Below are 72,089 nucleotides of genomic sequence, written 5' to 3' on the forward strand. Positions count from 1 at the left end.
GACACGCGGCAGGGGTCCCCCTGCCATAATGACAAACCAATCCCAGGTTGTTCAGCGCTGGGCTGGATTCCCTAGAGTGTGGAGTCCGCCAAAAAAAAAATGAGCGAGCCCCCCCCTAAGGGACACGCAGCCCAGTGCTGAAAGCACTAGTGCTGGGCGGTGGGTGTAGGGTAATAACAGTGATTAAAGTATAAAAAAAAACAAACATACACCATTTTGTTTTGTGGAACTACAAGTCACAGCCAGCCAAGGTGTCATAAATAGTGTGGGCATGCTGCTACTTGTATAACTACAAGCACCAGCATACCCATGGCAGCCAGAGCATGTTGCCAATTGGAGAATCACAAGTGCCAACATACCCTGACACCCATGGCTGGCTAGGACCTGTAGTTCCACAAAACAAAATATTAAATAAACCACCACACGCTTGTTAAAACCACATAAATGTAATAAAAACACACAATAAAGACACACAATACCATTAATTTTTATTAAAAATAATAAATGCCCTATACTCACCACAGATGTTTTCATCGGTTGTCAGCAGCTTTTAATCCTAAAATGGCTGTCAACCAAGTCCCAATTAAATTTGTATAAAAAGTCCGGCTTGATAAAGTCCAAAAAGAATTTGTAGATCCAAAGTAAATGCTTGAAATATCCCAAAAGTATTTGTATCCAAAAGTCCGTGCTTGTAATGTCTTATTTTTTTCTTGGGCAAAAAGCTCATTGCGCTAGGTCTTTTTATAGTATTAGGGGATTTTCCCACGAGCCCTAAAAGTCTAATTAAGTTAATCACTTGACTCAAGCTAGCAGTGTCTGAACTCACTGCACAGGTGACTACTTTAAATGGTTTCAGCACCTTGCACAACACGGAAAGAATTCTCCACTGCGCTTGAGTAAAATACATCTTCTCTCCTTTTCCAATGCCATGGCTTGTGGAGTAAGCGTGGATGACTTTTTGATGTTCCTCCATCCTCAGAAACATATAAAGGGTGTAATTCTACCTTGTCACCACTTGTTCCTTCAGTTGGTTGCAGGGCAAACTAAATTGCTCTTCTAACTCCTGCAATCGCCTACATGCTGTTGTCGAATGCCGAAAATGTCCAGATATTTTACGGGCCATAGACAGTATCTCCTGCACGTCCCTGTCATTTTTTAAAAAGCTCTGCACCACCAATTTTATAGTGTGAGCAAAACAGGGAAAGTGATAGAATTCACCCAACTGTAATGCTCTCAAAATATTGGTGGCGTTATCAGAAATTACATATCCTGAGGAGAGTCCAAGCAGGATAAGAAATGTTGCAATGACATCCCTTAGTTTTTGTAACAGATTGTCAGCTGTATACCTCTTAGTGAAGCCGGTGCTACACATAGTAGCCTGCCTCAGTTAAATGTGATGTACTTGGGTACATGATGCTGTTGTTCCTGCTGGTGAAGGCGAATCTCCAACCCAGTGGGCTGTCACAGTCATATAATCTTTAGTTTACCCAGTTCCGCTTGTCCACATATCTGTGCTTAAGTGTACAGTGGGTAGAATGGCATTTTGCAGCCCAATAATTACATTTTTATGAACCATCTGGTAGAGGAAAGGAATAGCTTTTCTAGTAAAATGATTTTGTGATGAAATTTGGTAATGTTGACACAAGACTTCAAGTAACTGTCTAAAACCAGCTGTAATAATAGTGGATATTGGATGCAGATCTAATACTACCATAATCGCCATGGCGTCTGTGATCCGCTTTGCAACTGGGTGACAGCTTTCATACTTGGTTCCTCTTGCAAATAATTGTTTTACAGTCAATTGTTGTAAACTGCTAGTAGTATTGGTCTGGTTCTGGGATGAAGATCAGTTGGGGGTGGATCTGAGGAATCAAGGATAGTGGAGTAGTCATCTAACCTTAGCCACTTGGATGCAGGACAATCTCTGGTCGCTACTGAGGATATTGATGAGGAAGGTGTTTTGGGTGTAGATTGCAGGTGTCGGATCTAGCTAAGGGAAGGAAGGTAGCTGATGCTGGAATTGCTTGTTGTTATTTTTTAAGCATCATTTTCCGATTTCACCAACAGCTTGCCATGAACTCGCTTCAAATGTCGTAACATGGATGAGGTTCCTAGACGGTTAAGGTGCCTACCGCTACTGACTGTGGCTTTACAAACACTACAAATGGCTAGACAACTGTTGTCAGGGTTTGGGTAGAAATAATTCCACACATATGAGGTGGATTTTTGGTCTTATGCCCAGGCATGACAATGGCCTTCTTCTTATCTCTGGCAAGAACTGCTTCCACTGGGGCAGGACTTATAAAAACAACATTATCCTAATCAGCATCCTCACTAGCGCCCTCGTCAGCTACACAAATATCCCCCTCACCCTGTTGTAATTCCAAAATGGCATCCTCAATTTGTGTATCAGAAGCTATACTTGGGCTGCTCATGCACACATCTGCAGAAATGCTGAAAGGGGCCTTCTTTATGGGTACACTGTCAAAAAGGTCAGGCTTACACAGAGCACTCTTGGCTAGACTCTCCTCAAGGATTTGTGTAATTTCTGAATATGAACATATATTTTCCTCTAATGCCTTACTGCTTTCTACCAGCTTGGCTTTTACACATAAAAGTATTTGGACACCACTTTTGGAGTCAGAATGACAAGGACTTGCTTGGTCATGACTGACCTTACAAGAAAATGCCTCAGTGACAGTTGCAGAACTAGCACTCATAGAGAAAGGCGAAGACCTCATTCTTTCCTTATCACTGAGTATGTAGATTGGCATGTTGGCAATTTTATTTTTTCCTGCAGATAACTTTGACTGGATTACAGGGTTTTTTTTTCTTTACCAAGGTAAAAGGTGTTTTTTTTACATTTTTTTTCCCTGACTTAAAAACACTATGCACTTTAACATAGGCTTTAGCAGATGATGTAGAGAGATTACTATCATCAGGACTGGTGTCAACAGCTGCTTGGTGCTCCTTCTATTCTATGTACTGCTGTGCATTGATTTTGATAACACAGTACAATATGACTGCAGATTTTGAAGAACACTGCCAGCCCTATTATTTCTATTTCAGCAATGACAATTGTAAGAGCGCTTAACTGTCTTCATTCCAGCGCCTGTCAGCCGCTATTCCGGGTTCGCGGTGAGGAGCTCATGTGACTCCTCATTGGAAAGCATCATGTGATCTTGTGGCGGGGAATCTGAAATAAAGGGAGGATCTGACATCATACCTGTGTCAGATCAACAGGTTAATCCTCCTGACTCAGTCCTTGTGTTCCCTGAGCCCTCTGTGGTTGTCTGTTCTGGAGTCTCTGCTTCAGGTTTCTGAATTACTGCACCTGTGTGGTCTCCGCTGTCTATCCTTAGTATCGCAGCCATCTGACTCGTGTATCAACTCAGCTTGTATACCAGACCTCTCTCCAGTCTAATCCAGAAGTACCGCTGCCATCTGATCTGTGTACTGAACCGGCTTGTATACCAGACCACTCTCCTGTTTAATCCAGAGTACCGCTGCCATCTGATCTGTGTACCGAACCGGCTTGTATACCAGACCACTCTCCTGTCTAATCCTGAGTACTGCTGCCACCTGACCTGAGTACCGAGCTGGCTTGTATACCAGACCACTCTCCTGTCTAATCCTGAGTACCGCTGCCATCTGACCTGTGTACCGGACCGACATGAATACCAGACCACGCTCCTTCCTACTGCCGAGTATCGCTGTCATCTGACCTGTGTATCAAATCGGCCTGTACAGCAGACTACTCACTGTCTACTCCAGAGTTCCGATGTCATCTATCCTGTGCACCTAATCGGGTCGCATCCAGCTCTCCGCCTGCTCAGTCCAGATTGTCCTCAATTATCCTCCAGTGAATACCACAGCACCCTCAAGGTATCTACTTCTACTCCTTTGTATTGTCAGCCTCACCAATTCCGCTCCTGTCTAGGGGCCAAACCAAGGGCCGCGAGCTGCAGTTCCCTAGCAGCTAAGTCCTTCCCACCTTGTGGTGGTTCTTGGTGAAAACCAGGGGGCTGTTAGACTCCACGCCTTGCTAGGTCTGCACAAATCTAGACTGAGTCTACCCTGAGTGTAACAACAATTAGCAATGGAGCTCTCCTGTTGGTGTGTTAGCTATATTACACAGTACAATGTGACTGCAGATTTAAAACAAGTCTGCCAGCCCTATTTCTATTTCAGCAATGACAATTAGCAATGGAGCTCTCCTGTTTGTGTGTGAGCTATAGCTCTGAAGAATGTCACTGGAGACTTTGAAGAACACTGCTGCCCTCCTCTTTCTTTTATAGCTATGACACTGCCCAACAGCACTAGAGACTGCCAAGAACCGTGCTACTTCTCCTGTGTCTCTCTGTGAAAAGTTACTGGATCGCCGTGGAGGGTGGTACATATAGAATAAAAAAAAACAACGACGTAACAATGACATTTTGCATCGTTTTCAATTCCGAGGGCGTGCGAATGTACCGAGCCGGCTGGGCTCTGTACTCGGATCTGCAAAGTTCGGATGGGTTCGGTTCTCAGGGAACCGAGCCTGAGCATCTCTAATAATAACACAGTACAATGTGAATGCAGATTTTAAAGAACACTGACAGCCCTATTATTTCTATTTCAACAATGACATTTAGAAATGAAGCAATGGACCTCTCCTGTTTCTGTGTGAGCTATAATTTAGTAGAATGTCACTGGAGACTTTTAAGAAAACTGCCACCTCTCCTCTTTCTGTTTTAGATATGACACTGCCCAACTGCACTAGAGACTGCCAAGAACCGTGCTACCCCTACTGTGTCTCCCTATGAAATGGCGCTGGATGGCCGTGGAGGACGGTGCTTATAGAATCCAAAAATCGCGAAATCCGATAATGCAACATTGACGTTTTGCCTCATTTTCACTTTTGAGGTCTCGCAAAATTACAGAGGCAGATCGGCTCGATACTCAGATCGGCGAAGTTCGGGAGCATCTCTAGTTTAAACATATTTACCTTTTATCTAAACAGAATACAGCACATCTGATCTCTTTACAGATAACTAGTGCAGATTGCTTAAAATATATACCTGTTGATGAAACAGATGAAATCGAGGATGGTGAGATTAGTAATTTATCCTATTGTTTTGTCTTATTTAACTCTTACTATGATATATAAATCTGCAAACACACTTGAAAAAACCCACATTTAGAACAAATTTACACTGGCTAAACAACCTAGCACTGGCCAACAGTCTAAGAGCTTAAATTAACTGTACTTTTATATTGACAGGCATTCAAGCATTTTGAGTACCCAACAAATGCACTCCGAAGTGAAGGTATGATCTTATAGTAATCAATCGCACGACTAAACTGATTTTTGAATTTAGTAAAGGAACACGTTGAGACTCTTAATACCCATCACATGTGTTATACACAAAAAGAACAGCGAGAAATTAAAAAAGCCCTAAGCAAGAAGAGATTTGTCAGAAGTGCAAATTTATTTTAAAAAGATTCAGAAGCAATTGAAATAATTTATAATGCAATGGGAAAAAGTTTAAAACTTGAATAATTATTATGTGGAATGGGGAAAAATGGTATTCTTGTATTTATAGAGAAACTTTGGAAGAAGATATTTGTGGTGCTGTTCATTTGTTCTTGTTCGAGTAAATACACACACAATAATGAGATTTTTGCCCTTCCCTTTGTTCTTAGCTATCGTGGCACCTTCTAAAATGACTCTGTGGATTGGGCTTTGATTTTTAATAAGGCTATTGCAGAATTTCATTAAAATTTGTTCTGCAATCTGCATATCACAAAGATTATTTTTAATGATCGCCGCATATAAATCATTTAGTCAAAACAGAAACACTTTTATAATGTTTGGAATATATATAACTATATATTTAAATATTTATATATATATATATATATATGTTTATATATATATATATATATATATATATATATATATAGTAACATAATCAGGGGAATAGGAACCATCTCCTGGGGGATGAAGGCGACGAACAGCAGCAGTGACCCACACAAATCCAAAGGTTTCAGCTTAAAGCTACAGCTAGTTTTATTCACCAGCTTGCAAACAAAACATTACAAACAAAATCCTAGCTATCTGGCTACTAACTAATATATTTCTGGAGGCCCTCACTCCTGTGCAGGACCTTGTGTCCAACATACAAATCAAACATGTATTGCTGCTTACCACAGCAGAGTGTATCAGGAGGCAACTCACCTCCTCCCCAGGTCTGAGACAAAGACTGAATATTCTAGCTGCCTTTTCACAGGCACCTCACAGGTGCATCTCTTGATCAGTCTGTTTAAAGACTGGCAGGCCAGAAGACCCAGACTGGGCCTTATGTATGGAGCCCACCTTCATCTTTCTCCATACATAACACCATAGACCCTTACCATGTTTTGTTAGCGCAAGTAAATACCCTGCGGGAAGCTTTACCCACACATCTACACCTTCTCCCTGGTGTTTTAACGTACACAATGCTGGAAGCCTGGGAGACATACCTCTGCCATTCCAGTGACTCTGTCACATATCCCCCCCTCCCCTTTGTTTCAACTAAGTGCAAGGGTATTGGTTACAAATCCTTTCCAACCCAAAGGAACAATGGATAGAGAGAAACTGGGGTAGTTGCCAGCAAATTTTTATAATGAGACGTGGATACATGGCACCGACACTCAGATCAGGATGATCAACAATCAAAGACCTCTTTTCAAACCCCTGGTTTATTGCCAAGTAAGGATACAACAGACTATTACCAGGTACTACTGGCTTCTCATTAATAATTTTCACTCTCTCTCTGGCTTTTATTAGATTGGGGTCTCTTAATTGCTCCGAGGCACAAATATCTTTCTTTACTTTAACATCAAGTGTACAGTTAGCAGACTTGACAACATTTCCCATCTCACTAGAAATTACACTCGCCTGCAGTCCATTGCTACCCTAGTCATTTACTGACTCACCAGCCACATTTGATAAAGGGAACACTTCTGACTTGGGGAACATACCCCCTACCACTGTATCAGTGACCTTACCATGCGGGTCTGGGCTATTCACTTTGGCAACCGACTGGGTTTCCCACAGCTTCCAAAAGTGGGAACAATCTCTCCCCAATATCACATCAAATTTCAAACCGGGAACTAATCCCATAGTGACTACAATATGATCATACTGTGTTTCTACTTGTACCTTATTAGCATCATAACGCAGTGTATCCCCGTGTATGCAGGTTACGCCAACAGTTTTTCCTTGACGCTGTAATGGACTCATCAACTCTGCTTTTACAAGAGAAACCATGCTGTCCGAATCTAGCAGTGCATTTACCCTTTTACCTTTTACAAAAACTTCACACATTAACTTGTCAGGCTTAGCCTGTCAGTCTGCAATACAGGCTAACAGGGCACATAAATACCTTCTGTGAGCTACATAAGCATTATTACATTGCATATATTCAAAGGTACGTGAACAGTTAGCAGCAATATGGCCTAAGCCACCACTTCTAATACAGGTAATCACATTTCTGTCATATCTCTTATGAGGCCGAAACCTTCTTGGCATAACTGGTCAATCTCCAGGTTCTGAGCCTACAGTATCTGTACATTTCAGTTCATTCCACCGCCCAGCACCATTTTCCCCTGGAACAGTTTTAACAGAATTCACGGGAGATCGCCGTTTCACTGCATTTTCTTTTCCTGAAACTCAAGTGGATGTTTCAAAGTCAGGGTCTAACCTCTCCCAGCTATCCTTAACAGTTTGTAGTCTGTTAACATTGTCTTGAATAGCCTTAGTAACGTTCTGAAGGTCTTTTTCGAACTGTGGACAACTCTGCTAAAATTTTTGGGGTTTGCTCCTGTTGACATTTAACTTTACTTTCTTTTCACTTATTGACCTTTGTTGGTCAACCAGTGCTGTTATCTATATATCTGCCTGGGCATGGGACTGTCTTAACTTTTGTACTTCTGTTTGAGAAGCCTGCTCTTCTAATTGTGCCACCTGAATGTCTTAGCACCTTTAATTTGTCATATTGAGTCTTATATTGCTTTCCAACATTTTCAACCTGGGTTATTATCTTAATTTTGTCCTGTATATCTATGACTTTGGCATCAAGTTTTTTCTGTAGATTTTACTTTTCATTCCTCAGTTTTACTGCTTCTTCTTTTGCACTTTGACATATTATATTCTGGGATGCATTTACCCTTGCAATATCAGTTTTCAGATTTCCAATCTCTTCAGTGAGCTGCTGTATTTGGGCCCTCCCATTTTTTACACCTTCCTCAAGCAACTTATTTTCCGCCAGCAACATTTCTCTTTTCTTACCGAGTTTGGAGTTAGATTCTTGCAACAGTAACATATTTGCTTCTAGCTTCTGTATCTTAGCTTGAAGTTGTAGCATTTCACAGTCCACTTTATCTTTATGCTGGGTCACTGTCTTTGCAGTTACCAGAGCTCTCCCCCGCTCTGTTTTCAGATGATCTTGTAGCTCATTTATTTCTTTTCCCATTTGCTCCATACGCTGCTGGTATTTTAAACATTCTACTTGTGTGGCTTCAAACCTTGTTTCCGCAATTTCTTTTTATTGTTTCAGCATTTCTATGGCTTGTTCCTGAGACTTTTCTTTTGCTTTACTAGAGCTCACGTTTTTACAGAGGGCTTCAATGTCTTGTCTTCGGGACTCCTGTAGTTGCGTCCAGGACTCCTTAAAGGCTGCCTGCTGTTGCATCTGGGTGTCCTCAAGGGCTAACATTTTCACCCTATTGGCTTCCTCCCAAGCCACGGCATCCTGTAACTGCTGTTAATTTATGGCGGATTGCTGGGCCATAGCAGCTTGTAAAAAGTCTTTAAGCATGTCCTCCTTTCCAGGGCACTGCATCACAGCCTTTTCTTATTTTCCAAACAAATGTGCATCTAGCCCTTTATCAGACATAGTTAACGGCTGTCTGCTATGCCGTAACAGTTTATAGTAAGTCTTTATTAGAAACATCCTCCTCTTTCAACCTAGAACAATGTAAAGGGTCATAAACTACTGCCACACCAACCTGCTCCAAGTCCTGACTTTTGTCTCTCTCCATATCGACACTTTGACAGTATGCACTTTTTCTGGGTTGAGACAGTTGGCTTCTGCTTTTTCTTGCCCATTGTAGCTTGAAACACAACCAATTTATCTTCTTATAAATTAAGCACTTTCTTTATAGAAGAACCACTTTATTTGACTTTAGGAGGTGTGGCACTACACCCAGCATATGTCTCAAACTTTTCCTTTGCAAAGCAAAAGTTTTTTTTTTCTTCCCTCTTTAAACTTCTGCTTAATAGTTTTGAAAACACCTTTGCATGATTCTGTTGTTCCAAAACAGAAACATCCACTGTACACTGACAAAGATTCTGAATAAACTTTTCTCTTTAAAGTCTCTTGCATTTTGCTTATGCACAGAACCAGGCCACACCCATCTTGTGCTTTGCAGAAATACACATTTCCTAGAATTCAGCAACATATACGTGGGTTTTCTTCCCAGTCTTAATGAACACACCTGCTTTATAACAATTAATCTCAGTCCATGAAAACACTTGATTTCTTTGCTTTTAATCTGTGTCCCATTGGTCTTTGCATACACTTTTGTTTTTCCAACACCAATAGCCAGTTTTCACTGACAACATTTAACTCCTCTCAAATCATCATATATGCAGCCAATCTGTTTAAACAGTATTTCACAGTAGGATTTGTTACTCACATCCACGTGGTTCTCTGTTTCCCACTGTTGCTGTGCATAAACATTCCATGTTTTGGCTGCTTTTATCCACATGATAAGACATGCATGGAGTCTGTCCTTTTTAAACTTTCCTTTTATCCACAGGACAAGCCATGCACATATTTCTGCCAGCCCAGAAAAAAAAAATACTTACCTGATGCACAGGCGTCTGCCCCCCCCCCCCCTTCCTTTGCATCATCATCATGTCCTGTTATAACTACCTATATTTTTTATTCGGCACCTATAATCCACCAGAAGTGCAACTGTTCTACTCCCGAAAGCTGCAACATGTCTGAAAAAGTTACTCTACTTGTCTGATGCCGAATTAGAACTGCACCTGTCGCACTGCTTCAAATACCTGCCTCAAGCTGTGCTCTGTGCAGTTCATCCATTTATTCTTGGCTGCTGCTGTCCTGTTCCTGTGTCTGCTCTATTGCTTGATCTTCTGTTGTGACCCTTGGCTTGATTCCTGGACGCTGCTCATTTGAATGTTGCCCTGACCTTTGGCTCGACTTCTGGACCTTGCTTATTCGTTTGTGACCTTGATCTCTGCCTGGCTATTTGGATTTTGTTTATCTGATCTCTGCTTGATCCCTGGCCTCTGTCTGCTTCCCTGGACAGCCTTGTGCTTTCTGGACTGGGGTAAATTTATAATACCTGTTCCTGCCATTTTACTATACAGTCTCTTTTGGAACCTGTTCTTATCCGTAGATTTGAATTATCTTTGTTTATGTATTTACCTGAATAAAGACACTTTGTTTAATACTTCCGTTGCTCTTCGTGAATGCACTAATAATCATAACACGTCCGACATTTTTAGTGAGGAGTACACGTAGAGGAGACGCAGCGGGCAGGACAGAAGAGAAAGACAGAAGAGAAGAAACCAGAAGACAGAAGGCAATAGAAAGGAGTGTGAAGGTGAGCAAAAGCAGCATAATGGAGGGCACAGTATGAAACATGGGAAACAGATGAAGGCCAAAAAAATGCAGCATGGAGGGCATAGTATGAAACAGATGAAGGGGAGCAAAAGCAGCATGAAGGGCACAGTGCAAAACAGGGGAGACAGGTAAGGGGGAGCAAAAGCAGCATGGAGGGCACAGTGTGAAACAGGAAAAACAGAAGAAAGGGAGCAAAAACAGCATGAAGGGTGCAATGTCATAAGAAAGGGGCAGCACGATTAGCACTTCTGCCTTACAGCTCTGGGGTCATGAGTTCAATTCCCAACCATAGCCTTATCTGTGAGGAGTTTGCATTTTCTCCGCGTGTTTGCGTTGGTTTCTTCCGGGTGCTCCGGTTTCTTCCCACACTTCAAAAACAAACTGGTAGGTTAATTGGCTGCTAACAAATTGACCCTAGTCTGTGTGTGTGCGTGTTAGGGAATTTAGACTGTAAGCCCCAATGGGGCAGGGACTGATGTGAGTGAGTTCTCTGTATAACGCTGCGGAATCAGTGGCACTATATAAATAAATAGTGATGATGATGAAGGAAGAGGGAACAGTGTGATGAAAGTGGTTCACAAAATGCAAATGTGACTTTCTTTTTCTTGCGGCCCACACAATCTTAAAGTTTGATTATTTGGCCCAAATGGGGTTTTGAGTTTGATATGCCTGATCTACATATATACATACATTTTTACATACATATATATAAATGGCAAATGACTTTTTGGTGTACTTGACTATTTCTATTGACTAGATTTTCTGCATTTCTTGGGCTTATTTTGTTTGAGTTATTTAGGTTTCTTTTGTGCCACTTACAATTTATAATGACCTTTGTTAATCCAAATTGACTAAATTTTCTATCTTTTCCTTTGATTTGCAATTAGTGTTAAATTAATATGGATATACTAATTAATTTAAGCAACAAAGTGTAACTGTAATGCTATCTAAAAGGCAAATGTCTGCTGTAGGAGTAATTGCACAACAAGAAACAGCAAATAACAAACAGCGAATCATTATAAAGCCAGATGACAAACTATGATGGATGACCAAAGAGAACGCGATTGTGATCATTATGGCCATGCAAATATGACTCCTAAGCAAATTGTCTGTCACAGAGGAAACAATCGAAGTGCGAACAGGACAGAGGTAATATCATGTCACTGCCTACAAAGTCAGCAAACAAGATGCCATGCCATTCTTGATGTTGGTAACTTCGATGAAACAAATATTACTGCTCATAACTGTGGTCCCATTAATAGTATTCATGAATTTTGCAATGCTAACCATTTTGTGGCTTAGCAGCCATCTTATAAACTCTCAATCAATGCTGCCACAAAGTCAAATTTGGTGCAATAATGTCTGCCTCCATTTTTGAGCACTTAATGAAAGGACAGCAGAGTACGACGATCTTCCAACCTGAAAAACAAAAGTATTGGTGGCATGGAACAAGAGTAATTTAACTGTAGTAGATGGCACGTCTACTACAGGCCGTAGTTCGGGCCTTACTCTCTGGCCTCACCTGATATCTACCACCGGTCCTGCATGGATCCCCTCCTGATGCCTGCTACCAGATGCCTGCTCTTAGACACCTGTTCCTGATATCTGGTGTCTATTCCTGCCGATTGCTGCCCAGTGCTCTATCCCTGGCCACGGCTTCCGACATCAACTCTAGGTCGTGGCTTGGGCCCCCGTTCCACTTATGCCTTCTAGACCTGTCTCTGGCTTCTGGTCCATTATCTGCAACTCCTTCTGATTCCTGCTGCCCCATGCTGCCTTCAGACTCCCCGCTGACCCGCTGTCCATACGCTCTGACTTTTCAGGCAGCTGCTTGGGCTGAGTTGTACCTGCACCCATTAGTTTAGTATAAAATATACATATCTGTATTACATTTTATGCAGCATATCACTCACCTTAATCATTCAGATGCATTTAACATGCTATGCTGACTAAGTGACTGATAAAGAATGAAAAATCCCTTACTAACAATAGATAGCAAGCCAGACCCTGCCCCATTGCAGCTTACAGTCTAAATTCCCTAACATACACACAGACAGTGAGAGACAGACTAGGGTCAATTTTTATAGCAACCAATTAACCTACTAGTATGTTTTTGGAGTGTGGGAGGAAACCGGAGCACCTGGAGAAAACCCACACAAACACGGGGAGAACATACAAACTCCACGCAGATAAGGCCATGGATGGGAATTGAACTCATGACCCCAGCGCTGTGAGGCAGAAGTTCTAACCACTTAGCCACCGTGCTACCCCACATCTTAATTATACCACTTGACTCAAAAGGAGAGAAGAGTAAAATGTTTAAAACCATTCAGTGAGATGTTCCCCTTATTTTACATTTGGCTGTAGAATTTTGCAAGTTGAATCTGTGGAATTTGACCTTAAGTACTCCCAGTCCTAATCCAATAACACCCCACTGCAGAATAAACTGACCATTGTCCTTTCAACTATATTCATAGACTGTAAATTCCACAAAAATGGGAATTTACAAATACAGAGCAGCATGGTAAACAAAAGTAGAACTCAAAGATTTTATTATTGCCAGCTCAGTGAAATAGTCTGTGCCGCCTCAAAACTCAATTACCTTAACTTTGCTCATCTTTACTTAGACATATTCTGTAAATGATAGATTGGTGCATTGTGACCATTGGTATAGATCACCCCATTTAAGCATTGGCTTATTTCACTTTATGAATACTTTTAAAATAAGCAATTCCAGAACATTGACCTCTGTGCTATTGATATGTTCATTTGTCTAATATTAGCTGCTAATCTCCTGTTATAGATTTTAAAGGTCCTATTTCATCACATATGCAATTTCATGCAGACTAATTCATTTGCATGTCAGTCTACTAAAAAAATGAACAAATTCCTTTAAACCAGTGATTGTTTATTCTTCAAAATCTTTGTTTAGCTATTTGCAAATCATATGTTTAGCACAGTAATACTCATTATATAATATTAAGCCTTATACCCTTAATTTCAAAATGGTAAAGTTCACTATTCTCAAAGTAATAATAATTATTAAAAAAATGCAACTATCTTTACATGTTATCAATGTGACTTAGTGCCTTTGCCACATGTATAGGCAGTGGTCGAAGTGGGCTGGTATAAGGTGGTATGCCATACCGTCACTTTTCCTACTGCCATCATTGTAAAACTATCAAATTCCATTCACTTACATTCCCTTTACATTTTTCATATCACCACTCTCCATAATGCCACTTCCAAATCTCCATTTTGACCACTGCATATAGGTGAAATAATCTTTCTATAGAACCACTGTAGAAGAATAACAAGATGTCACTATTATCACTTATACCCCATTCACACTGGCAGAAAAATCTGGGTTATTGCCAGGTCGAGCCCCGACGGCCCGGATCTAGGCCCAGTGTGAACAGGTCCACTGCATCTAATCGGTTTCGTCTTTTGTAGGGTTATTCCCGGGTTCGACCCGAGGAGATGCCAATATGAGCGATGAGACCTGTTTTTTTCAATCCAGGTCTCATCGACAAGTGTTAAAAAGTAAAGAAAAACAAATAATAAAAAATGTCCACTTACCATTTAATAGACAGGTAGTATTTCCTTATGCTGAATGTCCCGCAGCTACAGGAACAAATTAAGTCACTTCTAATAGCAAGGGTGAAAATTATGCTTTTAAAGTGGCAATAGTGGACCCTATGCCTGGATTACATTATACAGGTAATGGTTTAAGCTATTGAGTACCCTTTTGTACAGGAAGATGGTGTCGTTTGCTATTGAATATTTTTTGCTTGGGTAAATGGCATTATGGTTGAGGATTAAGATTAAGATTTACAGTAGCAGTTTTGACTTTTGCATGCAAAACATTTAAATGAGCTGGGTAAGGGTTGAGTGATAACCAACTTTGTCTCGTCACTGCTTGCAGTGTCTTTTATCTTAGGAATTTGACAAGTTTCAGTTTCAGTGTGAACCCGGTCGATCCAGGAATTTTCCGGGGTGGGATGCTCTGTCACCCGGCAATATCCCGGGTTCATATACCCTATGTGAAAGGGGTGTTATACAGAGATTTAACACATAAAGTGGTCATGTAGAGTTGCGTGTAAGTCTGATTCGTAAGTAATACCGACCTACTGCATGACTCCATAGTCATGCAGTGGACTCCATAGTCATGCAGTAGGTAGGTATTATATCCTCTCACTGTCTTTAAGAAAGAAGCAGTGATCTTTAGCAGTGATTTATGTATCATTGATGGATTCCGACCTGTCTTCTCACAGTTCTGGCATGAAAATCTCTGAAGCAATGACTCCACTTTGCCTCAATCTTATCTAATGATGTAGCAAACGCATGTGGGCACAACCAGTTACATCCTGTCATGGGGTTTGTCCAAGATCACCTATTAACATTAACATCGATAGCAGTGCTAGATAGAAATAAGCAAATCAGCATAAGAAAAATACAGCAACAAATTTTGATTGTCTGAAATTGTCTTTATCATTGCTTGTTATGAAGAAAATAAAATATCCAGGAATCATTTGTTAAAACGAAAAATAGGTTATGTAATTCCCTTTGCATGTTTTGGGTTATATTTAAGCTATTGAGTACCCTTTTGTACAGGAAGATGGTGCTGTTTGCTATTGAACAATTTTTGCTTGGGTATATGGCAGAATGGCTGAGGATTAAGGTGACCCTAAGATTTACAATCCAGTAGCATATTTAACTTTTACAGTTAAATGAGCTGGATTGGGTTGAGTGACAACCAACTTTGTCTCATCACTGCTTGTAGAGTCTTTTATCGTAGGAATTAGACAAGTTTCCTGGAACAGTGTTAGAGAAAAATGTACAATGAAGAAGAAAAGGTGAAGTTGTGGTGGTCTAGTCCAATTTTCATAAACCTCATTAACATATAAACACTGGGCAAATAGCAATGACTACCAGATGTAACAACTAGTGTATACACATCTTATTAGACAGTGAACTAAACCCGTAGGCCTGTACTATCTCAGACTGCCTATAGAACCAGTTTTAAATCTTCAATTTCTTGGAAAAGTCATTGAGAGAGCAATAGCAATCCAAACTGTAAAACCATTTATCAGCGTTTGACATGACCTTTTCCAGTTTGGTTTAGAAACTATAGTCCTGATTTCTGTTATAAATCACCTGCTTGTGGCAAAAGTCAAAGGAGAATTTGTACTATTTGTGCTGCTTTATATAGTAATAGACTAGGAAAGTAAAAAGCTCAAAAATTAAGGAAATTGTACGTACTGATTGCAAAGATTTCACTTTTTTTTCTAATATCCCCTCCCATGCCCATCTCCCCCCCCCCCCCTCTGAACTATTGCCTCCATTTGTGTGATCTAGTATGTGGGATGAGTGCCTTTTTAATTTTTTTGCTGGAGCATTGCGCAAATATGTCATTGCATCCTTGAAAAAGCAAAACACAAAAGGCTCCTATGTTTCTACTATGTTAACATCTCGCGGGGGAGATAACAATGGGGTGGGGGTGGTGACAGATTATGCAAGGAAGTAGGAGTCAGGGAATTCATATGGGCACTGTGATTATGTAAGACAATGGAGCAGGTGGCACAAGGAGTACATAGGTGAGGTAAGGGGTACATTGATGAGGCAAGAGAATAGCATACAGAAGAAATTGGGGAAATGGAGGTGACATGCATAGCAGGGCACCACAATGGCTTAGTGGTGAGCACTTCTGCCTCACAGCACTGGGGTCAAGAGTTCAATTTCCGACCATAGCCTTCTCTGTGTGGAGTTTGTATGTTCTCCCCATGTTTGTGCGAGTTTCCTCCAGGTGCTCCGGTTTCCTCCCACACTCCAAAAACATACTAGTAGGTTAATTGACCTTGGTCTCTCTCGGTCTGTGTGTGTGTATGTTAGGGAATTTGCTCCAATGGGGCAGGGACTGATTTGAGTGAGTTCTCTGTACAGCGCTGTGGAATTAGTTGAATTATATAAATAGCTGCTGCTGATGATGATAGTAATATAAAACAGAGGGAACAAAAATGGGAAGCAATGAGGGAAGGGACAATGGCTAGATGAAAACTGAGGAAGAAAAGAGAAGTAAATTATAAAGCAAAGGTTAGAGGAGACATGAGGAGATATGGGGCCAGAGACAACATGGGAGGCTTAAGAGACAAGAAGGTAGTTATGAGAGGAGGGAAGAGATAAGGGAATAAAAAGAAGCACATACAATGGTGCTGGATATGCAGTTTGAATTAATGGATTTGCATGCCATTACAAGCTATATTATTTTTGCTGTTAGCTATTTCATGTGGAAGCTATGGATGTAATATATTCTCGAGAATTCAAAGTTTCAAATATGCTAATAAATTGTAGATTTTTTTTTACTCCATTGATGTATTTTAAAAAGCATACAATTAGATTAAATACAGTCTGTTGTATTTCATTACCAGACAATTATTTAAAAATCAAGCTTTGCATTGGGAGCTAGAAACTGTAGCCATGAACATAGCACCTTTTTACCATGTGAGGAACCTTGCCATGTGTTGAGCTATCCCCTTTGAAAATGTGTCATTCTGGCAAGTAGTGAGTCATCTGATCACATGGCAATAAGATTTGGCAAGTTTCTAAGGGCCTATTATGCTTTGGATTAAGACAGTATAGTACACAAGAATGTAGCTACAAATAAGGAAAGGTGAAAAAATGAAGATCAGAGGTAAAATGGTTAAAAATGAACATTTTAAACAAATCCATTTTAAATGTGTAAAATATCAGATTGTTTTATTCAGTTGCATCCTGTTACAGCTAAACTGGGCTCTGCGGGAGATGTCGAATTCAGGCACTGTCAATGGAAAAAAATATTTGCACAGTGAATAAAAGGCTTTTTATAAGGGAGGTGAATACTTTGCTAATGGCTTATGTAACAGAGGGGTTCCTGATTCAACGAGGGAAAATGTAAACCTCCATGCTCTGTCTGTATCCTGTTATACCAAGCAGCTGCTTTGTGCCTCATTCACGCTCGGATTGCAATGATAATGGGAGATTGCTGAGAATGGATAATACAGAAGGAGGAATATATATATATATATATATATATATATGTATATATCAGCTGAACAAAGCCTTTGAAAAGGAGAAACATTAAAAAGGGAGAGAGTTTAAACTGAATTCTAATCAGCAGCCAGTACGATTGGATCATAAAAGTGATTGAGATGCCACAGATAGCAGGAAATGAGAAAAATGGCAAAATAGAAGGCATAACAGAGATTTCAGTGTTAGGTTTCCTAACTCCTGCAGTGCCAGAGAGTCTGTCTGTTATACATAAAATAGTGTGCATTTGTAACACTGTGACGTGCTTATATCCAACACAAACCAGTTTGTTACAGTTGAAGCTGTCTTTATTTAACACAACCTAATCTGTAGATCTTTATCATTTCTGCTCATTCTATATTTATGACAAATCTATAACATGTATAGGTCATTCATGACATGAAGTATTAACCTGCACATTGTGGATGCTTCACTTACACTGCACCAAACCCCACTCAAATGATAAGACTTAAACTATACTTAAAATGAAAAAACGATGATGACAGCAGAATTTGTTGGCAATTAATAGGTCACAGTTTATTAAAACAAGACATGGTGGTGGAGAAAGCAAACTGAGAGTCAGCTACAACTGTTAGCAGTAACCAGTGTATGGTCATCCGGCACTAACCGATGGACCCAGGATATAATCCTTTACAATTCGCCGGTGCTAAATCTGGCAACAGCGTGCGTACACTTCCTCTGAACTCACAATTACATCTCCTCACAAAGGGACCAAGTGCCAAAGTACTTTGAAGGGGGCAGTGAGGTGCAGCCAATCAGCGGAATCACCATACAAAATAGTTGCAGACTCACAAATGCCTGATTGCCAAACTGTGCCTGCTTTGTGCAGAGGGAGAAAAATTTTAGACATGTAAACGATCAGCCCATGGCAGGGATATTTGACGGGAGGGAAAGAGGAATTTGCTGCAATGAAAGAGAGCCAGCAACCCTTGGAAGGAGCCTTTATACCAGAGCTGAAAACACTCCCACTGGATTCAATTGGCTGGGACCTGCAGTGGACTTAACCCAGAATGGGTAAGTAGCTGACGTTTGCCGTAACATCTGCATTTAAGTGCATTCGGCTTATGGTTTCACTTGTCAAAGTATGACACTGAACAATTTCTATATATAACATTATATTTGCAATATCCATAAAAATATTTGCAATATAACCAACCACTGCTAGTGTGCACTTGTATCACAAAATAGTGCTGACATTTATTATACCAAGATCAGTTTATATTTCTATTACACACACATATGCTAATTGTAACATTGTCTATATGTTACTTGACATGACAGTTTGTCTTCACATGGCAATAAAAGTGCCTGTGTCTAAAAAGATATTGATGGTATTTATAAAGCAGCTTGTAAGTAGATAAACATTACTAAGTGCATATAAGACTGAAATCTGAAATGTGCATAGTACCTTTAAGCACCCAACTTTACTTTTAAACCAGTAATTAGCTTTAAAAAGAAAACATGCCATGTCTTGCCTATTTCCGATATATTTCTCTTTAATAAGAAGGTTAATGCCAAGTCATGGGTAAAACTAATGTTGAATTAACCCCCTTTTATACTGACGTTTTCAGCCAAACTGAGTGAAATACCATCTCGGTATTTCAGCACCTAGAACAGAAGATATAATGGTTGTTTTGTGAATAGCAGTGCACTCCCTGATTTAGATTTGGTTTTTTTCCACTTGTTTTTGATATATACTGTATAAATATAAAACAAGTGCAGTATCATATTGATGCTTAGTTCCAGGTATCATGGAAATGACAAGAAAAGCCAGGTAATAAATAAATGAATCTTGAACTCAACTATAAGAGTGCATATTTATATCATAGCTCTGATTGCATGAGTATCTGTAATTCACAATTTGAATTAAAACAAGTAAATAATTATACTTTGTGAAGGTATTAGAGACCCCTAGTGAGTAACAATCTGTTCTAGAATGTGACATTTCTCACTTAACTCCGAATGTCCAGCCATGGACACACTCTTTGCTGTACAGTAAATGCTAAGTGCACATTCCTCTGCATGCTTCCAGTGTGCTCCAGTAAGCAGCACAGATCCTCACACATCAGTACTATTGATTTCCTAATGATATGCACAGGAGGCAGTCCCCTGGTGCAGGCCTGTCACTTTGACTAATCATCCACTTCTTCTGCTGGCAATATTACAAATGAACAAAAAACTGTATTGTCAATGATATTTTAGCCAACACTATTACAGACAATATCAGACATGTATCCTGCTAAGCTCAACGCTTATTAAAAAAAAATTAAAAAAAAAAAAAAAACGGCAGTGAAATATTGTAAAAATGCATCCAAAATTAATTAGGTACGTGTTCATATCTTAAAATTGTCTTATTCTTTATTGGCTTTAACATTAACTGAATACGTTATGTCTGTTCTGATCTAAAGTTTGTAATGTTGAGATTAATCATTTTCATTTATGTATGTAAAGCCAATTCCTGGGTACTACTTGATAAATGAAATCTGTAATAGTAGCACAATATAATTATCTACATTTAAAATACAAATTGACAAACAGAGCATGATTCATCAAGGAGCGTAAACTGAACGCAATTTGCATTTTTATAAATTTGAAGGAAATTGCACGCAGGTACGTCTGTATTCAAGTTTAAGAGGATCTTAAGAAATGTTTCTAGTTGAATATAAGTATAAGCACGCTCTGGCTATATGGCAATTGCCGCATGCAGACAGACACAACGCACTACAAGTGCCAGCATGCACTTGTGTACAGTGTACTGCCAAATATGTGCAATATAAATGATGCACAGGAAATAATACATTTTGTACCCATCATAAATAATTATTGCCCCCGCGCAAATATTATTACCCCTTACAGTGGCGCATGCAGGGGGGGTTTCTGAGTCTCTAGAAACCCTCCCCTGCGCTAACTAAGTGGCCACTGTACTACACAGCAGCCGCGGCGCTGTCAAAGAAGCGTCCGCGGCAGTGCTGTATTGTATACAGCACCGCCGCAGACGCTTCTTAGACAGCGCCGTGGCTGCTGGTTAGGCCAGCGCTGGCGAAACATGCGCAGCAGCTCTCTCTCTGGGTTTTTTTTTTGTGGGTCGGCGGGGAGAAACCCCCCCCCCCGACAATCCTCCGTGCGCCCCTGCCTTATTCCCAAATGTATATTCATATTGCCATCATAAATATAATACTATATATAGTATTGCACCCTTAATATAATGACCAATAAAAATTGCTCGCATATGTTAATTATACATTTGTTTGGTCCCCATAAAGAATAATTCATAACTCTGTGATGTCTCCTTTTATGTTATAAATGGCAAGATATCTCAAACAGCATGCTCTTTCAGCAATCTAGCCTCTGCCAACCACTTCTTTTGTTTCGGCTGTTTTGCTGCCTGTTTTGCACCAGTTTGTGATACCTTCAACAATTTTTACGCAGTCAAAGTTGAAAAGCGGGATGGTGATGTTCAATACTTTGCTAAATAAAAATGCAGTTTTTGGGCAGTTTACCAACAGTTTTGACTTTAATACATTGGGAAGTTTAAAACCTGCTCATAAAAATCATTCAAATTGGTGGTTTAACTAACATTTACCCCTTTAGTGACCACTTTATTAGGTACTGCTATTCCTATGCCCTTTCTTAAGTAGTAGGGTGTGTTTTCGCGGCACACTGGTTCCTTGATATGTGTGTTGCAACAGCTGAATGCCACAGAATATGTAAACATCATTACTGTTCAGGTCTATCGCTACATGGTAGCAGCTCCAAAACTAGGGAAGGAATAGTAAATGTTGTTAATACAGTCCTCATGCAGTCACTAGGTCTCAATTCATTTGACATTAGTAGCATAAAATGGAACACGCTATTAAAAATAGAGAGAGCCCACCAGTTTATATAAATTATGGGGCATAGTTTTCCACACTTTTAGCACCTTTTTAAATCACTGCATCACATATCCAACCTGTTCTAAGGACAAAACACTAGGTAGATGTACCTAAAAATTGTCCATTCAGTTTACAGCGATCTTATTAAATGCAACTGACTTAATCTTTCTTTCTTCTGCCGTTCATCTTTCACCATGCACCACATATACAAACCCTAATGCTGTCTCTTCGCCACTACCTTGTAAATATTCACTACGATGTGCCTTCAAGTTACATGTTTACACATATCAAGTATGTATATACAAATACACCATACACAGATACATTAACTGATTTTATAACTTTGTGTTTGCCTTTGGGCATTCAAAACATTTAAATGAACCATATATCATAAAATATGAATAACATTTTGATTTGAATTGGATACTTTGTCCTCTTTATCTTACAATCCTTCAATTATTTCCTGACAGATCTATAAATATTCCAAAATGATCCACGTTTGATCGAAATGTGCACTAACATACTTTTGCTGTAGTTTAATAGCACCTTTTAATGTATTTGGAAATTAGTGTATATATATATATATATATATATATATATATATATATATATATATATGTGTGTGTGTGTTTGTGTGTGTGTTTGTGTGGCAAAAAGGCAAAGAGGAAAAACTAAAAAGATCTTAGTGATAACAGGATGACTTGGGAGAGAAAGCAGAGAGTCCTACTGTATTGATATTTATTATTATTTATGCATTTACAGGTTTTTAAATATAGTACCTACATAACAATTTATATTTTCCACCACACACACACACACACACACACACACACATGGGTTAATTTTTTGGGCAGAAACCAATTCATCTACCATCTATGTCTTTGGAGTATGGGAGGAAAAAAGAGTATCATACAGAAATATACAAACATGGAAAGAACATGCAAATTCCACAAAGATAGGGCCCTGGTCCTAAACAAACCCATGACCCCAGCACTGTGAGGAAGTAATGCTAACTTTTGTTCTGACTTCCAAAGAAAACTAAGAGACTTTAGCAAATGCAATATGCAAAAATATTGTTTTTAGTTCCCCTCTTCATATCATGGAAATTTTATTCTGCTCTAGGACATGTTAGATAATTAAATTTATTTTGTAATCATAATTATTTTTGATTACAAAACAAAGAATTGTAAGATAAAGAGGACCAACACTCCAATGCAAATAAAAATGTTTAATGTTTTTTTTTTCTAAGCTATCCTCCACGTCTGCTAGAGTTGTTGTGTAATACTCAGTTCATAGAGGAAAATGAACACTGAGGGCTTCATTTAGAGTCGGACGCAATGTGCGTCTAAGACATGCAGGAGTGGGAGTGTGCTGCAGCTTTGTAGGGTATTACAAGTGGCATGCAACCCCAGGTACTTCCCGCTTGTAATACCCTACCAAGTTGCGACCACTTCTTGAAGCTAGCTAACTACTTGCGCCACCTAATTCCTGCTGTACATTTTAAGACCTTTTATGATGTGTGATGCATCTGCTCCTTACTGCGTCAGGATTTACTTACGGGGTCACACCCCCTGTGTCTATATTATACAAGTTCACGCCTTCACAATTCCGCATTCCTCCCTTTCCATCATAATAAGCCGAAAGCTGTCGCAAGTGTAAATTGCATCTGAGATGCAAGTGGATATAGTGCTTGCTGCACATGCGTGATAGTGATTTTGTGGTCGATGCACCTAAAATGGACTTTGCGTCCGACTCTAAATGAGGCCCTGTATGTGGCAAGCTGTCCAATCAGATTGACAGCTGAATGAATTTTACCAGTTGTTCTACCTCTCCAGCACATGTGAAGCTCTGAGTATGGTAGTACCTGCTTCTTGTGCCGATAGTAATAAAAGGGAAGAGGTCTAGTTTTTCTTTAAATACAATCATTACATTGTGTTGACATTCTTTTGGAAAGTGCAAGTGCATTACATTGTGTTGACATGCTTTTGGAAACTTCTTTTGGAAAGAACACACCAAGTGAGGTGTTACAGAATACTGACCACATTTTGTTTGGTCATGTAATTGACCATGTACAATTGGATTTGTTACAATAAAACACAGTGGAAATCTGTCTGAAGTTCCTCTTGGAGTACAGACCAGACAGATTATGGTCTGAAGTTTGGTTAACATGACATTCCAAACAAAGGTCTTTGTGACATGATCTCATAAACTCTTTATTTGATTATAATATCGTTTCAGAGACATGTCTGACATTTAAATTACAAGTTTCCAGGGACACATTTTAATTTCCTGGCATTTGTGAGGACAGCTTAAAAGAAGACTAATGCTAAGATACAAATAGGTAACATACTGCACTGAAGAACATTTTGTAAGATTCACAAATATGTAATTTATAAATGTCTGAATGCCTTGCCTAAATACATACAGTACCATTTTGCCAATTAATCACAAATGGATTGTGTAGCAATATTTAATTTACAAATGATAAAAAAAATCTAATACCTATTCTAATGCAAGCTGCAGGAGAGACAAGCATTGCAAATACTATGTCACAAAACAACAAAATCTACCACAACAGATATTAAATTGAACAATGATATAGATAAACCTATTATCCAAAATGTGTCGAAAGAAGCATCTTTTTGAGCTAAACACTAAGCATTTTGTTTTAACAAAATTAGCAAAATATATGAAAGTCAATGAAACTGTGCTATATCAACATTGAACAATTCTATCATTTTTCCTAGGTTAATTGCTATTCGAAATTTGATTAGATTAAAAAAGCCTATTTATCCCATCTGCAAGTTTAAAAAGTATGATGTGAAAAAGATCAACCTCAGTAAATTCAGTCTAATGCGTTGCTACATTTCAGCAAGTCTAGCACACAGCACTCCTATTCACAAGTATTGCAGCAATATTACAAATCAGAATAATACAAAGTGAATGCACATACTTACAGCTCTCAAAATTAAGGGAAAACATAGAAAATGTGAGATATATATATATATATATATATATATATATATATATATATATATATATATATATATATATATGTATACATACCCTGCAAAAAATATAATTGTTACTTAGAATTTTTATAAAAGTAGTATTTGCAAAATGTTAATAAATCCAGTCATTCTATCACCATATAACCTTTAAAAATGTTAGGATCTATAATTTAAGTATGGAAGTACTGTATGAACTACTTTTACATTTTGATCACAATAAGGATTTCTCTATGTAGTGTGCATTACTGAATAAACTTAAATAGATGAACTTAAAGCTGCACTAAAACCTATGTAACAATCATACTTATATGTTCCTTTCCTTAAAGCTACACTGTCAACTACTAAATAAATATTACCCTAGCCGAAGCTCCAGCAGCTGTTCCATGCAACAAATTTTTCTGGGGCTCCACTGGTTTCTGTAATTCCAAACATGCAAATTATTTTTGATCACCACTTTAAAATAGTGGTGTAGGGGGCTTGTGAGTAGTTTCCTGCTCACACCACCTCCATTATGTGACTGTGGCTGTGAGAACAACCAGAGAAGCCCCACCAAACATGGATGCTTGGGGCTGCTGCCCAGGCTCCAGCCAGAGTAGGGAGAGGCTTTGCAAAAAGTATTTAGTAGATGTTAGTGCAGCTTTAACTAAAGGAACAACACAGAATAGGATTTTTGTAGAGCAATCAGTAAGATTTGCCATGTTCTGTGTTATGCTAGATATATATGTAGGGTGAGAATATTTATATTTTCCAGAAATATCTTGTTATTATTTCTAGGACAGAAAGGTACACAAAGATATGGCCATTTAATATATACAGTGTAAATGTTAATGTTGATTTAGAGAAATATTTGAATAAATATTTTGGTGTCTGAGAGGAAAAGAATATAACTTTTGTTATCAATTAATATTAACAAAGTATTGTATTCCGAGTATTGCAAACTATATTTATTTAATATTTGCAGTTCCTTCACTACATGCTTGAAGACCTTGTTTGGTGCTCCACATCCTTCCAGTAAATTGTGTGAATATCTGCTTAGTCACTTAATACTGTCACCTGATCAGCTTTAGCCATAATGATGTTTTAATATAGAATGCTTGCCATGCCCTTATGATATTTTCCATTGAAAAAGTTCAATGTGTACTTACCCCTATATAGCATCAAGAGGATAAAAAAAACATTATACATTTAGTTCACTGAAGCATTGGATGAACTAATGGCAATTTGCATTTTTGTGTACAAATTTTCGTGAGCTCCATTTCATCCCTTGCTATGGTTAAACTTTCCAAAATAATCTAATTCAGAATATACACATTTACTGTCAAAGTTACACTGTCTAGAATTGTATCTTCCTTGAAATGTCTCTTTACTCCTATGCTGTTTAGATTGTGGATCACAGCCGTGCTTTGTATATAAGTATTGTGTGATGTACACTGATCATGATAGAATTCATGTTACAAATAAATAACATACTATAGCTCTTTGTCACCGTGGAGTGATGTGTGAGGTGTCTTGATGTCCTGTGGATGGATTTCTATTGTGAATAGTTTTTCAGGGGAGCTGGAATTGTGAAGAGACACCAGAAGAGATAGGGAGACTAGGGGGGAGGAGGAAAGGCATATTAATGTTAAGTATTGTGCAAACAGGCTTTAAATAGGAAAGGTGAAATTGAAATTCAAGGACATAGGGGTGGAGAGGAGAAAATGTAGCACATTTTATAATGCAAATGGAGGTGTAATTAGGACGGGTCATAGATTAGAGAGATAAGTAGAAAATAAGCATAAATATAGAGTGAAAAGTTCTGAGGAAACTAAACGATTAAATAAAACATACTGTAAATGTAGTATAATGAAATAGAATAGAATATTGTAAATCCAAATAGAATATAATACAAGAAAAATACATAGAAATAAAAATACTAGTAGTAAAGGTAGGGAGAAAAAATGAATGGCTAGATATCAAGCTATGGTTGTAGGCTAAATAAAAAGGTAGAATAAATAAAATGGATTAATATGATTAGAAATAAGCAAATAGTTTAAAATATTGAAAGCTGTAGCTATATATATGGAAAAATAGTGGTGTGAATGATCAGTATGTAATGGTAAATTAAATACACAGTGGGATAATAGATTGTACCTCTTTGTATACCCAGTATTGTTTTATTACTGTTTGTTCCCAATTGTAAAGCGCTGTGGAATTTGCTGGCGCTATACAAATAAATGCTGCAGCTGCTGCTGAAGATGATAATATTGTATATGTATAAAGTATATATTTGCATGTGTTTGTAAAGTTAGCTACAGGTACATGGGTATACACATGGCTACAAAGGAACCAGTGATAGTATAGGTAATCAATATTTTGAATTAATAAAATATGAGAAAATGAGAAACAAAAAAGGTATATGAAAAAGTGCATTAAAGTTTGAGAACAATTGTTGAAGTATGTAATAGAAAGATTGAGATTAAAGGTGATGGTGGATTACATGGGTGTAAATGTTTAGACAGTGTAGCTTGTGGATAAAGGTGGGTTAGAGCAACAGGTGAAGAATGTATAGATAGGTATATACTGGAGTGAAGTTTTTTTCGTGCAGTAACATGCAGTGACATAAAACAGAAAGTAAAGATGACTTTGGTCAGATAAGTTTACAATTTAAAATGTTGTCACGAAATCTGGAGAATTTAGTGAGTCCGGTATACATGCAGATGTTAGACGCTCAAACTGAGGCGTGGAGTCTTGCGGTAGGTGCTTTTCACCATGACCCTAGGAGAGGGCATGGGCTTAGACACACCTATTACTGCAGGTCGCGGTTCCCAGAATGAGTGATGTAGGAATATAGATGAAGCCAGATATAACAGGAATATGACAATAACAGGTAAAGTTCACTGAGGACAATATCAATGAGGAGGTTATTTGATACGTTGAGAAGAGCAGTCCAATGAAAACAATATCGATGAAGAACCGGTAGATCTGTTCAGGGTAACTCAGAGCAACAACAGCAGAACCATTACTACAGCGACAGTTCAATAGAAACAAATGTGATGAAGAACAAGCTGATCCATTTATATGGTAACCCAGAGCAACCACAGATGAGTTACTGGTACAACAACAGTTCAATAGAGTCAAATGAGAAGAAGAGCAAGCTGATCCATTTTAGATGGTAACCCAGAGCAACCGCAGATGATAATGAAGACTTAGCTGATCCGTTTAGCTGGTAGTTCAGTGCAGCATGTGTAGGTGGTTCCTAGTGAACTTTGGAGTTACAATATTGAAGCGGAGAAGTCCAAATGAATTATGTTATAGAAGAGACATTGAATGCAGCAGATCTTGAAGCAATGATGCACAGCAGCCATGGGTTAGTCAAACGAGGAGAGCCCAATCCTGACAAGAGTAAGTGGCTTGAAGAACAGGATCCAGAGAGCAGGAACAGGGAGGTTTATATAGTTTTCCAAAAACATCAAAGCCAATAGGAGCGAGTTGGAGGTAATGAGAGAATAATGCTTGACACCTGTGAGAGTAGAACCAGATGGAAACTAAAACTAAGACTCTGGATCCAATATACCGTGGTCACCGTTTATGAGACAGAAGTAACAACGTCGGTACTCGTCCACGGTGCCGGTGTGTGACAAAGGTGAGGGTCAGGGCCATCTCACCACATCGGCCCGCCAGACATTTGCATGGGGGCCCCACGAGTATAGGGGCCCCATAGGCTTGCAAACCTTTTTACTGATAGATATATATATATATATATATATATATATATATATATATATTTGTATATTTACAGATATGTACACATAAAGGACCCAGCATGGCAGCCTATCAGTGGCCAGCCCCGACATTAATTCACCTTCTGGTGGGGCTGAATCATTCCCAGGAACTAGCTACCTTAATGCATGTGCCATGCGGATAAGCCCAGGGTTGCTCCATCCCCCTTCCTTAACTGTACCTCCTTGCTTCCTTCTAACATCTCTCCCCAGCTCCCAGCGGGTGCGCACACCTCAGAAGACTGCCTGTCTCTAGGATTAAAGGATCAATGACAACTGTAGCTCCCTCCTTGCCCAGAACACCCAATAATACTGGGCCAGTACAAAATCAGAACACAGGTTACTAGTTATGTTAATGTATTTTCTCATATGCATTATGTCACTCACCGGACTGTGAGTGCTACTTCTAAAGTAGCTAGGAACCGTGTCCGTCCATTATTATGAGGTACTGCGCATGTGCAGTCCCTTTTAACCTTCAGTTCTGTTCCTTTAACTTAATTGACTGATCAGGCAACACTCCCTATATTAAGCACCTGTGGTCAATACCACGTGGCCTGATCTTGGAGTCTCATGGAGTCTCATTCCTCATGAGTCTCTGAAGGTGTTCCAGTGCCTCCTCGTGTGTTCAGCTAATGCTGATTCCTGTTTGCCATTTGTGGTTTCCAGACCACTTCTATTCCTCGTGTTCCTAGTGACTTCAGCAGCTGATTCCTATCCGCTGCCTCCGTGTATCTACAGCTACAGATTACTGCAAACTCTCCTGTGTTTCTTCGTGACTCCAGCAGCTGATTCCTATCCGCTGCCTCCGTGTATCTACAGCTACAGATTACTGCAAACTCTCCTGTGTTTCTTCGTGACTCCAGCAGCTGATTCCTATCCACTGCCTCCGTGTATCTACAGCTACAGATTACTGCAAACTCTCCTGTGTTTCTTCGTGACTCCAGCAGCTGATTCCTATCCACTGCCTCCGTGTATCTACAGCTACAGATTACTGCAAACTCTCCTGAGTTACATCGCTACTGTTCCAGCTGATTCCTGTTCGCTACTTCAGCGTGTCTACAGAGTCTGCTCGTCTCAGCGCTCCAGTCTGCATTCTACCTGCCGTCAGCTGACCCGCTGCCTACTGCTTCTACAGTGTGTCCATTTGTGTCAACTCGCCTGTTGCTTCGAGTCTACGCTCCTCGGCTTCCAGCTTAGCTACATCACTTCAACTCTTCCGTGGTCTCCTGCTGTTCTATTCAATATACTACTGCTTCCTGAGTATTTGTCATCTTTGCTGTCCTACCTACAGTGCGCTGCACCTACCTGCCACTTCCATTCTGCAAGGACTTCGCATCTCGTCTGTTCCCGGCCGCTCAGGTATCCCTGCAGCTATCCCTAACAGCCTGCTCATCTGAACCACGGTATGCATACTTCTCATTGACTGTGCTGGTGTATTGCATATCCATCTGGACTGAGTTGTCCTCCTCCGGAGTTTCCATCCTCTGAGACTATTGCTATTATTGACTGTGTTTCCTTTTGCTGGACTATTTTGAGTGACTTTGTTTATCTGTGCAGTGCTGTTCATTCATTATTATCATTGTGTGCAGTTCAATGTGGGATCAAGTTCAGTGTACCCGTGTAGACTCTGCATAGCATTTATCTCCTCGTGTCCTTCCTCACATATATATTCAGTGGTACAACTTGCTAGAGGCAGACCACTGATTCCTGTTTCCCTGTGTCACCAGTTGCATATATCCTCTCACATAAGCAGTGGTACAACTTGCTACTCGCAGACCACTGACTTCCCCGTGACCTTCACCTGGATTCCATTCCTTCACTACAGACAGCGGTACAACTTGCTATACGCAGACCGCTGACTTCCACCTCCTTATTACTCCTGGACATTCTTCTCACTATAGCAGTGGTTCAACTTGCCGTGCGCAGACCACTGACTACCCTCACGTGCCTTGTCCATCCAGATCCTCGTGTTCAGTTACCCATTGTTTACCAGTGCTGCTAGTCATAGACTTTCTGAGCATTCTCTAACCATCTGCTGTTTCCAGTTCCATTATCACCCTGCCATCAGAGTATCATATACCAACTCTACTGCTCTGATTAGACCATCAGCGGGTGATACTGGGTAAAGCCTCCTAGTGCCCGTGACACATTATATGTTTAATTACGTTTTAACCATGTTTTCTTGAACTAGGGGCACAACTGTTTAGTATAATATGATTTGGGGGCACTAGTGTGTTGCATAATATGATTTGGGGGCACTATTGTAGCATATTATGATTAGGGGGTACTATTGTGGCATAATATGAACTTGGGGTACTACTGTGTGGCATAATTTAAACCAGGGGCACTACAGTATAGCATAATATGTGTTTTGGGCACTACAGTGGCATACTATGAACTGGGGGCACCATTGTAATGCATATTATGCACTGGGGACACTATGGTAGCATAATATGACTTAGGCAACTATTGTGGCATAATATGAGCTGAGGGCACTACTATGTGGCATAATTTGAACCAGGGGCACTACAGTATAGCATAATATGATTTGGGAGCAGTACTGCATATTTTTTAATGTTTAAACACTGATTTTGTTAGAGGTACCAATACATATAAGCTTCATATTGACGATAATATAAATTTTTAGTCCTGTGAATGATTGTATAAGTAGGGCCTCAGTGCACTGCTTGGCCCAGGGGCCTATACTGCTGTTATAATGGCCCTGCTGAGGGGAATAATTGATAGATAATGTAATTGAATAACAATTGTAGCTGTTGGTGGGAAAAGTGTTTAACTACGAAGGATGCAGCAAAAATCACCAAAGGAGGAAGAGAGGTGTCAACAGCAATAACAATGGAATTCTCCGGATCAAACAGTTTATTTGAGATGTATTATATTAGTAATGTTTGAAAAAACCCTGTCTTTGGTATGATCATGACACCAACTTGCAATTTACAATTGTCTTCACAAATTCACAACTATTCTTTATTTGTGTGAAGATAATTATGTATCTAGCAGTGCCTGCTCTGAAGTTGCCAAACAAGGTTGAAACAGGCTGTCTGTAGGTGATGTTTCTTGTCAGGACATGCCTATGTCATGCTCTAAATGTCTAGCAAGTGAGGCATAAACTCAAAGACTACCATGTAAATGAGCTATGTTTTCTTTTTGGTGTGTTTTTTTTTTTTGTCCATTAAGTAGTATACCTTGGAAATGTCTATTATTATGAATGACATACTGCAATGACACACCATCATTCTTGCCGTATTCATTAATATGAACAGTTTAGGAGTTGCAAATAAGTATAATTACATTTCTTTTTTACTTAACCGTATATATGTATATTACCTTTTGATAAATTCAAATAATTTATTTACCCTCATGTGTAACAATTCTATAAATGACTATAAACTGTACAGGCACCAACAAGGCTTGAAAGCATGAGCCCCAATATCAGGACATATGTTTTGTCATTTGGCCATGAGAGTAACATATAGACTTGGCTCCTTGTAATTGCTTTTTTTATTCCCCGTGTTATGCCTGGATTTCATCTCATTTCAGCCGTCCGAATCATATATTTCAAGTGGCAGAGATGATCAAAGCATTTTCTAGACAGACAAGAAAATGAGCAGGGAGCAGAGGGAACATCTGTGAAAGGATGACATTGAGGAAAAGGATTCTTCTATTACCACAGTCTACGATTGACATTGTCACAACGGCCATGCCACTGACACTTCTCCTCTTATTTCAGGGACAGTTTCACTCAGCATCGAGTTGACCGAGTGACTGTTACACGTTTAGTATGTCAATGGATCGAGACTAGCACTTTAGCCATTTAATTTCATTGAAATTATTTATAATTTGTATTTGTGTCTTCTGCCTTACTTAGTTTTGGTATGTGCTTTATCACACAAAACAATAACAAAACTATATACTTATATGAGATGATTATATAGCCATTTCACATATGCATCTGATCACCTGTTAAAATGATTGTGATGTCACATTAATAGGTGGAGTCTATGTATTAGGTACATACAGGCACAGAATCATTACAAAAATATAATAAGTAAAGACATACAAATGTACAGAGCTTCTTTAGGATGTAAAAACATACAATGGAAGGCTTTAGCTAAGTAATCTTTCTCTGGCTCTTTGGGATCCATCAGCCTAATTTAGTTGCTGATTGGCGATGATGGGAAATAAAGCTCCACAGCATACTATTATCATGTGTAAACAATACAGTTTACATGTATACACAATGGAGAATGAAAAAAATGTGGCATCCATTTACATACACTAATAAAAGAAAGCTTTCATAAAACTTGCTCATAAAAAGAACTCACAACCTACATGTAAATTATGAAAAATAGCAAACTGCCACCTGCCCTCAGGAAAACTGCCTTATCATATTAATCAGAGTCTAATTCTAAGATGAGAAGAGGATTTCTTCAAGGTCACTATACATATAGTTCTATCCTGATTCAGCCCCGCAGATCACAATCAACAGCACCTTATCAAATGTGATGTCTCAAGAACACAGACTATGAATGTGATGATTCATAGAGGAACAGTGTATGGCTGCAAAAGGAGATGACGAGGTCCCTCTTGTAGGATTTCACCTTCTTTTTTTTACACAGAAATAGAAATCTCTTGTTATAGTAAGAGAAATAGCATTTCTGAACAAGATCTTTTTGTACTTTAAACATAAATGGCAGTCTATGAATTCTATATCTAGCAAAAAGTACAACTCTAACTTCATGTAAGATCATGAACTATCTTAATTTACCAGAGATTGCCATTGTCTCATAACCTTTTTTAAATCTGCAGAACTAAATTGTGTTATTTAATTTTTCTCTTTTTTGTTCTTAAGATAATATATTCATACTTTTGCAACTAAGGCAGTAGGAGAAGTGATGGTATGACATACCACCTTATAACATCGACCATTTAATGTATGTAGGCCTAATATTGGGATGGTGACTGACTCGGCCAAATAGGCCACAACCAATATTACCCGGCAGGCTTGGTGCCTGCCCAAGGCATTGAATAGGAGCCTTTTTGCTAGTACGAGGCACCCACAGGCAGAGAGGGTGCCTCGCACTAGCAAAAAGGCTTGAGTGTGAACCCCACCCAAATCCTGAGAAATTGAAAGACAGAATAAAAGAGAAACAGAGAAAGACAGAAGACGACATCACACCCTTATACCTATCATGGAGAAGTACACAACCCTATTATTGTGTTTGTGAACGTTATGCATTGATGATGGGTACATGTATGGATTATGCATTGCTAATACATTTCCACATGTTTTTGGGGGTAAAAGACTGTGCTTTTTGTTTACAATTTCATCAGCAGCGCATTCAAATATTAAACTATAAAATTACAGAAATAAATAATTCTGTCCCTTGCCAAGTTTCTCCTGCCAATATCAAAGTGCATCACAATGCTATATGCAAATTCAGATATGCTTCCATAATTTCTTTGTCCAAACATTGTGGAATTGGATGAAAAAAAACTATCACATCAGTTCCTATCAAAGTACATTTTTGGGGGTTGTTAATAGATTTTCTCATTCCCTGGTAAGGAGTTTTTTGACAGTTACATTCATTACTACTAATATATGGTTATTGTGACACTAATGCTCTTTTTTCTTACATAATTCCTTTTTTGTTTTATAAATGTTAGTGTCATTTCTGCACAAGCATTGACTCTTTTTCAGTTGCAGCCAAATATTCTGCCTATTTTCCGAATTGATTTGTCCATCATCTTATAGGACTCAGAACGCTCAAATAGCTTGGTAACCACTCAATGTTGGGATTAAAAACACAGTACCAGAAAGCCACAGCTGCTCTCTTACATTATTGTTACTAATGGTGAAGCCAGAATCCTACAATTAAACAAAGGAATGAAAAATAAAAACACTGATTGTTTTTACATGTATTTCTTTTATGAAGAGGACATCGTCAAAATATTTTATGTTTTATTGCCTTATATTGTTTTCATTTAATTCCAAATCTATTCCCTAACATAAGGGAAGGAAATGTTCCATTTAATGCCACTAATAGTTTTTAACTGTTATATTCTTATCCCCGTGGGAACAGAAAGTATTTTTTTCCTGACCTGATCTAAAAAGCAATTTTAATCTCCTAACTTTGATATTATGTTACTTGCAGCTACACACAGATCAATCTTAATATTCATTGATAAGAATGTAATGAAATCAAAGAGATGCTGAAAATCTCTAATTCCAGCAGCACCATAAATTAGTTTTTTTTCTATTCCCCCACAGGATGCTTTGTCTCGAAGGTCACGTCTAGGAATGAAGAGCTAATGTATCCTATACAGGGAATTATACTGGCTGACACACTGGCAATGCACAAAACACAATTTAATAGATATTGGATTATGACAGACAGGGGGAACTTGGAGACTTACCGGAATTATGTTATTTATTTTCTTAGATTTCTCTTTTTACTCCAGATATACAACATAAAAAGTTAAGAGTTGTATTTATGCTGCTATTTATTTACTGTTTTTCCCCTTTTGATCTTTTTAACACAATTTGCCTGCAGCTGCTAGAATGTGCATCAAACACATTCTATTTGAACTCACATATTACAAGTGCATAGTGCTTCGTTACATTATATAATAAAACTTAATCTCTAACCGAAAGTGTTAAGTTTCTTGCTGCCAACCTGAAAATGATTGTGACTTATTGCCTGCACCTCTTTAGGTTAATAGGGTTAAGATTAAAATTTATGTTTTACTGAGGTTCCAGTTTTCAATTCTCTTGGAGCCCAGAAATTATACTCATGCTCACAATAGCACTCAAGTTATTAGGAGGCAAACACTCACCTCCCAGTGTTATGCAGAGCTATTGCAGGATAACTAGTGAGCAATGGTGTATATATCAGTAGAGGTTATTTCCTATTCTTAGATCTATGCTCCTGGGAAATGTTTGCTTTGTGCCTAGTTTTTGCTTGCCTGGTTGTTGCCTAATTGAATGAAGTTGTGTATAATTATAATCCAGATATCACATCCAGTTCTTAGCCCCACTGTGTTGCTATAAAGCAGATTTGTGAAGTCCAAGACATTTGCCAGGAAAAGTGTTTTCCACAGTGTGACTGTTTTCTATGAAAAAGGTGACCTATTTGGGTCTAAAGTAAAGGACACTCATGTCCTACTAATGGGTAGATAATCTATTTGGGCTTCTTACCAAAAGGAAAGACATGGTGAGTTCCCCTCCACATCATATTCTAAGATTGTAATTAACCCTGGAGCACCACTACTTAACCATGAAACACATTATTACAATTTAAAATTCCATAAAACAAAAAGGCAAGATGGCGATGTATATCTCAGGTCTCCTATCTGCAGTCAATATGGCAAGCTGTGTGGCTATTTTACAATGTTAACAACAGTAAATGGTGTCCAGTCATATAGGAGTGGGAGTTTATGGGACATATTTAACTAAATACTTCAAATAGAATATGCATGCTGCAACCTACAGCAACCAATCAGATACTAGTTTATTTTTATTTGACCATAACAGCAATTTTCCCTCTAAAATGAGCAATCCAGCAATGAAAGAATTAAAAGATAGATGCCTTTACAAATCCACTTGTAAAAGCTCTATGCATAATCTGCTAAACTTTTCTTAGCAAGTTCAGCTTTTAACACTATCATTTTCAGATGACTCTGTTTAGAGAGAACAGTGGATACCAGATTCCTAAAAGCCAATAGTTGCTTGGTTGTAATGGGTTACAGTACATCATTCTGCTTTGCACCATGCTATTAAATTATCTCTCTATTGGAACTAACAATTATCTTTTCTCCTAAAATTGATAGAACTGACATTGATGTTGCTATCTGAGGTTGCAACTAAAATTGTGTCCTTCTCATTCCTTGCACACATTAGCAAAAACATGTTTACTAGTGTAATAAGATTTACTCAAGATATAGTTTGGAGCTTTAATTATTATTACATCTGCCAGCAAGATGTAAACTTCAAATTAAACCTTTTGCAGCAAAAGATTGTAGCATCTTTTAAATGAATTCCTTACATTTTGATGTTCCCCAGAATCTACTGAGTACAACATCTGCTTCACTATATTCTCAACTCTGCTCACTTCTAATATAAATGTGTATGAAATAATGTGTATATGCTTTAATGTTACATATTACAATTCTTGCATCTGTTTCAGATGGATGTCAGGAAAGGATTGGGCAGACCTAACACCAAATTTGCTATCTGTGGGTGCAAAGGATAAATTTATACTGCCAGCAATTCAGGTTTTTGTTTTACAATTCAATTTTTGGGAAAAAGGGGTTATGTCTAGTAGGTTGAGTATATAGACAAGGCATAGTAGGAGTGTGTCCAGGCATGAAATGTCTATTACATGCAATGATATGGGGTCTAATGTGTCCTAATTGTAAATCAGAATTATGGGCCTGATTCATTAAGGATCTTAAATGAGGTATCTTATTTCAGTCTCCTGGACAAAACCATGTTACAATGCAAGAGGTGCAAACTTGTTTTCTGTTTTGCACATAAGTTAAATACTGACTGTTTTTTCATGTAGCACACAAATATCAACTTTAAATTTCAGTGTACAAATAAGCTATCAAGTATTTGTGTGCTACATAAAAAAACAGTCAGTATTTAACTTATGTGCAAAACAGAAAACTAGTTTGCACCCCTTGCATTGTAACATGGTTTTGTCCAGGAGACTGAAATAGGATACCTCTTAATTTAAGATCTTTAATGAATCAGGCCTTATATCTTTAAAAGTGCATTTCCTTTAACACAGACTTGACATTGTTACATAAGCTCTTTGTGTATTAAATAATCGTTATAATTATATATAGACAGTTATACTATATGCCGCATCTAGAGTTCTGGTACCTAAAATAGCAGCTACATGTTGAGAGGGGTGGTGAATTCCAAAGGGCTGTGACTTTATCAGTGCTAGAACACTGAACTGTGATTAAAACATAATATATCGAGCCTGCTGCTTTGAAAAGTACATGTATTGCCATCATGACACACTCTAGAGAGTGTCAAGAATAATGTCTTAAAATAAACTGAAGTTAACTATTCAACACAAAATTAAATCATTTAGACAGTAGAGGTGTAATTTGCATGTGTTTATTTAAAATACATATGCTGTCACTCTTCAATAATAACAAAAAGAAGATAGAAAGGGAAGGTGTGAGGGCTGCAACAATCATTTGTTTTATACAGCCCATTTTAACTGTAAGAAAATACCCATCAGCTTCATGTGGCTACTTTACAGAGCTGACAATCTACATATGTCAAAGCAGCTCTAGTGGTAGCCAGCAGATGGTGCTCTTGTTAAGAGTTGTCACACTGATTCTGTCGGACAGGTAATTGGTGCTGGAGATAGCAGGCAGGTATTGAGCTGCCCCTAACCCCTCACCCTAGCACCTTGTTCACACCGACTACAATGGCAACCAGTAAATGGGAGATGTCAGCTGTCCTGTCAGAGCACAGCCCGAGCTTGAATTTATTGGCTGTGTTTATACTCTGCTGTATGCCAAATCTCAATAATTATCACTGTGATGTTACCAGACACACAGAATGAATGTATCAGAGCCCTGTAATTACAGCATCGATTCAATCCCTTTCCAGATCTGCTTTCTGCAAATTAATAACTAGATTGTTTATGATTGTACAAAATGTGTCTAATGTCTGCCTATGTGTTGTTTTAAAGGTAATCATCTGAAGGTGCATATATTTTAATCTACTTAAGCATGTAAAGTGTTTGCATTTTTTCTTTCTCTCAATATATGCGTATCTGTATATGCAAGGGAGAAAGTACAGTGGTATCAGGGGGGTGTAGCAGCTATGTGGCCCCGCAATGAGTTAACCAAAAGCTCAAATGGGACTTTATATGCATGCGCAAGCTGTGCATGCTCAGAAGGACATGATCCATATTTACACACACCCCAGTCAATGTTTTGCTATAGGGACCAGCATTTGTGTGCTATGTCCCTGTGTATTCACTTACACGCAGATGGAGCACATTTGTTCAAGCCTAAATGTGTGATGCAGCACATGCCTAAGTGAGGAAGACCAGATTACACCACACTAACGCCATCCACTCCATTGTGTCACAATGGCATTCAGTGGGTACAGCGGGGGACAGTGTGATTAATGGTGGAGATAAACTTTTGAGATTGTGCTATCTAATCTAACAGTTCATAGCGGAATGTTTAAACAGAGAATCCTGGCTACCATTAAGGTCAGCATGTCAGATAATGTTTTATGGCACCGTCCAGATGATTTGTCTACAGAAAATAATGTGGTCATCCCAATTAAAGTATTTCCTTTTATAATCAATATTTCAGAGGGTCAGTGAATATATTTAGAACAATATAATATGATATGCATAAAATGTGTCAACTATAGATACCAGATGCATAAAGAAAACATAGAATAATGTATCTTCTCAAGAACTCCAGATATTATCATCATGTCTCATATGTATTTGTGTGGAAAATTGTGGTCTGTTTGCTGCAGGTAATATTCTATTTATGTTATTTTTCAAAAGAGAAATATCCTATTTATAGAATACTTGAATAAAAATGTGTTTGAACAAAAGAGACCATAAAAGCCAGTAAGAAAACTGATTAGCATCCAACACACTGAGTGACCTCAAAGTAAAGGGAGGTTTAAAAGTTCATGAAAGTTGTTAAAAGTTGTCAGTTCTTGAAGATCAATCTGCAATTAAGGTTCTGTCAATTTTCTAGCCTTCCCTGACGCAGATACTATGAACTACAATTGTATTTCTGTACATAATTTGGTTTCCATTTTAATGCAATATGCATTGTGACTTTCTTTGTCATGTTAAACTCCATTTTACTAACGTTCAGTTTCTGTATTCTTACCAAATTCATGTATCAGATAAGCTTGGACAGGTGTCAGATAAGCTTTTAGGCAGTTAATTGTTGGGTTTATAATAACTCTTATTAAATTAGGTGGCGATTGTAAGTTAAAATGAGTCAGGGAGTAACTGAAGACTTATTCAAATGCTCAGCTCTAGATCTGAGTAATTAATTGGGGATGTGAGATATAATTTAGTGTAGGAGTTTAATACTTTTTAGATAGAACAGGGCTTTTGTTTTGGTTAACCCTTTCGCACCCACATGTCAAGAAGAAGAGGTGAGTCTTGTCATGACAGCCTATGAGACCATGTTATTTTGAGGGTATGGCTGGGACCATTACTATGTGGTTTTGCCTTCACTGACAGTGAAGCACTTTCACAATGTCTGTGTCCTGTGACACCAATTGGAGCTTTTTTTTTATTATAAACAAAACAAACAGAATTAGGCAACAGTAAAGTATTCCTAAAATAGTGAGTAATTATACTAAATGCCCCCTCTTCGCTCTTCACCTCACATCTATCCCCTTTTAATTTTAGTCAATTCTTTTAACAACTTTATTACCCCAGCACATAATCAACTCCTGTTAAACCAAATATATGCTTAATTTATGTACTAGAATAAAACATGCAGGAGTTAAATTATACATTTAGCTGGGTAACAAAGTTGCTGAAACTCTGAATCCTAGATTTGGCGAATCTCCAAAAACACTTACTCCTATGGTGTGTTGCTTTCTATGCAGTTTCACCAAATGCAACATAGTATAAATATAGATTGCTGTGAAAAGGCTAATGATAAATTAATTCCAGTCTTAACAACACTGGGCAGATGATGGAAGCAACAAGTTACCAATTGTTATAACATTCATGAGCACTTACATTTATCATAGTGATCTTGCCTAACTGTTTTCATCTTCTGGTAATGTAACAGGTTAGATACCAAACCATGCATAACCTAACAATAACTTAATGCCTAATTAAAACATTCAATGGAACAGTGAGGATTTAAAAACAACCTAATTCAAGCATACTAAACAAATATTAAGTATAGCTGTAGAAAACAATTGGTAGTCCTAACATAATTGCTAAAAATACATATAGCTATATTTCTACAAAATATTCTGTTCAATTGGTGTGATATCATTGTATTTCATTATTCTGCAGCTTAGCCTAAGTTTGTATGGTGATATTGTTCAAGTTGCGCAATTGGTGTATGAATATGGATATGACAATCCATATACAGGTTTAAAGTGATTCTTTTTATAAAGTTTTGAAGAGCATTATAATATTTTTTATGGGGAGATTTCTAATATGCAAACAGTAGACAAGAGTGTTATCTTCATAAACATGTGCATGATGGGGACATTGCAGGGTTAATGGTGGGGACATTGACATTGGAGGAAATGTCAATGTCATACGTGGAATTGGTGGTATAAACTATTAGTGTTGGTATTACATGGGACATATGCTGACGTAACATGAGCAATGATGGTATGTAGGCACTTCATGTATAGTCTATATGTGGGGGATTGCTTGCATAATGCATATGGGTTACTGTGAGGTCAAAGGAGGGAAACCTGAAATTACTACCCTGCCTAGAGCCTTATTTTGATCTCGGACTTCAACTAAGGGAGTCTTTTACAGTTAACAATAAATCTAACAAAAAAAAAAAAATTTTCAACCTTGGTAAAACTATGCCACCCTACAGGGATAGGGCAAATTTAAAATGTGGAGAAAGATTTAGAGTTGGGAGCAGAGTGTATCCTACTTTATCCCTATATCACAGTTTAAAAATAGAGCTGACCAGTATTTGCTTGCTACATGCAAACCAAGCAGCATTTTCCCCACATGCAAAACTCGTTAGCTGTATTTGCTCCTAAATCAGACCCTAAATGTACAAATGTAATGCTGTGCAGGCAATTTATGAACCAGAAAAAAAGTCCTCTCAAAGTATTTTATTTTGCCAAAATGAGCCCATGTTTCAACTTCATATTGTTTAAGTGAAGCCCTAAGCTGAGGGCAATTAAAATATCATGTTATACTTCATCAGCACTGACCATTAGGGGTTAAACAATTTGTGCCAGCCAGCCTATCACTCCTGGGGGAGTGGTTTTCCAAGAGGGCATAAATTAGCTTGGAGCTGTGGGCTGGCTCTCTCTTAGTCCTGGATGTCAGATACCTTCCTCCCATCCGGCATAAGCTGGTCATGCTACAATTTAAGTCCTTGTCTTATGACAAGGCACAGTGGGTAGGAGAGCAATGCAGTCAGTGACTAATCGAAGGTACTACCGTTTAATTGGCCGCACGTCACTTCCCCTTTTGCAGTAACCTGACTCTTGGCCTCTGGGGCGGAGGATATCCTGTCGTATGCGACAATGTGGGTCCAGAAGGGGGCAGTCACGATGACGCCAAGTTTAGTACCGACCAATCGTAAAGACTTGGGATCCGTAAAGTCTTGGGACAGCGGTATTGAGTTTCACCTTATGCTCTATTGGTTTAAAGTTTAGTCGTCAGCTGACTGCTTCGCTCTCGTCGCCATTCAGAGTTTTAAAATAAAATTCTTCCACTAAATAAATACGCCCTTTTCTGCCAAACTTATATCTGGTGTCCGTGTCGTTATTTTAGATAAGAAGGTTCAACCATTAAGGTATAGGTGCAATGATAAAAGGTATTAACACTGAGCATTTTAATGGTTTGAACCCTTGGAAAAGTACTCTGCTCCTACTTTTGCAGGATCAAAGGTGTGTTTTGCCAAAAGTGGAAACAGTTAAACATTTTCAATGTCTAATCTCATTATAGGACTCTCTTAAATTACTGCCTAGTTAAGCCTTATTTATGTTTTAAAGAAATCCTGAGAGTGCAGGGACATCTGGACTATATTATATGTATAATTACATTTGAATGTTTGTTTTTATTTTTTTCTACATTGTTAGAAATGCATTATAAATGCAGCTTGCTGTATAAAAAGCACTTGGGAGTCTCATTGGACATATAGCCTGATGTCTTTTCTCTGCTGTGTCCAAGAATGTGGATAAAATAAGTAAAGAATCTCTGTGGCTCTATTCTTAAACTGTAAATGCACCTATTCTACCACTTTAATCTCATTTAAATATCTCAAAAAGAGAATTTAAATCTAGATTTCACATATGGGATTAAACTAAGGTGCATTATGTCCCTTTAGGTAGGGACACCAGAAGCTTGCACAGTTCCTCTCATCAGATCATGTAAACTGTTGCAGAACTTCAGAGTCCACCATTTTATAAAGCTAAATCCACTTTGCATAGAGCTGGGAGCATTTATGCAAAAATATGTGTCTTACATCACAAAAAGGTTATTTTGCACTTTTGTAAATTATCTATAAAGCAATTCTGTTTGTTAGTTTATTGCTCTATATTAGTAAATGCCAGAAACTAGCCACATAACTGCATATCCATAATATTAAGAAGATACCTATCAGATAGCCACTTTATTTCATCTGTGCAGACTTGTGTTGAGCTATGCAGCGCTGTGGGAAGCAGGCAAAAGCTCTGTTATTACTGCATTTAAATCATGTAGTCCGTGCTAAAATCTTCTCCTCACAAGATCAAGAGGCCTGTCTTATGTAGGCCCACGGGACCTTTCAAGATGGAAATGGATATTTACGAAATAAAACTGAACTGAAGATGTGACTCACACACAACCTTATGAACAAAATGATAAACCTGAGACATAAATATAATATGTCTGTGCACTATGTATGGTGCAGGAAAAGGAATGGATAGCATTGTGACAAGATAGGGGTGTCAGGACCTTGAAAATATGTGTTTTACATGTTCTACACCCCTTCTCATTCAAACTGCAGTCTATATTGCTAGGATTGTAGTGTGTTAACCATGTATGTATTTATATATTTTATGTCTATTGTATATACTTAAATGTTGCCAGGTGGGGTTGAACCCACTACTACTATTGCCTTTTGTGTGTGTACTGTAATATGCCTCCTGGTTGATGCATCTATATGCAGAGAGCAGGCATTCCAGTAAGTCACATCCTCCTTAGCAGACATGTTGGAGCCACATGCCATGGGTCCCTGCAAGTGATCTGAGGACTGGTGGAGGTTCATGGGCAGTCCCTGATAAGTGAGTGGTGTTTAAAAAGGCCCAGATGCCGGGCAGTGGAGACAGGGCAGGCTCAGAGTCACTACTCCTATCAGATTGGTCCAGGATTGTTCCTGTGTGGAAATGAAATCCTCTGAGGATTGTGCTTTTTTTGTGAACCTGCCAAAAGCTGGAGGACCTTGAGATCGGTACCTACCCTGTGGGAAAATGAGTGAAGAGCATGTCTCAGTAACCAGAATTGCACATTAAATCTACTGAGACAAAGAAGCTGGTGAGGTATAGGAATGTGTAGTTCTCAGTGTGTTAAATCATCTAATATGGCCACATATTTGCTTTAATTTTGTGTGCTGTGAGGTCTATAAATATTATAGAAGGGTGTGTCTTTCACCCACTATTTGCCTAAGTGATTTATTTAGCCATGTCTAGGTACTGGGAAGGCCAGGGATGGCTTACAGTAAGACAGGTTGGCTGACAGGGCAAACAGGGCTAAACATTACACCTGTATCCTCACAGACATCATGTGTTCAAATGAATGTGGGTACAATGTGTACATGTGTAATTTTACTTAAAGGCCATTTAGGCTCAGTATGGTTTGTAATTCTATTGAAACATTATGATTAAAGCAGGCATTGATTCTACAGACGTGAACCACAATAAACTATTTTCCAGCAGCACACATGTATTATTAATAGTCACACAAAGTTTATAATGCAAACAAGCAATAATGATATTATGTCCCAACTATACCAATAGCAGTGCTATAACATATATCAAACAACCAAAAGCAACAACCAAATGCAAAATGTTCATGTTAAGCTTGAATAGTGTCTGGGTAAACCTTTCACTTAAAAATGCAGCTGGCTACATTACAGCCATTGCCTTGAAGTTTTAATAAGGTACACCATGCCCTTACTTCTGGTTATGCCTAGAACAGGCTCAATGCCATCCATCTTTACCAGTGATGTAATACTAAAAAAAAGCCACAACTTTATTAATTTCCCAGAGGTCCATGTTTTCAACCTCCACCATACTCCATCTGTATAGAATAAATAAATGTATTCTACCAGGTATTGCAAGTGTTCCTGTATTTTTATGCTGGCAGGCATACATAAGAAAATGGATGGGGTAAGATGATGTAACAAGGGTAGGTCTGCCACCGCTGAACTTCTACCACCCTAGGCCTGGTACTTTGAAGTCCCAATCTTATTTTTTTACATGGGATTATGTGGGCAATTGAGTGATAGTAAGTAGGTTAGAGTTATTTCACTATCTGTTGGCAGGTGAAAAACCATATTTTTAGTTGTTCAATTCATTTGCTATTAGATGATTTATGTACAGTAGAAAAGTTAGTTAAATGTGCATAATGTAGTTTACTTAGACTATTTCACAACATTTAAGCAGTAAAATATTTAAACCTTCCTCCCCCTCACATACATTGCTTGTTGAAATTGTTGTACTGTTAAAGTGATGCATGGTTAGTGCAGTACTTAATGTATAGTGTAGAATGTTATATGTTGTACCCTTATGTCTGATTATGTTGTATGTGTATTCTGCTTACAGTTGCACTGCGATGGGATGTGCCTCTGAAGTGGTGACCTGGAGCTGTCATAGATTACAGCTGCTGTACCTGGCACATGATTTTAAGGCACTTTAGCACATTTATATAATATTCTTTTTTTTTTTTCTTAAAGTTTTATTTTTGCAAGGTCAGATCAAAAATAATATACAACTGACAGTGAGAGTATACATAAACGGGCAAAATAGATAAACATTGTCTACGACCAGCGTTGGAGTAGAACATTTTACGTCAGCATAGGGTTGCAGATGGATAGAGAGAATGACCATGACTTTTTCTTATAAAATAAAAAGGGAAAGAAAAAAGAGGAAAAGACAAAGAGGAAAAAGAGAGAAGCAAGATGGTGACAGAGAAAGGTTAGGGGGGACAGGGCTGATAGCAGTATAAAGCTATGTGAATGGTGAGCGTGCTTGGAAAAAGGAGATTCACGGGTCCCATACCTAAGCGAAAGCTTTCAATGAGTTGCGGACAATACTGGTCATGTATTCCATTCTGTGCGTCTGTCAGACTCTGTTAATTATGGTCTGGAGGGAAGGGGATGTCTGCTGCATTCAGTCCGCTGCAATTTGGCAAGTGGCTGCCGAATGTGTCTAGTCAACCTGTTCTGATGCTGAGTCACCAAAGGGGCCCCAAATGAAGAAGAAAAATTTTAGGTCTTGCTTGAATCAAATATTTAACCTCAGCCCAAAAATGTGTCAGTTTTGGACATGTCCTCCAGATGTGGAGGAAAGAGCCCTTATATCACTTTCTTTAATGCACTGCCTTCCTTTGCCATGGCCTTTTGGCTGGGTGTGAAAATTTTTATTTAAGCTCGGCTATTAGGCTGGGGCCGTAACCACTCAGCACTAATTTATTTCACATTCCGTTTGATGCTTTGTTGCTTTCACTATTCACTATTTTTACTGCACAGATATTTTGGGCTGCAAGTAGGCCTTGTGGTCTCTGCTTTCTTAAGATCTAGAAGAGGTTAGAGTGGCCCTCAGGAAAGCCTTTGATTCTCGCTCATATGGGGGGTGGGCCTTTTTTCAAACATTGGGTGAAGTTTCGCTGGATTCCAGGGCAAAGGGACCTCCCTAGCTTTGTGGCAAAGGGGGTCTGAATACTCTTGCCCCCTGTGAGGCCTTTTGGTTCCAGGGGTTTGGGGTTGGAGAGTCCTTTCTCTTTTGAGAAGGGTCAGCTCTGCAAACCTCATGCACCTTTTGGTTTTTGCACTTTCTTTTGCACAATGGTTGGTTCTTGACTGCAGTGACTACTGGGAAAATAACACCCTGCTTTCTTTTCATCAACTTTACTGTGGATCGTGTGGATATAATTATGTTCCATGTTAATTAATAACATTTAAAAAATTTTACCCAGCGGGATTTGTATATGGACTTAAACCACATCTTAATAACGTAGACAAATGGTGCATACCGGCCCACCCCCTTTCATCACATCCGTAGGAAGTGAGCAGCTCCTTCAGCCCCTACAATACCACAAATGCTTATAAGAGGTAAAACAAGGAGTTGCTCTTCATCAACAGGGTTTAAGAATCTCATTAACCATTTTAGCCAGCATTATTTTTCATCGTACTGTTACAGAAAGTGAGGTACCAGTTCAGCAGGGGAGGACTGCACTTGGAGAGAATCCTGATCCCTGCCTATCTCCAGCCCACCTCCAAAGCAATACCAGCATAACTTACCTGTGGCTAACCCTCCAGGGGGGGATTCCCAGCAAGGGAAATTTGGACCCCTTAAAAAGACCTGCAGGAAAGACCTTTAATGTGTTCCAGAATTTCTTTAGCTTGGTGTAGAGTCTTGTCTCTCACCAGCTACCTTCTCACCAGATTCCTCCTCCAGTTTCTGTAATTTAAACACCTCTCCAGTTCGCATCTTGTCTACTTGCCTGAGTTTTGAGAACCACTTCTCCATCTGGAGTTGCTTGTGGGTCTGTTCACCTTTTAATCCTGCTGGAGCAGGGAGACTGGGGTTCAGATCCTTACCAAGTTGGTACAGAGCTTTTTGAGTGGCCAGGATCATCAGGCAAAAAGAGAACCATTACAACCAGGAGAGAGTTTTTGGAAGAAACCTAGCAATCTAATAGAATTTGTTGCTCTGGCAACAAATTCAGCACCCACCCATTGGACTAAACTTGCCTGAAGACAGCATAAATGAATTTGGTTTGTGTATAGTAAAGACAGTTTATCTTAATAAAGGGGTTTTGTTCTGTTATTATCACTGGGATATCCATCTTGTCTCTTTGACAGTGTGACCATAAACCCCTAGATACCAAGATATTTCTCTGGGCTCTTACCATACCATCCTGGCATCATCATATTCTGCATTATGTTGACCCCTAGCCACTGACCACCTGGTTCTGTATTAAGGTGATTTGTGGCTCCTGATTCTGGGCTCTGCATTATGTTGACCTATAGCTCCTGATCCCCTGGCTCTGCATTATAGTGACTACTGGCTCCTGATCCCTGGATCTGGATCTCTGTTGGTACTGGTTACTTAGTCTGGCTTCTGATTACAGCAATATACAGGCTACTCGATTTATGAACACCTCCTCCATCTGCAGCACACTCATAGGTAGTTCTATTACAGTTACATTCTAGAGTAATTTTTACTCTAGTATGTAACTGTTCTCGGTTCAGTATTTCTTCTAACCTCACTGAAAGGTTCCGGGCTTGTACTAGTAGTGCTGCTTTTCCTTCTGAGTAATCCAATTTTTGAGCTTTTTGGACTGCGATACAATTAGGCTGTCTCAAGTGAACATCTTATATACCAGATACTGTATGCTATTATGAATCAATGTCAGAGATACGTATGCGTTGTCGACTGCTAGAGATTTTCTGCTACAGCGTTTTTCTACATATTATCCTGAATATCATTTTGCCAGTTCTGTACTGTGACTCTTACGCTGTTCCCTGCTGAGTTTTATTGCAACACAATCTCATATTTCCTGCAAGTATTTCAAGATTAATAAAAGGGTGCACTAGCTAGAGGCACAACTCTGGTCTTATTCTAATGGTCACCCATCCATGTAACTGATGGGAGTTCTTCCAATGTCCCCTTGCTGTGAGTATTGATTAATGACAAATTACTTTCTCCTAAATGTGGCTCTGCAAATGCAACTATTGGCCTATTAAAAAAAACAAAAAAACAAAACAAACACAAAAATATGGTCACTGAAACACATTATACACACATACCTGGTTAAAGCAAGTCATTCTGAATAAAATACAATATTTGTCCCTCTAGCAGAACTACTGTGCATCTCCAAACATGCGCAATCATTCGATTGGCTGCACATTCTTCAATATTGCCAAATTAACCACCAAAACCTGATAACTTTATTGTACTTAACTTGTCACTGACTTCTTATACATCTTTGCCAGGGTCAAATCTATACTTTTCTTTTAGGGGGGGTTTATTGATTAACCCCAACTCCCCACTTTCTGCAGTCCCGACTCCTCCCTCTCTCCAGTCCTGAGTCATGTAGGCTCTTTGCCTTACAACATAATGTGTCTCACAAATTAATGTATTTAAGGTAGAGGTGGAACTAGCGCGCTGTTGGCCCTGGTGTAGAGAGGCGGGGACAAGCGAACCAGGGTCCCTGATCCTCTGCATATGCCATGCAGCGGGCCTCATTATCTCCATGGGCCCCAGTGCACAGCACCTGCTACACCAATGGTAGTTCCATCACTGATTTAAGGATACAAGTTGATCAGGTATGTTCTGCATTATTTAAAGTAAACCACCAAATAGCTATAAAATCACAGCAATAAGAACACAAATAACAGATATGTATGTCTCAATATACACTGTTCCCCCTTAATCACACTGCTGCCCACTTCGTCACACTGTGCTCCTTCATCACACAGTTCCCCCTTCCTCACACTGCTCCCCTTCATCACACTGGGCCCCCTTCATCACACCGCTGCCCCCTACATCACACTGGACCCCCTTATTCACACTGGGTCCCTTTATCACACTGGGACCCCTTAATCACACTGTGCCCCCTTTTCACACTGTGACCTCGTTTTACACTACGGCCTCTTTTCACAGTGCCCCTCTTCATCACACAATTCTTTGCTTACTTTCTTTTCTTCTGTTTTCCTTTCTGTCAGCTGGTCCTCTCAGTGCAGCTCATCACTGGCAGAATTAGGATATGATGACAACGTCCCACCCAACAGTCGGGGAGGAGGGAGCAGGACAGTGGGTCCCATTACACTGGAGGCAGTAGTATGTTGGGGAAGTGGATCGCCCAAATTGCGCTGCCCTCCCAGTCCACCTCTGTCTTTGGTAACTTTAAGGTATATAATTTGTTTCTCTAGCATCACATTTGCCCCCTTCTAGTACAAAAGCTTTTGCCATGAAAATGTAGAGAGCGCTGAAGTATTTATAGAGAACTGACTGGTAGCGAACCCTCGGGTTCTGCAATAACTTCACGGAAATCCAGCTGAGTATCTCTGAGAGAATGATCATCCTTCAATTAGAGTTTCAGCTCTCCCTCTATTCCCAAACCTGTCATTAATATGACAAGCGCCATCGACAGCTCAGTGTACCTTGGATAGGAACCAGAAAATGTACCTTCCCTGTCGCAAAGGCATAATATTATTTATACTCTAGACAAACTATAAAACTATCCTATTACTATGTATTTTATACATATATTTCATTAAAAGGACACTGGTCCAAAAATCATGTTTAATGTACATTTATCCTTAAACATAGTTTTCAGCAGGGTATAGTTTTTATCTAATTGAAAGGACTAAGCTTTTTGTACACAAAATATTGGTAACTGTTTTAACTGTTGTTGGAATAAATATGGAGTACCGTTGCTACCTGTGTGGATTTTTACCCAAATAAATATTGCAGGTGGCCCAGTATCATTCATTTCAGGTGGTACATAACATTCTACTCATGTATTATTGCTTATTGTCACATTGCAGTAGCTTAAATTAATTGATGCTAAAAGAGACATCTGTATCATTCATTCATTCATTCACCTTAGCTTACAGCAATTAAATACAACTATAGAAGATGATGGTTTTAACTTAGTGGGGAGTGAAAAATGGTTCAAGCAGGTCCTAACAACACATACCGCAAGACTGGGGAGATTTTTTATTTGTATCTGTGTAGGACATCTCCCCCAACAAAACAAAACAATAAAACACTGGACAAATGGTTAATTTTCCTGCTGGTGCTCAGTTACGCTTGCAAATGTAAGTAATAAAAAGACAGTACATGTAAGTTACTAATATTAATTTAAAGTGAAGCAACATTAAAACAGAAAACAGAGATATGCATTGTGTTGTAGTGTCACAAGTTTGCACTATAAATGGTGCCTCCATTTTGAAATAGAAAGTGTTGCCCCACCATAATAAAAGTTATAAATCATATAGTATTGCCTCCATATTAAAATAGTACATTTATATTGCCCAATGTTATAAAATATTCTAATTATATTGTATGTTATTAAAACAATTCATTAACATTGGCTGCTTAATAAATAAACTATTGTAGCCCCATAATTAAAAAGTCAACGCTGAATCACTAATAAATATTTTATTTTTTATTTTTTCTGTTCTGTCAGGCTAGGTAATTCAAACTTCAAGCTGTCTTGCTTGTCAGAACCATGTATAAATAATCTGCCTTTTTTTCTGGTTCTTCGGCCAAAATCATGTGTGGCTTAGGACTTTTCAAATCGACACATTGCATGCAATTTAAACTTACAGCCTCCAAACCACAGCTTTGTACATCCAGCATTTTGTGTCTGAAATTGCATGCTATTTGTATCAGATTGCAAACCGCACACAAATCTGCTGCTTAGTAAATCTACTCCTCTGTTAATTGAAATAGTACATTGAACATTGCCACAGCAGCTGTGGAGAGAGCAATGAAATGATAATTTACAAATTCCTACAAAATTTTTCAGTGGAATTGGTAAGTCTTTTTAGCATCAATATAAGTTGTGTATGCCACTATTAATCGTTGCCATGTTATATTGTATAACTCACTATACTTACTATACTGTACATGTAGCTATTAGATGTTCCCTATACTCTTGGGCAGCACGGTGGCTTAGTGGTTAGCACTTCTGCCTCACAACGCTGGGGTCATGAGTTCAATTCCCGACCATGGCCTTATCTGTGTGGAGTTTGTATCTTCTCCCTGTGTTTGCGTGGGTTTTCTTCGGGTGCTCCGGTTTCCTCCCACACTCCAAAAACATACTATTAGGTCTGCTATCATAATTGACCCAAGTCTGTCTCTCTCTCTATCTGTGTGTGCGTTAGGAAATTTAGGATGTAAGCACCAATGGGGCGGAGACTGATGTGAGTGACTTCTCTGTACAGCGCTGCGGAACTAGTGACGCTTTATAAATAAATGGTGATGATGATGATGATGATGATACCCTGAGATCCTGGAGCAGATGCTGAGTTGGAAATAGGATGATTTGCTAAGCATCAAATTTGATAAATATGTAAATTTGTTCTGTGCATGCCAATCTAAAAAGAGTACTCTTAAGTCCATCTGCAGGTTTATTACTTGCCCCTGCTTACGCTTAGAGAGGCGAGACAGTTGAGAGAAGGGGAAAACATAGTATTGTACAGTTAGGTCATGTTTGCAAACTAAGACAGAACTGCATATATGCCTGCTAGTAGCTGTTTAAGTTGTGGCATACTTGCCAACTCTTGCCATTTGGTTTACGGGAGGTCTGGGGGCAGGTGGGGACGGGACTCAGAGAATTGCATCATTGGCCCTGCCCCTAAATGGTCAAAGCCATTTTTGAACTATAGCAGCAGGGATCGGGGACACGATGACTCGTTAATAGCATCACTAAGCCCACCCCCCTTATTTTACCTTACCTAAATGCCCAAGATGCGTGAGGTTGTGCTGCTCTCCCTGGAGTCCGGGAGGACTCCCAGAAATTTGGTAGTCTCCCAGTTATTCCGAGAGAGTAGGCAACTATGAGTTGTGGGTATATGAGAGCTGGTGGAAGTACATGCTGATGAGGATGATGGTCACAAGCACTTGCTTACTGCTTCTTATTGGCTGACGGTGAATTCACCTGTGAGGTTGCTAATGCATCATTCATCGCATGGGCATGTATTATATGTGTTTGTTTGCATACATTAGCAAGACTTAATAGCTACTTTCATTTGTACACAAGAAGGAAGGTTGTCCCTGCTGTAATACAGAGGTTGCTATTGTAAAAATGTGTATTTGGCGTTTATCTCCTTAGATCTGTTGTGCTTGGGGAAAACACATTTTTCCACCATTAAGAAAATTAATGTTGATGTTTTCATGCCGCCTTGCTGCCTCTTTGACTTTAATAAAACGTGTTGGTTGGGCTATGTGAGTTCCCTTGAAACAGTTAATGTTTGTGTTAATTGTGCAGCCTTACCCTACAGTTGCATTTGCTGTGAACAGTATTTGAAAGCAGCATTTAAGAAACATGGAAAGTGTTGTCTAGTTCTAAAGATGAATCTATGGTTGAGTTAAAAATTGGAATTTGAAAGTGGACACTGGTATTCCCACTCAATAACTAGACTGCAGTCAAACACATCAACCTGTGCATGCTGGTATTGTCTCGGAACTCGCTATTATGTCTTCAGAACACTACTGTGTATTCTTTATTTTTCACAATATCATACAATAATGATGGAATATTAATATACACAATAGCTACAAAAAATTGTTTTAATTTGCTTTTTAATTAATAAATGTAATCTAATGAAGTCAATGAATTTTTATTAAACATTTTCATTAATGTGAGATGATAGTGGTGCAGTCACAGAACCTTCCCAATGTACCAATGTGTTGATATGGGTGTAATTGTATCTGATGAGCATCTGACATAAATCTGGGGTGCACGCTATCGGTGCAGAATGCATGTATCATGAGATGCATACAACTGAGCATATGTGTGAAGACACACTATTTTACCTGCATTTGATTTGAGCAAGGTTTTTTTATGCATAGGTGTCCAAATTTGCATCAAGCCCAGTGTATATTGGTTGCACAAAAAAAAATAAACATTTTTATTCTCACAAGCTCCATTTTATAAAAATAACATTCACAGCCATGTTTGGTATACAGCACAGTGCAGTGTCTCCTTCTCTCATCAAACTTCAACTCTTCCCTGGCGTGTCTCAGATTTTCTTGATCCATGCAAATGGTTTGTCAGATCAACGCTCCAGCAGATTCATCAGGGATGGCAGGCACATCCGAGCCGAGCAAAGGGAATTCTAGGTTTCCTTTTTTTCTCAAAATGAATGCAATACGTCTCCCGCGGTCTGCTGACAATATTGTCAGTCAGTATTTGTCTGCCTATAATTCTACCTTTGGGAGCTGTACGCGCTGTGCAGTTTTACAACTTAATTAACCGCAGCAACGATAGGAATTTATAAATACAGTTTACAGAAAGCCCTAGCAACAACAGCAGCATAAAAATATGTCTGCTCTACGGTGTGACCAATTTAGGAGCATCTCCCATGCATAGCTGCAAAAAGATGTAAGGATGTGTTGGACATTGCTACCCAAAACATGATACTGTAGAAGACAAACTTCAGATATCAAATAGTACTTCATAAAGCAAAACTAGAAGACATTAATGATGGTGTTACCTATTTTACAGAAAGGAGCAGTTAGAGAATGATAAGCATTAGGTGGGGTTTTTTTCTGCTGGACAAAATTGAAAATCATAACTGACTGGAAATGATTGGAAATTAATGTTATTGAGGTTAACAATAATGTTGGGATAAAAAAGAGCCAAATGATGTGATCATAGCAAAAAAAAAAAAAAAAAAGGGATTTTAGAAAAAAAATCGGGATCCAAAACCAGAACCAGAACAAGCGAGGGCGGTTTTGCCAAAACCAAAACACGAAGTTAATCCAGATCCAAAACCAAAACTAAAACACGGGGTCAGTGAACATCTCTAGTTATTACGGTAATAGTGCGCTTAAATACCATTATTACGGTAATTTCAACGCTGTTTTTTTGCTCGCAGCTCTCTGAGCAGAAAACTGGGTTTATTTTACCATAATAATGGTAATAGAGTTATTGCAGCGCTAATCTGGGGGGAACTGAATTCCCCCTATGTGTACCATCGCTCTTCTTTCCTGATTTAACTTCTGTGCTTACACCTGTACATTAACTGTCATAGCCTGGTTTGTATGGAGGCAGGCAAGTAATATGGTTGGCATTTTGTGTTATTTTTCTGCTGCACAAAATGAAACAGCATATCTATCTTACACCTGTTGTCTCTACAGCATAGAGTTAAACAACGATTCCTCTATGTAATGCTACATAGATAAGGGTAAAATAGGAAAAGGAACTTTTAAAAGCTGTATGTGTCTTCTTTCCTGATTTAATTTGTGTGCTCACATACGTGTACACTAACTGCCATAGCCTGATTTGTAAGGACGCAGTAATATGTAATATAGTACGGTACAAGCTGAAACATATGTACAAATGGAACCAAGGGTAGAAAAGATTCTAATCATGTGAGCTAAATTTGTCTACTTTTGGGCATGCATTAAAAATGTTTGAACATTATTAGTTATACGTAAAGACTGAAACATGTAAGTAATTTATTGCTTAGTCTAGTTCACAGCTATCCAACTAATGGCCCACTGATCAGGTACTCTTCTCCAAGATTTTTGAGTGGCCCTCTGCTTCTCCTGCAACCTCGAAAAAGTCATTTATTACATGCTATTTGTCAGGGGTTTTTTTGCATTTATATTTATTGTTATATACAATGGTTGAAGTTGAAATTTAGAAGTAATGATATGGAAAATGTAAGTGAATGTTATTTTATAGTTTTACAATCAAAGCAGTTGGATAGAGGCACTATGGCATATCATTGTATACATACCCAATGCCACCACTGGTGATACAATTAGCTAAGTTGAAAAAAAATCCATCAGGTTCAACTTATACACATATAGAAGTGTTTGGCTGATCCAGAGAAAGGTGAAATGAAACCCTAGCAAGGCAGCTACCAATTTATAATTGCTATTTGAAATAACGTCTTTCCTGGTCCCTTAAATGGCATTCAGATTAATTCCTGAATCAACTTCCCTAGGGTGGTTTTCTGGTGTGGACAATTCAACCTTTAAAATATACTATATCTTATTAATAACATAGTTTAGAAAAAATAGATCTAATTTTTATAGATACACATATACATACACATCTATTTATTAAGCATGTTATTTTCTATTTAGCTAGTATGTAAAAGTACTTGTCTACATGACATACAGTTAACTGACATTACAATGAATATTTGCAAAGCAGCATATGTCAATAATCCATGTGTCATTCATTGTCCCAAATATGTTCATAGATTGTCCAACAATTTTGATATTTTTTTTCCCATTGCACTCATGTATAGGAAATCTTTTGCAATAGTTTGCTATAAGAATGTTTACTTTACATTGCTTTGCAATGTGTTTTCTAATACCCCACATTATGTATCTAATTTGGGTTTTAGGAGACTCCCTAATTATCATTTAGTGCATTTAACATTACTTTATTTCTAAATATATTTTGCCATTCTATCTCCATGTTTCCATATATATTTAACTTTTCCCGCAGAGACTCTGAACTGTTGAAGGATATGAAAATGGTAACAACCCAATATATTTAGCGCAAAATATTGTATCATGGTTATATTTATTATAGCCACAGGTGTCGTTAAACACCCTTGGGCTCTGGTGTAAAATCTGGGTAGAGATATGCAGAAGAACCTGCACAGTCTATTAAGCAGGTATGGAAACATTCTAGTTCTGAATTCTCAGATTAGTACTGGACAGTGAAGCTCCAAATGTTGAAAGCTGATGACTGCCAAACAGGCCTACCATAGCTGCAAAACGAGGGAAAGGACCAAGCAGTTTTGAACCTGCGTAACATATAGGGATCACAACAGGCCACCGGAGATCCTAACATGGCTTCTACAGAGCCCTATTGCTATACCACTTATTACAGTTTAGGGTCTGGGATTTAAGATAAACCCAAGTTAGGAGATTTGGGTGCCCCAATCCACTGGACATGCCTGCAATATATGTTGGCTTATACCCGACGATTAGGCCTGCCCATGTTTTTACACCTCTGCAGTTAGTATCAGAGATTGAACTTGTTTTGCACTTGTACATGCATTTATTTTCTTTTTTAATGGAAAGTATACATATTTATTTGTTTCTGGACCCTACCTATTTACACTACTGCTTTTAGTGCTACAGACTGGCCTTCTATATGCGATAGACAGGAGTAATTTCATTGTCCCTTAAATATGTGACAGAAATGCACCAATAAGTTAACTGTTTAATCAGTGGGAAAGACATTAATTATTGTGTTTAAATGAGTCATTAATGCATAACACCTGTAATGGTTTTGTTCTACATTCGGCAAATTGCTGGATAGAAAGCTGAATTGTAAAATGGTATTGCCACTTTTCATCAAGTCAGAGACAGTTGGTTGACAACTATTCATAACAAATATTGTGTTTCTCAGTAACTCAGTACACATAAAATACTAATTAGAAATTAAAATATTGAAGAAAATGTGCATGCAGTATAGGTGACAATGATGAATATGATTTTCCCTGCAATATAGTATACTGCCCAGTACTATATATTGGAATACATTGTGCTGATAGTTACACTGAAATAATAAAATGCAGCTTTTATCTTAATAAGACACTGCTAGAATCCCATTAAAGAAACTCTGATTAATTCCCCAAAAGGGACATGTAATGTGGAATGCATAACTCTCACGCTGGATAATGTTGGTATTACTAACATAACTGTCAGGAGCAAATATTGCTATCAGAAAGTATACATTGAAAAGCTAAGTTGCTCCTTAAATTGATTTCAAGTTAAATCCCATGTAAGGCTAAACATAATAATTACAGTACATTGCTGGAGAGCGAAAAAAAAAGTTGCAACTTTGAAATAATATAATGGAGTCATTTTTATCATGCTAGTAAGAAATGACTACAGTACAGTGCCTATCTATTTTCACTTGAACTGGGGTTAAAGTGAAAGATATGACCACCACTGTGGTAGTTTATAATATTGTCCATTTTGCACAACTAAAATAATATGTGAACTCCATTTATGCCCCGTTTCCACTGTGTGAAATCTAATTTAACTCTCATAGCACAAAGCAAAATCTTATTTTCGTATATTTTCTTTTTTCTCTTGAAACGTTCCGACCCGCTAATGTCAGGCCAACTCTGTCCTTAAAAATGCACAAAAATCTGCTTCTCTTGTCATCACCGTGATCTGTCTGCTTCTCCTTGAACAGACCAGTTATGCAAAAATATTCACATATGATCACACTGCAGGTGTAAGCAATTTGCCTGCATGTCCAGATTTTTTTCTGGTTTGTAAACTACCCTCACTGAGACGATACACATAAAACAAAGAGTTGCTCAGGGCTGCACAATATGACAGAATTCACATATTTGTGGAATCAACATGCACGGTTATAATTATATTTTAATTAATTAAATGATGTGAACAATAAAATATCTTTTCATTACAATAAGCATTCTCCCATTCTACACACTTCCTTCTATGGCAAAGGGCTCAGAGCAGCATTACTTGTGAAAGCTCAGTGGGAACATTTTCAGCTCTGTAACTTCTCTTATAAAATAGAGCAGTGATTTGTAGAGTTTACTTGATAAGAAGCGACTAAGAGAAGCACAACTAGAAATGTTCTACTTTCCCACAAAACGCTGTCAGGGACACACTTGGGACCAGGCAACATATTGCAATAGGAGAGGGCAGGAGGCGTTGTTCGGAGATGGGAACCTGCTGTGAAATAACCATCTGCGTTTAACTGTAATTTAATTACTGGCACCAGCCTCTGGTGTATATCAAGATATCTGCACCAAATTGACACATTCCGTCGTTGTAAGGCTTTGCAGGCCATACTATATGACATATATGATACTATATGGTAGTGATGAGGTTAACAGCAGAAAATTAATTATCCTAAGATGATAATTTGTTGAAAGTAAGAATCTCCCAAAATCTTTATATGAAAAAAAGAAAATAACTTTTCCAACTACAAAATGTATCAGGTTTTAATTGAAAATGTTTGCCCCTGGAAATGTCCCTATTTACTAGTATTTACCATTTTCTGCATGCTAGGTGAAATTCTTACCATTTATTCCTATTCTCTAGGCTTTAGATATTAATAGTTATTTAGTAGGCGTATTTAATAAATAATATTAATAATAATAATAATAGTAATAATAATAATATATAAATTATATGTTTAGTTAAAAAGATGCACTATTATTAATTAAGTAAACATTAGCACATCAGTAAACATAACAAGATGGGGATTATAGTGCTACAATTTCTGACAAAATACTGTGACTATCCTGCATGGAGGCAGTCAAATGTCTATGGAAAATGTTGGCACTGAGACTTTAGAAAGAAAGGACAGGAGGATCAATGCAATATTATTATTTTTAATCATTCACATAATTCTATGGATATGATATATCTACAGTAATTCACCAGACTTTGTGTCAAAATGCAAAAATTAGATTTTGTGAGATTAAATATTAAGTTGAAGCACAAGATATGGTGGCTTTGCATGTTTGAAGGTATTACTCATTTGCAAAATGTGCACAGAGCATTTTTAATTTAGCCAGACAGCATGGAGGTGGTGGTAATAGGGTTTTATCCACTATTTTCAAAAGGCGGTGTTTGCTTCATCCAACAGGGATTTATTTGTGCACATAACCAAATGCTATAACCAAATACTATAGTTTCAGGCGCACTAGGAAAATATGTGTATGCACTACAAACAAGGGTTCATCCACCTAGAGTACTTAGATATAAAGAAGTGATGATTAGCAACTGTACCCGTTGAGAGCTGTGATGCATCTTCACAGTCAGGATAGAGTTGTATAGAAACTGATTTTCTTACATTATGATGGAGGGAACAGTGTAGACTGCTATCGGGTGCAAAAAAAAAATCAATGAGTGGTGAGTGCTAACAGTCTTGTAAATACCGAATTCAATTTATTGGGGAAAAAAGATAGAACAGTTTAATGTGACAATGAATTAGCGATAGTGTAATAGGAGATGATTGAGAGTGAAAAACAAGAGGGGTGATAGGTGTATAGTTGGAGACAGTGAGGTGGTGTGGGAGCACGGTGGGTAGAAATAGTAAATGAGTAAGCTTTAAGGGGCATATTCAATTCCGATCCGATCCGCGGTAATGCGGTAAATGCGGTAAATGCGCACTACTGCCGGTAATACGCTATGGGCTGCGAACAAAAATCCACGGTATTGCGGTACCGCGGATTACGTTCGCGACCATTCCGGCGCGATCCCGCGAATCGGGATCGGAATTGAATATGCCCCTAAGAGTCAAAAGAAGGAGAAAAGGGCTGTGGATAAATAGAAGAAATGGTGGGGGGGAGGACTATAGGAAGGGAGGATGATGTAGATGATAAATTGCCAGAGGTGTATAAAATCATGCACCTGGCCATGCAATCTCCATTTGCAAACATTTGTGATACAAAATGGGTCATTCTGAAGAGCTCAGTGACTTCAAGCTTGGTATTGTGATAGTTCGTGAAATTTCATCCCTGCTGGATATTCCACGGTCAACTGTAAGTCGTATTATTAGAGCCTGGAAGCATTTAGGAACAACAACAACTCAGTCATGAAGCGGAAGACCATGTAAAATTATAGAGCGGGGTCAATAACTGGTAAGGCGCATGGTGAGTAAAAGTCGCCAACGCTCTGCTGGTTCCATAACTGAAGAGATATGAACTTCGACTGGCATTAATGTAAGCGTAAAAACTGTGCAGCTTAATGTAATGGGTTTCCATGGCCGAGCAGCTGCATGCAAGCCTCTCATTACCAAGACCAATGCCAAGTGTTGCATGGAGTGGTGTAAAGCACACCGACACTGAACTGTGGTGCAGTGGAAACGTGTTCTGTGGAGTGACATATCTCGCTTCTCTGTTTGGCAATCAGTTGGGCGAGTCTGGATTTGGCAGATGCCAGGACAACGTTACCTGCCTAACTGCATTATGCCAACTGTGAAGTTTGGTGGAGGAGGGATAATGGTATGAGGCTGTTTTTTTAGGGTTTGGGCTAGGCCCCTTATCTCCAGTGAAGGGCAATCTTAATGCTTCAGCATCCTAAATCATTTTGGACAATGCTATGATTCCAACTTTGTGGCAACAGTTTGGGAAAGGCCCTTTACTATTCCAACATGACTGTGCCCCAGTGCACAAAGCAAGTACTACAAAGACATGGCTTGATAAGTTCGGTGTAGAAGAACTTGTCTGACCTCAACCCAATTGAAAACCTTTGGGATGAATTGGAACAGAGATTGCAAGCCAGGTCTTCTTGTCCAACATCAGTGCCTGACCTCATAAATGCTCTACAGAATGAATGGGCACAAATTCCCATAGAAACACTCCAACATCTTGTGGAAAGCCTTCCAAAAAGAGTGGAAGCTGTTATTACTGCAAAAGGGGGTCCAACTCTATATTAAAGTACATGTATTCGAGTACAATGTGATTATAGTCAATGTTGGTGTATTGGTCATATATATATTATAGTGGGCCTGATTCATTAGGGAACATAAATGCAGATATGTGCTGTATTTTCTGCAAAATCCTTCTGTACAAGCCCAGAATTGGACCATATGTCAATAAACACAGCAACATCCAAGTCATCTTCAATCACACTCTTACTACAGCCTACAATTTCTTGGGTTCAATAGGGAAGGGATTGGGCATATGCACATCATCAATGTACAGTAAAGGGCATGCCAAGCACGAGCACACACAGCAGTGCCTGATTCAAGCTTTGGGCTTCTCAAAAATGGGTTTTAGTAGATAGCAAACACTTGCTGACCCACCTGGGCTGGGTATGGGGCTGAGAGAATCTTATCTGCCTTGGTCTAAAAGGAGCATTGGGCATTTTGAAGTCCATGGAGTAAAGAGTTATTGGTTTCTTGAATGTTTGGTGGATCTCTGAACTAGCTGATAGAGATCCAGAAAGTAGGGTAAGCTTGTGGATGGAATCTGTATTTGGAGAAAAAAATGGTATGTGATTGGTGGACTGATTTAAAGCATTATTATAACAAATTCAGCAATTGGTAGTAAACGAGACCAGTTATTTTGTTGGAAAGTAGTGTATGCCAAGGTTTTGTTCACTCAATTGGTTTGTAGTACATTTGATTGTGGGTGGCAAGTGGTGGAGTGATGTCTCTTTGATTGGAGCATGTCACCAGAAAACCTTCTAAAATCTTGCTGCAAACTGAATACCTCCATCTGAAATAACACACATGGATGAACTAAATTTCTTTGATCTTGACTGTAAGAGGAGCATAGGGGAGAATTTTCAAATGAACAAAATGGGCTTGATTAGTGAACCGGTCAACCAATGCCATTAAAATGGCATTGCAACCTTAAGGGATGGTAACTCCAAGATGAAGTCTACAGAAAAGATCTCCGTGGTCCTAGTGATAGAGGTAAAGGAGTCCAGCTGGACAAATATGTGTACCTTGGTCTTGGCATGTGTCTTGACGAACTGTGACATATTGTTGTACTATTTGTAGACCACCAGTAGTATCGCCTTATCTGGAGTTTTGCAAACCGCTAAGTGCTCAGCCATTAAAGAATTGTGAAATTGTTGTTAAATGTTTTGTTTATTTCTAAGGATGAACAGTCTAGCCTTTTAAAGCAGGTATACATCTGCATAATTCATAACCCCTGGGTATCTCATATCAGGAAATAAGTGCTGGTAGCAGCTGAGACAATAATGTGAAAAGACTATAGCCCACAATGTTGGTGATAGTTCCTTAAGGGAAGATCAATTCTGGGGAACAAGGTAATGCTTTTGCAGTTTCAAAATGATATTATAAGGCAAATGCCTTCACATCGCAAGTGTCTGGTTAGTATTTCACAAGGAACTGAAATCCAGCAATAATAAGGCCCAAGAGTTTTATCTGAGGAATATGTTTCTAAAATAAATGGTAATGCAGCAAAAGCATTTTAAGGTGATAATCACATGTTGTGCCTTAGGAATATGTGAGTCCTGTGGGCTAAAGCCATTATAGTTGTTATTATTTCCATTCATCACCTGGGTGTAAATGTATTAAGCTCCGGGAAACTTCCCTTTACAAGGCAGCGCTGCTTTAAATTTAAGCGCTGAAGACGCCGAACTTGCGGGTGTTGAAGAACCCGGAGCTTAATACATTTACCCCCTGGTCTCTTTAAAGGCCCCCCTAAGATCTACTAAGGTGAAGATTTTGGCTGCTTGCATACATTCTAATGATCAGATTCAAGGCAAGGTAATCAAAGCAAGAGCTTAAATAGCAGTCTTTTTTTCCCAACAGCAAAGATGGTGGCTACTGCAGGGGGATTAGAATACTGGATGAACTCTTGTTTCAGAGTTTTCGATCAAAAAGAAATTAAGACCCAGACAAAGCTTAATGGGTCATATGGCCTATGTGGAGGCAATATTCAAAACATCTATAAAGATATTAGCTTTGATGGAGCAGGAGTGATGACAGCAGAAAGAGAATCGGGCAGGCTTTCTGAAAACATTAATTTCTGCATACAATCCTATAAAAGAAATTTTATTTGCCAGATTTCCCAGGTAATGCTGGGTTATAGAGAGCTAGCCAAGGCATCCTATGCATGGAAGGAAAATGTGGAGAATGCACCTAGTTAAGGATAAGGGACTTCTAATTATTGTTTTAATTAGTGTTTGGAGTGATGAGTAAAAATGGGTGTCTCTATTGTAACTAGTCCTGATGTGATGGGTGATCCATCAATAGTCTATAAAATAGGAAAGGCATTTTGGGCAATAGGAATATTGTGCCATTTGGTGAAAAATTTTTACAGAAAGTTTTCCATGGACCATGAATAACCGATAGCCTGTATGATTATTGTGTTGTCCTGGACCTTAATCTAAATAGACAGGGAGACATAGCAGTTTGGAATGCTAGTTGGAGTTTGTAGTACAAGAATAGGCAAATGGTAAGATTAGATAGGACCCAGTCGACACCCCTTTACAAAGTCTGGGTCAGTGCTTTTCCCACATTACCTAAGGTTCCTACTTCAGCATTGAGCTGTTCATTTTTCAATTAATGGACCACTGACACCACCTATTTGCATACGTTATTTTTTTGTGAGAGATCCGGTGAGTGGAACAGGGATTTAGATGGTAAGAAAAAGAGGTGTCTGTAGCTAGGCGATGGCCTTTTAATTTTTTCTCTATTTCTTCCATAAGGAGAGTTTCAGTGGTAATACACAGAGCAATACATTCTTCAGGGGGTTCGATATGTGCCAGCTCATCTTTGACCTCTCATCTTTGAACTTTTAACTGCAGCCAGACAAAATTGGTGATGTCTGGCTGCAGTGTTCCAGTGTGTATCATCTACTCACCTCTAAAATTATGTGGTGTATTCCATTATGGGTCTGGAACCGTGCCATTACAGAGTTAAGGTGGCCTAAAATGTAGCAGAACAGGAAGGTCAGTTAAAGCTGTAGCCAAAGCTTGAAGAAAATGGGGTTCAAGTTTAGAATAGGATTTCCTCATTTCAGATAGTGGGTTGCTCAAGCTAAGGCATCCCCACTTTCAAGAGAGGAGCAGTGAAGGGATAGTTCAACAGAGTCAACAATGTAGCCAGGGATGTCGATAACTAAATTGGAGAATAGAAAAGTCAGTGGTCAAAGCAAGAGACAGAGAGTCGGGAAGGTAATATTAGGAATAGCTGTGATCATACACAAGTATCAGAAGTCAGAGAAATGGTCACCGTTGAGAAGAACAAAATCTGGCAGTTAGTGCAATTGACTGTTAGCTTAATATACCTCCCAGAATGCGGGGCAATAGTTAAAGGCAGGAAGTAGCTGATAGGCTGACCTGAGTATGCTCCAGGTAAATTCATTGGGTACAGGTTCTCTAGAATAAGAACTGAGATAAAGAACTGCCACTGTAGCTCATCAGTCAGCACCACTGTTCCTAAGTCCACAAAAGCAGCTATCAAGTCCCGTGTAGTCCATCTGCATTTTTACTCATCAAAAATCCATCTAGGTGAGTGAAATAGGACACAATCTCCCACACCACTTTACTGTCTTCGACTACATACCTATTGTCTCTCTTCAGTTTTTTTGCTCTCAATCATCTCCTATACCACTATCACTAATTAATTGTCACAATATTCCATTCTATCTTGCATTCTTTTTAATAATTTGAATTTTGACTGTTCATTGAAATTTCCCAATGTTATTTCTAATTCATGTCAGATGTTATATATTCACAGCACAACCGGGTACTCTCCCAGCAGTATAGATTAAGATAATCTGTTTTGTAAATGACCATCAATGTGTATCTTTCAGCACATTTGCAATTAAGTATAAATGTGTCCTGGACTATGGTCAGGACTGCCATACTTTTAACTTTCGCAGATGTAATCTCCAATAGCCAAAAGAATCACTTCTTCACTATAAAGAATGCAGTTTATGTGTTGTTGTTGGTAAATTAAATAGGCATGGAAACAGAAAACTTAAATTACATACTGAAAACAGGCACATTTGTGACTAGTGATACTGCAACAATGGATATAATGATATAATTAAAATATAGGACAATTTCCATAAACCTCTCTGAAGATGAAACATTTAAAGTTAACCTATCACCTTCAAACAATGGAGGCATCCATTTTGTGGGCTAGTCCAATAGCATAGCCTACAAATGCAGTAGGAATCTGTGAGGTCACTGATTTTTGTTGTTACTTAATTAATAGATTGAATTCCCAAAATGGTTGCACACATCATATTGACCAAATGGTAGCCCTATTTTAGTGCTAACACAAGTTTATTACAACTTGTAAAGGCACCCCCAACATTGTCAAAACTATTCCCTTCATACTCTAGCATAAGAGGGTTCATGCCTAATCTTGCAGTAATTAGTTAATTCCTCCAAAATTCCAGTAATAAAGTAATATCTTATAAAGGAAAGGAAAGTCACTTCCAATTTACAGAATCCAGGGACAAGCTCAGAGCATATGTTGTATTATAGTATGGGAAAAATGCCATCAATCGAATTTGATTTCATTGGTCATGATCATAATAAACCCAGTACATCCATAATATTTTAGGTGCATCCTACACAAGTTACTGTCAGGTGCTTGAAATTAAATGAGCCATTTATTACAACCCACTTAATTCTACTGCAATAAAAATAGATTTTCAGGAAAGCTCTTGAAATAAAAAGTTCACTCATAGCTCTGTAGCGTTCTATTTTTCTCAAATAACATAACAACAAAAGACTAGCTCAAAGATGCTAACACAGATTTCAAATTGCTTTATTTTTATTGTTACTTTAACTTGTAGTTATGTTGTATTTGTAATTGCATTTAGTGTGTTTGAGGAAACCACCCTGAGCTGGGGCAGTGGTTACCCTCCATGGGATTGAACTCACTGGGGCAGACCAGAATATATCTAAAATAAGGCTTTATTACGACAGCACAACATCATAAGATGCTCACAAGGTAAAGAGTAAATTGTAATGTGTACTCTCAAGCAGTTACTACTCCAAAGTAACAACCTAAGTATTCTTTATCTTCATGTACTACAATAGTATTACCGCTACAGTTTTGCTAGACAATTTCTATGTTGTCCAGCCTCGGATACTGGCTCACACAGACCCTGTCCTGGTACGGTTTCCTCTGACGGCACTGCAGTGCCTGGCCCAGAGTCCTTTGTGCTGGTATTACTTAAACCAGGATCCGAAAAAGATAGAATTAATCTATTGGCTTTCTGCACTCCTTATATTTCTTGCTGTTTATACAGGAAATAGGGTCAAATGTCTCAATCCTCCCAGCAAGGGTCTATCAGTAAACACTTATATTATTTAACTGGTAGACATACTAGGCCTAAGTAATTAAGGCACACATACTGAGCGCATTGTGCAGTTGTTCTCAACGGCACTTAAATCGGCTCTGCATACTCCCAGAGTCAGAAAGGAATGGATCCTCCAAGGTGGAGGAGGAGAGCGATTGCTATGGTGCGCACTGCGAGCTTTACAGAAAAGTTACAAACATGCTGTATATGTTGTTTACACTGGTGACTGTTACGAGCCGCCGCGGCTCGTCTTCTGGTCCTGCTAGCGACCTGGCCGTCACCTTGACGACCGGGACGTCACTTCCGCTTCCTGGTCAGCCGTTGCCAAGGCAACGGCCCGACGCTGATAATATAGCACTGCGTCCCGGCGGTACTAGTGGCCGGGCGCATGCGCGTAATTTAACACAGCCTGTGGGCTGATTAATGCAATTATCATGGGGTCTGTGTGAGACTCAGAGCTAGGTTCTGATTGGTGGCTTGTGGTATTTAGGGCAGTGAGGTCTGCAGCCTCACTACCGGTTATAGCGTTCTGTCCTCAGTTCTGCTGCCTGCTTGTGCTATCCATTTTGGTTCCTGCTATCTTGGATTTGACTACCCGTGTTTTGACCCCTGCTTGTTATTGGACCTGTGACCCTTCTCTTTTGACCTTGACCTTTTGCCTGGAATTCGGATTTTGCTTCTCTGCCTGTGAGTTTGACCCTTCGCTTGCCCTTGGATATTGCATCTGTGCCTGTGACCTTTTGACCTAGGATTCTTCTTATACTACTGTCCACCAATCACTCCACTCCTGGGAACTCCTTTAAGTCAGTATACGTTTCTCGACCCTCGGTTGGCCCGCAGCCCAGTCTGTCCCCACCACTAGGGGCTCCAGCGAACACCTGGCCTTCTGAGTAGTTCCCGAGTTTCACTGTACTGACTTGGGAGTTCTTAACAGTGACAAAGATGTCTCTGGAGAACAGATTCTTAATGGGGAAGTTGGCAGATTTAACATCAAGTTATCGTACCCTGTTAAGTTTGTTTTCCTGGAAAAATCAAGACTTAGTTGAAGACAGACTTTGGTAGGTGCTGGTGACAGACGCTTGTACTCCTTGTTGCCTGGCAACGGGAAGCACTTCAGGGTTCTGCCCCGATGTTGTGCGCTCATGCTCTGGGAACGGGACACTCTCCTCTTCTGTTATCGACTGTCAGGTGCATCTGACTGGTGAAATCACTGCATCCTATCAGAAGCTGGCTTTCACTATATTAGGCACCTCCTTACCTCAGACTGGTGCCACAGTATTGGTTCACCAGCTCCAGCGTTCCTGTGTCCAGTTCCCTTTTCCTGTTACTATTGTTTGGTTCTGACTCCTGGCTTGTTCCTGACTGTAATCTTGCCCTGCGTTTTGGTACTGCTCACCGTCTGAATTCTGACCTTTGGCTTGTCTCTGACCATTTTTCTGAATCCTCCCTGTATATCTCGCCATTGTTTGGTATCTGACCCGAGCTGCGCAACCATTACTGTACTTCACCCATTGCACTGGTAACTAACTTGGAGAACCGCAACATGCGCACCTCGCGCAGCCATGTCCTTACCTCCTTGCGGGGGTCCCTGGTGAATACCGGTGGATACATTAGACTCCGCGCCTCCCTGTTTAGTTGCGCCAATAACAGTCAGTGGCATCTATATCGTCTTTAACGTGACAGGATCTCAAGACATGTGTGGTGTTGACAATGGGTGTAGGTTCACTCTGCTGTACTAAACTGAAAACTGCATGTTGCTTACAATACGTATGTGGAATATGAAATCTCAAACGACAACAAACACAAAAAAATATTAATCAATTAATGTTACCTGTCAATAATATAGTCATTTATGATTAGAAATGGAAATTGTATTAAAAAAAATATATATATATCATTTTTTTTCTGTTGAAAACATTAGGGTTAGGCTGTCCTTCATATCTACTGTACACAAAATACATTTTTACAGTTGTTTTTCTGATTGCAGACATGTTTTAGCATGCATACAATACTGACTCAGGACTTAGACTATTAGTCCCTTAGCTGGTGCAAAAGATATGGCAGAAATACAAGAAACTTTCACAAACGCAAAGCTTCATTCCGATGTGGCTGCAGTCTCTTGAGTTTGGTATGCCCACATTGTGCATCGAATACGTGGACAGGCCCATTCCCTGCCCAGTTCCCTTCACAAAATCACAGACCATTGTAACTGTCATTTAAATTGGCATACGCAGGGTATCGTTGACGGCTGAGTGTCCTGGTTCTGGGCATGCTCAGAAGGCAATTGCATACGATACGCACAAAAAACAGAGATACGTTCCCTAATAACTCAGGCCCATTGTCTCTGATACTTTGATTATACAATGGAATGGCTTGACTGAATAAGCTATTTGGCTGGATAAACTTAAAGAGTTACAATATTACATCAGGGAATGACACTTCAAGCTTGCGTGAAACATTAAAACATTTGATACATTGTATCTGCAGCATTACATGATCTGAGCCTCTGATAAATTTTGATACAATAACATTTATAATGATACATGTTAATACATATTCCAATGCTGTTTTCTAATTACCTCCTAGATTACCTGTTTACCTAGATAACTAACTTGGGCTGCCAGCTATCTTAACTGTCACTCATACATTGTTCTGATTACTAACAGCCCAGATCTATGCCACACCTCATAATAATTGACATTTGAGGCAAATGGTAATTACCTTAGCTAACTCAAATACCTTAGCTAACACATCTTTCCATCCTATCATGCAATATGGCTGCAGTCTTCTATTTCTAATACATACAATGTTGTAGGTAATAGCAATGGCAAAATGCATAGCAAAAAATAACAAAACAAATAGTACACTGATGCTTTGGTGTATATACAGAGAGTGGGCCATGGATTAAAAAGCACAATAATCGGTGAGAAACAGATAATGAATAAAGAGTCCTCAGTCCAGTGAGACCCTGGTTTTGTCACAGTGGGATATATTTAATAATCATAATCTATGCTGTATCTATACAGTCTGTGCGAAAAACCCATTTCAAAAATATATTTATAGAAATATGAGAAGGCATGTGATTGCTCACTTTTTCTTGTTTTAAAATCTTATACTGTATTAGTGTCCATAATTTGTGCTCTAAAACCAAACATCATCAACTCTTTGCTGGTCACGTTTGTCATAGTAATAGTATGATGGGGAAAGAAATGCTCAAAATTGCTTAAATGTGATTCTTGAACTGGTTAATGTAACTGGTTCTAAAGTTTAAAAAATTGTGATACATTCTCAAACTCTAGTTAACTTAACAAATCCAAGCTAAATTTCAGCTGCTTTGAGCATATACAAGAATGTTTGAGCTTAAATTGGATATTGTATAGTTTTTTTAACGGTTTTCCATGTGAACAGCAAATTTAAACGGCAAACGCAAGCACAAAAATGTTTACTGGTATAAAAAAAAACACATTAAAAATGCTATAAAATGTAGTGATTTACAAAGAGAAAAGACAACAATTTATAGTTATATTAATGACTTTCAACTGTGAGCTGCTTACACACACTTTGACCTTTAATTATTAAATACACACAATGGTGCTTGAACTAAAAACTGATTTAGATATTTCAAATATTGGTTCAAACTTAAGTTCCTTCTACTGCCTTGTTTGATCACATTTTGGACTGGTTTAAATAGTTCAATCATCTCTAGAAATAATGTAAACCCTGCTCTTTGGCTAACTTGCTGTTACACTGACCTCACTCTTCTCGCTCCAGCGCTGTCCTCGTTCTCTGCATCTGATTTCACTTCTGGGTATCGGCAGTCATATGACCACATACCGGGGTGGGGAATTTGAAATCACTGTGCATATAAACCTCACTCTGGCATTTGTTCAGTCTCAAAGCTATTTGTGTGTATCCTGACTCTGTTCCTGCATGCCTTGCTTGTATCCTGCTTGATTCCTACCAGTTAATGCCTGTCTGACCATCCCTGCTCTCCTGAGTTACTTGCTGACTACTCGCTGTCTCAGTGCTATCCACCTTCAGTGTTACAGACCTTGGCTGCCCTGACCTTGATTCTGCCTGTTGTTCCTGTTCCTGCCAGTTAGTACTACCAGACCCGAATAGTTCAGACTAGTGACGCTCAGGCTCGGTTCTCCAAGAACTGAGTCCACCCGAACTTCGACAATCCGAGTACCGAGCTGAACCTGCTCGATAATTTCGAGTGCTCTCGGAAGTGAAAACAAGGCAAAATGTAATCATTGTGTCAACAGATCTCGCAAGTTTTGGATTCTATAAGTTCCGCCCTCCACGGTGATCCAGCGCCATTTCACAGAGAGACACAGAAGGGTTAGTACAGTTGTTGACAGTCTCTAGTGCAGTTGGACAGCGTACTAAAACTAAAACAGAAAGATGAGGGGTGGCAGTTTTCTTAAAAGTCTCCAGTGACATTCTACTGAATTATAGCTCACACAGAAACAGGAGAGGTCCATTGCTCCATTGCTAATTGTCATTGCTGAAAAAATAAGGCTGTCAGTGTTCTTTAAAAATGTGCATTCACATTATACTGTGTTATCAAAATGGATTCACAGCAGTACACAGAAGACCAGGAGCACCAAGAAGCTGCTGGCACCTGTCATGATGATAGTAATGCCTCTTCGTCATCTGCTAAAGCCTGTGTTATAGTGCATAATGTTTTTAAGTCAGGGAAACAAAAATGTAAAAAAACACCTTTTACCTTAGTAAAGAAAAAAAGACCTGTAATCCAGGCAAAGTAAACTGCAGAAAAAAATAAAATTGCCAACATACCATTCTACACACCCTGTGGCACGGAAGGAATCAGGCCTTCGCCTTTCTCTATGAGTGCTAATTCTGCAACTGCCACTGAGGCATCTTCTTGAAAGGTCAGTCATGACCAAGCAAGATCTTGTCATTCTGACTCAATAAGTAGTGCCCAAATACTATTATGTATAAAAGTTGAGCTGAAAGTAAAACAGTAAGGCATTAGAAGAAAATTTATGTTCATATTCAGAAATGACACAAATCCATGAGGAGAGTCTATCCACGAGTTCTATGTGTAAGCCTGACCTTTCTAATACTGTACTCATAAAGAAGCCTACTTTCAGTATTTCTGCAGATGTGTGGATGAGCAGCCCAAGTGTAGTCAGTGATGCACAAAATGAGGATGCCACTTTGGAATTGCAACAGGATAAGGGGGATATTTGTGCATCTGACGATGGCGCTAATGTGGATGTAGATGAGGATGATGTTGTTTGTGTAAGTCCTGCATCAGTGGAAGCAGTTCTTGCATGTGACAAGAAGAAGGCCATTGTCATGCCTGAGCATAAAACCAAAAAATTCACCTCTTATGTGTGGAATTATTTTTTCCCAAATCCTGCCAACAGTTGTCTAGCCATTTGTATCGTTTTTGTAAAGCCACAGTCAGTAGAGGTAGGGACCTTAACCATCTAGGCATATCATCCATGTTACGGCATTTGAAGCAAGTGCATGGCAAGCTTTTTGGAAAATCTGAAATTCGTTCTAAAAAATAACAACAAGCAGTCCAGCGCCAACTAGCTCCCTTGTCTCACCTAGATCCTGACACCTGCAATCAAAACACCTTTCTCATCAAAATCCTCAGTAGCATTCGGAGTTAGTCCTGCATCTAAGTTAAAAGGCTAGATGACTCCTATACTATCCAGAATTTCTCGGAATAATTCTTAAGCATTCATCCCACTACTGCTTGCTGCTGCTGCTGCTGGGAGTGTATCTCAATTCCAGAAGCAGACCAAGAAAAAGACCTCTAGTAGTTTACAACAATTGACTGTTAAAAAATCCTTTGCAAGAGGAAGCAAGTATGAAAGCTGTCACCCAGTCAGAAAGTGGATCACAGATGCCTTGGTGACTATGCTAGTATTAGATCTGCGTCCAATATGCACTATCAATGCAGCTGGTTTTAGACAGTTTATTGTGGTCTTTGACCGCATACTTTGTTTTTCACTGGGTTCAACTTCTCCAACTGTGCTATAGGAGTGCTCTGGGCGATCTCCTCGTCTTCATTTTCCAAAGCTTAGTCTGCATTGACCGGTGACACACCCATTTGTTTTCTCAGGTCTCTTAGCTGTTCTTTAAGCATTTATCATCCTGCCTCAGGGCCTTCTCTGTATTACTCTTCTAAAGTGCAGTGTATCTCTCGTGTACAAGCTCTCTTAAATCCGG

Source organism: Mixophyes fleayi, chromosome 8, assembly GCF_038048845.1.
Source record: "Mixophyes fleayi isolate aMixFle1 chromosome 8, aMixFle1.hap1, whole genome shotgun sequence".
Taxonomy (NCBI): Eukaryota; Metazoa; Chordata; class Amphibia; order Anura; family Limnodynastidae; genus Mixophyes; species Mixophyes fleayi.